Source organism: Eschscholzia californica, unplaced genomic scaffold (genome assembly GCF_041429995.1).
Source record: "Eschscholzia californica isolate CP2 unplaced genomic scaffold, dmEscCali1.0.p SCAF_1, whole genome shotgun sequence".
In the NCBI taxonomy this organism is placed as follows: domain Eukaryota; kingdom Viridiplantae; phylum Streptophyta; class Magnoliopsida; order Ranunculales; family Papaveraceae; genus Eschscholzia; species Eschscholzia californica.
Genome location: NW_028238198.1, coordinates 64,885,234 through 64,946,181, shown reverse-complemented (window position 1 = coordinate 64,946,181; position 60,948 = coordinate 64,885,234). Strand labels below are relative to the sequence as shown.

General features: G+C 35.4%; 3 protein-coding genes and 2 long non-coding RNA genes across 6 annotated transcripts; 4 read left to right on the top strand and 1 right to left on the bottom strand.

Annotated features, from left to right (window-relative positions):
* Positions 1-422: 422 nt before the first annotated feature.
* Positions 423-4,775, top strand: LOC147568268 (uncharacterized). Its single transcript, XR_015231010.1, has 3 exons — positions 423-2,006; positions 2,103-2,292; positions 3,085-4,775. It is a non-coding gene; the product is annotated as an uncharacterized LOC147568268 (long non-coding RNA).
* Positions 4,776-5,550: 775 nt separating this feature from the next.
* LOC147568267 (tetraspanin-3-like) lies at positions 5,551-7,542 on the top strand. Its single transcript, XM_086654721.1, has 2 exons — positions 5,551-6,339; positions 7,052-7,542. The coding sequence occupies exons 1-2, from the start codon at positions 5,827-5,829 to the stop codon at positions 7,394-7,396; spliced, it is 858 nt and encodes a 285-aa protein (XP_086510847.1). The 5' UTR covers positions 5,551-5,826; the 3' UTR covers positions 7,397-7,542.
* Positions 7,543-8,277: 735 nt separating this feature from the next.
* LOC147568266 (uncharacterized) lies at positions 8,278-13,346 on the bottom strand. The gene is made up of 10 exons (XM_086654722.1): positions 13,075-13,346; positions 12,470-12,500; positions 12,232-12,380; positions 11,460-11,551; positions 11,335-11,342; positions 11,111-11,182; positions 10,773-10,940; positions 9,756-9,851; positions 9,057-9,179; positions 8,278-8,568 (listed from the first exon to the last, which is right to left on the bottom strand). Exons 1-10 carry the CDS (start codon positions 13,092-13,094, stop codon positions 8,479-8,481), a joined length of 849 nt encoding a protein of 282 aa, XP_086510848.1. The 5' UTR covers positions 13,095-13,346; the 3' UTR covers positions 8,278-8,478.
* A 1,097-nt stretch (positions 13,347-14,443) lies between these two features.
* On the top strand, positions 14,444-20,997 carry LOC147568265 (uncharacterized). Of its 2 annotated transcripts, XR_015231009.1 has the most exons (5): positions 14,444-14,605; positions 14,688-14,769; positions 18,072-19,648; positions 20,209-20,305; positions 20,683-20,997. It is a non-coding gene; the product is annotated as an uncharacterized LOC147568265 (long non-coding RNA). The 2 variants fall into 2 exon arrangements; XR_015231008.1 differs by having other exon boundaries at positions 18,072-20,305.
* A 9,592-nt stretch (positions 20,998-30,589) lies between these two features.
* On the top strand, positions 30,590-31,536 carry LBD1 (LOB domain-containing protein 1). The gene is made up of 2 exons (XM_086670798.1): positions 30,590-30,893; positions 31,016-31,536. Exons 1-2 carry the CDS (start codon positions 30,666-30,668, stop codon positions 31,391-31,393), a joined length of 606 nt encoding a protein of 201 aa, XP_086526924.1. The 5' UTR covers positions 30,590-30,665; the 3' UTR covers positions 31,394-31,536.
* Positions 31,537-60,948: the final 29,412 nt, after the last annotated feature.

Here is a 60,948-nt window from a genome sequence, read left to right as displayed (position 1 = left end):
TTATCAAAATCCAGATAAAAATGAACGGCGAGCTTTATATCTCACATAATCGACTGAACTGATTTAATAGATAGGATATATAAAATGATGATGTGGGCCAATTGAGATACACCTTGAGTTTTATTTGAGTGTCTCAACATTTATTGTTGCCACATCATATTGAGATTTAAGTTGAGTATTGCATTAGAGAGTGTTTTTTGTTAAAAACTCAAGTAATTTTAGGTGTCAATTGAGTTTTTCAAGTTGAGTATTGCATTAAAGATGCTCTAATATAGCAGTTGGGGCATCCAAAAGAGACCCCAATGACAATATTTGGGGCCGGAACGGGGTTGGAATGCCCAACGGCTAGCATTGGGGTCCCATGATTTGAATTTTAGGAGCCCAGGCCCAACGTTGGGTTTGCTCTGGTAGAGGGAAAGTTTTTTAAAATTGGCGGGAGGGAAAAAGAGTCGATTGGGATTTGAAGGAGATGGGATATGAAACGGTGAAGATGGTTTCTTACTAAGGAGAAAGTTCTCGAGAGTCAAAATTCAGGCATCAAATTGTGTTTTGATCTTCGTTCAATAATCGAGTTGGAATGACAAGAACTGATTGATTGATTAGGGTTTGAACATATTTATCTGATAAGGTCGAAGAAAATTTGAGGAACACATCTTCTGAAAGCAGGTATCTGGACTTCATTTCTCAAAATTTCCCCCTCTCAAGGTTTTATGCTTTCTAAGTTCAACAAAAAAAAAAGGTTTTATGCTTTCTTGATGAATACATTAGCATTCTACCCTTTTATGATCCAATGGTGGAATCAAGAACGACCCTTCAGTTTTCTCATTATATATACATGTATATATTAGCAATGGATTCTTGAGACTTAATTTCTTATTGATTTTGTCCTGAAATTCTGTTAAATTTAGCAGAAGATTACATTTGACCTAACTTGGAAAGATAAGGATAATATTAGAGTTGATAAAAGTGATTTTGTGGCATAATCTTCTCTAGGATGTTGGCCTCATAACAAGTATGAGCATTGTAACCTAAGGTGAAATTGCGTGCATTCACGATGACTGTTTGGGATTTCTTCTCAAATTTCTTGGGGTCTCAATGGATATCTCCCAGGAGTGCGGATCTTCGCATCACTCAATGGAAATGTTTGAAATAGCCTAAAAAAAGGCAAACATTTGTGGTGTCTTATCCGACACCATATTTTTCGGCTATCTGGAAAGACCATAACAAGTCGATTTTTAAGGATGCTGAAGTAGATGTGCATACCACCATTTTGCACTCTCAAGCCAATCTTTATCAGTGGAGCATGCAGATGCAGTTGGCTGGGAGAACCTGACAAACTTTAATTAGATTGATGCATTCTACTGTTTTCTCATTCAACAGGAGTTGCATGTCATACCACTGGAGGGTTTTCTTCTTGCAAACTCTTGGTCTCTTCATAGTTCCATGCCTTTTTGTCCAGTTGCAGAACTTGTAGTTTCCTTTCAGAAGTGTTAAATGGAGAAGGAAACTTACCTGCTTGAACTGATGACCATAGACTGGTGACTTTCGACGCCACCGAGCCTGGTGCTACGTGAAATGAAAGTTACTGGAAGGAACGTTCTGAGTTCTGGAAGTGGGAGATTGACATTTCATAGGTAGCTGGAGAGATGAGTGGCTCTAAAGTTTGAAACTTGTCTATGCTCACTTTCTAAATGATCATCAACTACTTCCTTCTCTCCTACAAGCTCGGCTTCTTGGAATGAAATCGATCCTTGGTCATGTGCTGATGGGTTCCATAACATTTTAGCGGGTCATCAATCTTAGTGCAGATTTATCTTTTCATGGTAGCTGGTGACTGAAGGGTGAACCTAGAGAGAGGGACGTTCAGTGAGGTATCCAATATCTTAACATACGCTCGATGAGTCCCAGGTGTATACAGACTATGAGGGTCTTTTGGAACACCAAAGCATCATAAACTTTACCTCTTCTTAGGGCGATTTTCTCTACTCTTGTAACCCTCAAAGCAGGTAAATTGATGTATTCCCATTTTTTGTCATTATATTTCTTTCTGTTCTCCGTTTTATGATATCTCAAAATTCTTTTGTTGTTGGGTTCATCCACAGGAGCTATGTCCCCGCCACTAGTTCATATGTATGCTTGGAGCTGCAGATTATAAGATGGATATAGAAGTTTCACAATGTTCTTTCTGGTCGTGTTCACTTGGCTACAGTATGTGGCGATCCTCCATATAATTCGGTCTTCTGAGTAAACTGATGAGATATTACTCCATACTGCCGTTTGAGATGCTACTCGGTAACTTCAAATTTATTTTTAAACATGCTATATGTAGATTAAGGCACCAATTTTGGCCTTGTATGTTGTAAGTTTAATGGACTTGCATAATATATCAAGTGCATATAAAATTTTCCATCCAGTTTGCCGAAGGTACTGAACAAATTATGATATTTGACTGGAAGTTCCGCTTGTCGCTAGAGATGTCGAAACTATCCTTTCAAGTGACTGGGTAACTTGCATACTAATTAGTATATGCATCCAATTTTCAGGCATTTAATTCTATATATGTTGTTTTGTTGCCCCAGTATCTATTCAGGAAGTAGCCAATTGTCTACCCATAGCATGGCAGTTTCTCAAGGTCATTGTCAAGTAGTAGAATGAATTCCCACTGTCTGAGGAAAACGTGAATAATAAAAAAAAATTGAGCTTGTAAGGCCCGTTGAAGTCCCCGAATACATCAGCTTTTATTGTCGTTTCGGGCTTCTTTGTAATATTTTGCCTTATCAGAAAAACTCGTCAGAAAACTAGATTTTTCCTTCAGTGGGATCATTACACGAGTGGTGCCCGTCTGGCTCATGAACAAAACCTCTCCCATGTGGGGATCAACCCATTTTGATGAGATCTTACAAGAAGCAGAAGGTGTTAATTTCGTCCTGTGACAATGAGAAGCAGTTAAGGTCTTTAGTATATAGAAAATGACAGTTTTATAGTATGACAGTAAGCTCCGCTATTTGTACTTTAGGGTTTAACTCTCTGATCCACATATACCATAACTTGGCCGCTCAACTGGTTTATTTTCCAAATGTGCAGGTTTTCTATATATGTCTGGACGTCTGGTCATGAGTTATCTGGCAGCTTGATTGGGACCATCTCCACATCGGTTGGAATGTGCAGAGGTAAGTTTTCTTCATGTTATGATTTAGTTCTTCATCAAGCTGCCCTTTCTATGTAAGAAAAATCTGTGGACAGTCTTTATACGCTCCTCTCATATGAGAGGTCTACTTGCAGATCTCTTCTGCTTGAAATGGTTTTATCATGTGACAAGATTGTATCGGCATACTACAAACCCCCCCCCCCGAAATATTCGCCACCAAAAAAGCATATATGCGTAGGCCACTAAAAGCATATACTCCAAGGTCAAGTATAACGATCATAACATGCACCTAACAAAGACAAATGGGGAGTCTGTTCATGTAGGGCGGTGTGAGAAGTGACACCATACAAATATCTAGTCGGTCTATATGTACATTCCAAGGTCTATACATATGCATAGTTAGGTGGCAGAACAAGCACCGTTAGATCAGATTACTCTATAAGATCCAAAGGTTGCAATGATGCCGTGTATGTCGTAAAAACCTCTCGGCATTGCAAATGTGGCAAGAATGTTGGTTAATGACTTATCACTTCATTTAAAGTTTATTCTGAAGTAGATTGAAAGGTATGAAAAGATAAACACATAAAACAAACTAAAAACGAAAAGAATGGAATCGGAGAAAAGGTTAGAATATTGAATCTCAACACTTTTTTACTACTTCAATTCTTTTAACATAAGTTTTCATCTCAAAAAGAAGATCGCAACTTGTTGATTATCTCTTATTTATATTTTACTTCATACGTTCCAAAGTAGGAAAATCTTATCTACTTGAGAGCGGCTTCTCCAATTCGTGATATCTAAATTTCTGAGTGGTTGACTCTAGACTAAAAATTAAGATTTTAGTCTGAAATTATTTGAAATGACTATTGTTGCCCCACCTCAAACACGTTAGTCATAGATGAGTCGGATTAAGACAAAGTGAGAAAAATAAACACCACCTTACTTAATTATGGAAGTCGTATCACGCATTTGATCCTCAATTATTATTGCTTCCTTTGCTTGAAAAAAATATAATTGATCATATAATTAATAATTTAACAGTCACTCTCATAGAGTAGTACCCACAAAAACTTCCAAGTGCATTCATTTTCAAACAAGAAATCATGAATAACTAAAATATCTATCTACCAACCTCTGATAAATACTGATTAGATTATGTACATAAAGAAAGCAGAAGTTTAGTCATCCAGTGTGGAAGAAGGCAGCATCTTCATATTTAATTCTTGTTCTTACCCAAATCAATTCATACATTATGACTAGTTGCTGACTTCATTAATTGCATTAAACTAATATAATTCATGATTTTATTACAATATATACAGATACATATCCCATTAAGAACAATTTTTAGTGCAGGAAAAGATACTGTAATTAGCCAACAACTCTTGGTTGGAGTGGTAAGAAGTTTAATCTTCCACTTTAGAGGTCAAGAGTTTGAGGCACGCTGATCATTCAAAAAAAAACATACTGTAATTTTTTGAAATGTTTTGCTGGAAAAACAAATGTTGTTATTTTGTGTCATATATAGCGAGGTTCATTCTAGTTGCGGATATCGCCTCCTCCTTAATTATCTCCAGACTAGTAGATTTATGAGGCTCTAGGAAAAGGCTTTCCATGTTGTCTAAAGGTCATGACTTGTTAGCTTTTGAATAATTCTTTGAGTTAATTCCTATATTGCCCCCTACTTTGTGACCAGCTTCAAATATGGCCCCCAAAATTCTGTAAATTCAAATATGACCCCCTTTTTTGATGTAATTGTCCTAACTACCCTTCATTTAAATCCTTTTTCAAAATTAAAAATAAAAATAAAATCTTAATTCCACCTCATTTCCCTCTCCACCGGACATCTCTCTCCATGTCAACTCTCTCTTTCTCCACATCACCTTTTTTTCCAACTCACCTCTCTCTCTCTCCAACACACACCTCTCTCTCTCTCCAACTTACCTTCATCTTCTCCGATTGAAGTTGCCGGCCGGAAAATTTCCCGACCGGCGACCTCCCAAATTTTTTTTTTCTCATCTCTCTCTCTCTAAAAATCCGCCGAAGGGTTCCCTTCGGCGGATTTTTAGAGAGAGAGAGATGAGAGAAATTTTTTTTTTTTTGAGGTCGCCGGCCGGAAAATTGGCGACTTCAATCGGAGAAGATGAAGGTGAGTTGGAGAGAGAGAGGGGTGAGTTGGAGAGAGAGAGAGGTGAGTTGGAAAGAGAGGTGATGTGGAGAGAGAGAGTTGACATGGAGAGAGATGTGTGGTGGAGAGGGAAATGAGGTGGAATCAAGATTTTATTTTTAATTTTGAAAAAGGATTTAAAGGAAGGGTAGTTAGGGTATTAACTTAAAAATAGGGGGTCATATTTGAATATACAGAAATTTGGGGGCCATATTTAAAGCTGGTCACAAAATAGGGGGCCATATAGGAATTAACTCTAATTCTTTTGTATACCAAAAAGCCAACAATAATTTGACTAAAGAAAACAACTTTTCTAAAAAAATATCTCATCAGTGTGAAGGTTCAGTATACTCCAAGCCAAAACTGAAACCTCAAAAAAGTATCAATAAAAGATTAAAACAACTTTATTAAATACCCATGTTTTCTTTTACACTAAAATTTCAATATCTTCAAAACCCTTGGTAAAGAACACAGTCCAAGAGAGAAGAGAAAGTGAGTTTTATAGAAGAAGATGAGAGGAAGTAATACTTTGATTGGTGTGATAAACTTTGTGACTTTCTTAATATCAATCCCAATATTAGGAGGTGGGATATGGTTAAGTAGCCAAGCAAATAACACAGATTGTATGAAATTTTTACAGTGGCCATTGATCATAATAGGAGTTTCAATAATGGTGGTATCAATAGCTGGTTTTGCTGGTGCTTGTTACAGAAATACAGCACTATTATGGGTTTATCTTTTTTGTATGTTCATTATTATTGTTGCTCTAATTGGGTTTATTATATTTGCTTTTGCTGTAACTGCTAAAGGTTCAGGTAGAACTGTCATGAATAGAGCTTATCTTGATTATTATCTTTCTGATTATTCTGGTTGGTTAAAAGAAAGAGTTTCTGATGGAAGTTATTGGGGAAAGATTAGTTCTTGTATTAGAGATTCAAAAGTTTGTAACAAAATGGGTAGAAATGTTGGTGGTGTTCCTGAATCTGCTGATATGTTTTACCTCAGACATCTCTCTCCAATTCAGGTAACCCTATCTTTTTCTCCTTCTAAGTTTTTTTAAGATCTGATTAGGTTATTGAGTTTTAAATGATTTTTTTGGGTTTTGTTCTCTCTGTCTCTGGTAGAAAAATGGAGTTTTTCATCAAATCCTGAGTTTTCTTCCTCTCTCTTTTAGGTTAAGTTCACAAATTATGATCTGTAATATGATGAGAAGTTTGAAATTTATTTTGGGTTTTATTTTCTACTTGAAGATCTTGGGTTTTTGTTTCTTCCTGAGGATCTTCAGAGAGAGAGCGTCCAACGAATTCTTAACCGAGTCTCTCTACATCCTGTCCGACCACATACGCCGACCTGAACTCTGCAAGATCTTCGGAGAAAGAAGGCCCAACGTATTCCGGCCTAGGTCTCTCTCTACATCATGCCCGACCACATACGCCGCCCGGAACTCTGCCAGACTAGTGGTCCGGTAGAGTGTCACGATTGTTATTTGACACATTATGATCTTCTGAACCATGCTAACATTTTACATCTTATAAATTGATAAAACTACATCATCTAGCCTGACACGTTTTTCTTGTTTTTTCTACTAATTTGGAGAATGAAAAAATTGTGTCGTTTCAATAAAGAGTACACCAAGGGTACATTTAAATGCTCTATAAGTATAGTTCAGGCATCTACAATTTGTGTCGTTTCAGATACAAAATTGACGAATATTTTATTGATTTATTCTTCTGCAGTCAGGATGTTGCAAACCGCCAACAGAATGTGGCTATGTTTACGGTAACGAAACGTTTTGGACTCGGGGAGGAGGTCTAATGGGTTCTTCAATTGATTGTTCAATATTTAGCGATGATCAAACACAATTATGTTATAACTGTCAATCTTGCAAGGCTGGAGTTTTGGCAACTCTTAAGAAGAACTGGAGGAAGGTTTCAATTATTAATATTGTCGCAGTTATAATCCTAGTTATCGTTTATGTAATCGGTTGTGCCGCTTTTAGGAACAATCGAAGATACGATAACGATGAATCTTTTGGTGAAGCAAGAATGACAAAGTCACAACCAAGTAGGTATCAATTTTAAATACTTAAGTAATGTATTAATCTAAAGCTTATGTCAAGTGATGTTTTCTAATTGGGGTTTTGTGTACAAAAAAATACTTGAGGGTTGTTTCTTATATGGTTGTTGGTTTTGTTGTATTGACTGATTGGTGTGGATTTCCCTTTTAAGTTTCCTCGTATTTTCTTTACTTGTGCGTATCCCTGTCAATAAAACTCAAAGAGGTATCTACTCTAAAAAGAAGAGAGAATTAGGGTGTTTACTTGGTGGGATTAGACATTGAAGTTCAAGAAAACCATTATTAGAGCATAGTGGTCCAAAATGGGCCAGACCAACCATTTGTAGTAGTGGTCCTAGCTTGATTAGGTAAGTTTGTCGTCTGACAAAAATAAAAATCTGAAATGTAATAGTAATGCTATTGAATGATTCCTACAAGACACGGTCTCAGGGCCTCTTAAATGCATCACATATTTAAAGTAAGCAGACAAAACATCGTCATTTTCATATATCAAACATGGATCGTGTGCATACAAATATTTCGATCAAAGCAGGCCAAAAAATGGCTCATCTTCTCTAGCTCATCCTCTTTAGGTATTATCAGTCATGAGGAAACAGAGCAAGTTCAGGATTTTGAACAAGAGGAAGGTGTGAAAAGTGCAGTACAACTAATACCTCAAAATTTTCTCAGATTCTGTAATGCTAGATTTATGTAGCTTGAGTCACAAAATAACGACCACGTCGGGATCTATGATCCGTATCTTAAGCAGTTTATAAGTATCAATAGCATGGGCAATGTGAATATTAGGCATGACAAAAATATCATAGCACGAGGAATAGCACAAGTTGACATGTCCGAGGAACCTTATCCGTCTATACGAAAACAAATGCTACTAACACGAGGAATCTTGAACAGAATAAATTTTTATAAAATAAACAATTGTTCTCTATACAGAATTTTCCTTCTTTTCCATCACATCTGAAGAATAATGGCTACTATAAGTAGCTATTTGTTTCCAAGTAATCGAGAAATAGTAAGAGGTTACCGGGTGTCTAGCCAATCTTCAGGTTTTAATGCAGCAAAATATGAAACCTGTTTTTCAAATGCTCTAGGTTGTGATTAGATGCTTCATAGTTTTTTCACTATCGTTTAAGTCGAGTTCTTCTCCATTAGGCGCTGAATTTACCTTGCTCAGTTTCTGTATTCACAAAGATAGACTTACTTAAGCATCATTTCTACGTTTATCCGGAGATTTTCACAATATTTGCTCTAGTTCTGCACAAGTTTATAAGGTTTCTGCTGATTTTATCATCAATGGGAATATAACAGCTCTTTCTTCGAGCTCGAAAAATCAAACTAGGTTATCAATCAGAATATTTTCCAATTAATAACCTATGTCAACCTCCAAAAAGGTGAAAAATATAATTTCTGACTTATTCAAGAACTCGTATCTAAATTACGGTGACGTTGAAAGTTATTGCCATTAACGTACAAAGAAATGGGCACGAGGTGTATGTTATACAGCATTAAGCATATCATAAAAGGAAAATGATACAGGACCAAGATCTAAAGTAGACGGATAATATAATCGAACTAAAATATAATGAGAAAAGTGATTTAAATCCATTCATGGACTTATATATATATATATTCCGTTTACTTTTTTGAGGTCTAGAAGTTGCTTACCTCGTTCAAGGAAGAATCACTCTGTTTTTCAAGCTCACGAATCTGTTCCATTGTCATCCCGAACCATTCATCTATCCAAGCAAAACAATTCCTGTGACTTTCCAAAAAGAGTGCCCTTTCACCCTGTAAAGATACGTCCACGAAATCAAAATCTTTACTTCTACTCTACACAATAGTTAAAGTTTTGACAACCCATAGAACATTACTTTCATATGAAGCACATAGAACTATAGAAGTTTATCGCAATTGAAAAAACATTTCTTCAAAATATTTCGCGAGTGATTTAAACGAATATGCGGTAGGCACCCCATGATTGACTAAGGCACTCTTGACTTCTTGAGTGCCTTTGACTTTGAAGTACAGGCTCTGTAATTTGTTAAGGGGCCGTGGGCTTCGTGCAGTGAAGTGGGCGGCCAACTCACTTGGGTGCCCAATGGACCCAAGCGAAAGAAGCTCGATGGTGCCCTACGGAACCAAGTCAAAGGCGCTTGGGAGATTTTATAGTCAAACAGGGGATGCCTATAAATTTCAAATCGAGAAATTGCAAAAGTATGTGAGCAAACATTCCGTGAAGTATATATAATTTTGTGGAGTGTATAAAATTGCAAATAATAGCTCCTACAAAGCCTTCAGGATGCTGGGAAAAAATCAGATAGCTAAGATAATATTTACTTAAGAGTATAATTAGTTGAAACATACTGCAAGTAAAGCTTGTTCGATCCGATACCCGAAACCCCAATATGGAGCATCTATAGTGACCAATTTGTACGCTGTCATTACTGGTTCACATGTATCCTGCACATCATAGAAGAAGCTAAGTTTATTAAAGCATAGGCAAACAGGCAGCAGAAATAAAGACACTACAAAGCAAATCCTCAACTAATGGTTCTGCACTCACTATTCGTGTTCACGACTTCACACTGGCAGGCATGATGCATGAAACCATACAAGAAATTTTTTTGTAATTTTATCAATAAAAACTTGCAGGAAATAGCATTGTAGTAATACCCATTCCTCATCTGACCTACGGTTTTCGTGTAAGTCTTTAGGTCAAGATGCAGATTATCCACGCAATTTAGTTTCAAGATGAACATTGCAAACCAAGATTTTGTTTAGTTTGCTTGAGAAGAGAAATATTTACATTGATTTCTACTTTCGCAGTTTTGCATCCCTTGGGAAACAAAGAATTGTGGTTTTCTACCCTACAATTTTTCGATCATTCAGCAATCAGGCTCCATATATCCATGTTTTACTTTTATTATTTTCCTATTTAGTAATTGACATTTTGATAAATAAGTGAAACAACTACGGATAGGATATCTGTTACATGGAACATTACTCAATATGTCGTCCAGATAGGATAGTGGGTTGAACTTCTGCAGGACTAGTTACCAACTCAGACTATGGTTGCTTATTCATCTGAGTGTAAATCTATTGCTTTTATCATATGATAAAACTAGATTAGTTCAAATAAGGGTGTTGCCCGGTATTAACTAATGCAAAGAATGAGTTCACAAACTAATGAATATATATGAGAAAATAAGTTCTCATAAAGTTGAGCATGAATGAAGGTGAATCTTTGGGGTTGCTCATTTAAGCAACACATCCACATGCATCAATGAGAATGATCAGTTTGATGCGGATTAAGGTTCTGAGAGAATCAGCTACTTGAAAAGAAAGTAAAGATGTTAAGGTTCATGCTAAGGAATCTCAAACCTGCCATCCCTCTACAAGCGGACCCCGGTTTGTCCTCAATGATTTGAATTTTGCCAAGTCCTCATGGTTCGTACCAACAACATAACTCCAATAGTCTCTCACAGACGAAGCTATGTCAATAACTTCCACTTCCCTAGTCGCTAGTTGTTCCTTGCTTAAACCATGCACCTAATTTATCAATAATTAATTAAAGTCAGGCGAATAAAGGATCCCCGTTTATGCTAAATATGGATAAAGATATGGATGGAGTGAAGAAAAAGAAAATAAAATTTTTAAATCAAACAATCTAGCAAATCCACTCATCTAGAAAAGACTTCTTTTTTCATCTTGAAACTCACATTTTCAGAGCTTCCATTGTCAGCCTTATGTATAGTTTCAATGGTTAGACTGAACCTTCCAAAGTACGGGCACTGCAAAAAAAAAATTGAGCATATATCAGACGAAATGGTAACAATATGCATACTAACTGGAACCTACACAATAAATTATTTTCTTAAAGATAAACCCGTTAAGTACAACTTCATAGACATTAAAGAGTATCAGAGCATGTCAAAAAGATTACCTTGATCACTGCATAGTATAATCCCAGCGACCAGAAAAGGGCAAAAACAAAAATACTATAATCAGTATAAGGAACCACAGAAAAAATGAACCGAATAAATCTCGGGAGTATATTTTAGGACAGACCTGTTTTGCATCTTGGGTATGCATTCCAAGCCTCTTCTTGCATGAGGAGAGCATCTGTTGGGGCAAAAGTTGTCAGCCAAGCAGGAGCTTTGCTGCAGAGAGTATAGATATAAAAGAGATTATGAACATGGCCAAGGAATAGGAATGACATACGAGGAAGAGCTCATAATTTTAGTGTTTACAGCAACACCCAGCCAATCACCAATCTAGATAATTAAAAGTAAAAGCAACCAAAAGAGCTTTAATACCACTTATGTGGAAAGTTATTGTGCAGCTACATCAGGAGACAAAACCTTCATGTAAGACGAGCTGATACTTAAGAATAAGAATTTGGCCGGGTTTAGGTCAATTTGTGCCTTAAGCTCAAATAAAGCAATCTAAAGTAATAAGCTAATCAAACAATGGATAATTGTCACTAAAGCTCAAATGGATTTTAACTGTTATTCTTTTCCAAATCTGTTTTCAATGTTAACTAGGTAGAATCATCGTTGACTAGATGCCAATGTAGTTCTCAACCGCCATAGAATTCCATCCTTTTTATCCCACTCCAGCAATGTTCTTTTACTCGAATTCAATAAAGTTATTCTCCATTCTTCACATCATCTTAAATATAACCCAAAAACCACAAAGTTACGAGCTAAAAAGTACACTATCTTGTCTTCCTTAATGCACATCCTTGTTTCTAGATACCATTACCAATCCTACTAGAAGTCTACAACTCCCAATGGAAGACCTGAAACTCGAAATCGGAAATAGAGAAATAAGAGGATACCTTTGTAAGTGATAAACTTTAGATGTGTATTGACCCTTCCCAAACACATTGTCTTTAAAAGCCCTATTTTCTAACACCTCCACCCCTTCACTACCCGACGTACTTTGTTGTTGCATCTTCATGACCATGTACATCTGAGCTACCTGATACTGCAAGCGACCATAAATATAGCTCAGTCAATGGATAAATTTCATACTTAGATATCAACTTAATACTCAACTCTGATCATTTTTCTTACCTCATCCAATGACATGGGCATAACAATCCGACTATTCCCATCGAAAAACTAGGTCAAGGAAACCAACCATGAGAAAAATTCTTAGTTCCCCATTTGCACCCACAACCTCATAACTTCAATCCCATATGCAATGAACAAATTTCCAATTTTACAAGTCAGGTTTATCTTTAGAATGACACTACCTAGACGTATTGTTCGAGCAAGGTGCTTTAGAAAAACAAGTAATTAACCCCTAACACTATATAACAAGCTCATAAAGGTTGACGATGGTGGAATTAAATTGAACAAAAAAATTAGTGTTCTAGTATTCTATATCAATGAAATATACCAATTTTTCTATAATAATTCAGATTGAACAAAAAAAAGGTTGATGCTTTTACTCCAGTTCAAGCCCAAATTGAACAAATTTATAATCAAATAATTACATTAAGAAACTTACCCTATATACAGACAGATTCATCTCCAAATATAAACAAATTAAGTAGTTCTTAAAATAGATGAAATAGGAAGTTTAAGTATAAATGGGAAGAACTAATTTAATGAAGAGCAAAAACTGATTTGAACTAGTTCCATAATTAGATTCTAAAAATGAAAGAAAAGGATACAATTCTCTGATTTGAACCATAGTTAAGCAGACAAGTCTGGTTTCAATGAAGAGCAAAAAACTGATTCTTGAGGTCAATATGAGAGAGATAAATTAGATAGATTGTTAACAAGGGTTTATCAGGTTTAGAGAAGAAGAAGAAGAAAGAGGAATCTGGTAATAGAGGCAGAAAGAGAGAGAGATAAGTTTAGAGAGAGAAAATGATGATCAAGAGAGAGATAAGTTTAGAGAGAGAGAAAATGATGAAATAAATGGTGGTAATCACGCACATCCAGCGCAAAATAGCAGTTCTAAAGTCTGACTTCGCTTTACAACGGTCGTGACACGGCAAGAAAGAAAAGTTTGACACTTCCAGCCCCCATTTGAACTACAAGAAGAAAAAAAGGAAATTTTTCTCCCATTTCATTTTAAAGTCCATGTTATTTGACCCGAATTTTAGACCCCACCATAATCGGCCCTATGGTCGGTCTACGTTAGAGGCTTCGAGCTACCCACATAAACCAAGACCAGTCTATGATTGACTCTAAAATTCGAGCCCAAATAACATTTTTTTGTTTTTTTAGCCGTCTCCATCAAGAATCCATCATTGATGGCGTCCACAATTTTAATTAATTTGTTCTCTGAATTAGACTTATTAGTGGATTTGGTATTTGGTTGGGAATTATTGAGTGGTGGGAATCAAATTCAATCATGGTTATCTTTTCCATTTTTTTTAATTACATATCCTTTGTTGGGTTTATATGAGTTGTAGAGGCATGTTGTGTGGCATTTGGTGGAATTCGTTTGGTTTTTTTGTTGAAATGGTAATCGTTTAGTTATTCAAGTTAATTGAATATTACCCACTGATATTTTAAAATCTTTAAACTCCAAAATGATTAATATAAGAGAATTCTTAATCTGAATGTATGAGTTAGACCCAGCCCCGTAGCACCTCTTCGAGCTTTGGGGTAGCCAATTTTGCTTAGTATTTTAGAAATTTGAGAAAGGGTATCGAGCTATTGGGTAAACTTCCCATTACCATATTTAAACCTCTTACAATAATTACAATCTCCTTTTTCTTTCCTATTAAACTTCTTTTTCTCCTTCTTCTTTGTTTGTTCTTCAAAAATGAAGTAGGAAAGAAAGGTTAAGAAACAACGGTTGCTTAAAGTTGACCAAAGTCAAATAAGATGACATAGACCTATCACTAGGCACACAAAAAAAAAGGGCCGCCTAGAGAATTTCCCAAAGTTAAACTGGCCCAACTCATCGCTGGGCCTTTAGGGATCAATCTTGGACCGAACCAAGTATGCATAAATCAAGACCCGAGTTTATTACCCGCACCCGCCTTTCTTAGGGTTTATATAAATAGAAACCCGGGAATTACTAACAATCTTGAATACTCCTCTTTTCCGGATTTCCCCTGAAAGGGCTAAGAAGGATTGAATCAAGAAATGGGGAAACAAGAAGAGAGGATTGATACGCCATGGATTCTTGAAGATCGTTCTCTCATTGTTATTGCTCTTCTAGTCATTGCACACCTCATCGCTGTCGTAATTTCCTAATTCTTTACTTCAATCTTCATCTTTCTTTCTATTTCTGTTTTTTAACTTGATCTATTATTATCTATTTTAGGTTTACTGGATTTACAGGCTAGGTAATGAAAAACAGATTCAACGAAGAAGAAAGACAAACTAGAAACCCTATTTTGCGATAGGTACATTTTTAAGCTGTTTTCATATATTTGCTGAGAGTTCTTGTTTTTCGATTTTAGTACGCCTGTGTAGAAAATAGCATGTTTGGTTTGCGATTCAAAATAATAATAATTTGTATCTGGGGTGAACTTTATACATTGTTATTGAAATTCATCTAGGAATTGATGATGACCAATTTAATCTAGAAATGAATCTTACTGATCACATAAAGTCAGAGTTCCGACTATTATTTCTTACTGTTCTCAAACTCAAAACAGTGATAAACCAAAATCATATACGAACAGAATTAACTTAACAAATGATCAAATTTGATGAAGGACAGACGCGAGTACGTCGCGTCGCTCTTTCCTTAAGACAATAGTCGCACTGTATTTCGAACCAACAGTAATGTGATTTGCGTCCCAAGAAACATCTGACATCTATCTTAGCTTTTTGATTTGGAGGTTCTCTCTGATCGAAAAACGGGCGAATTCTTGTAAGCACTGCGAGTTTATCTTGACTATTCTCTGAATACTTGTTACTTTGATGTCTTTTTCAGTCCGCGTTATAAGTCTTTTATAGACTAAGAACAAATCACCATGGTTGTTGGATCAATTGTCACAATGGCTGTTGAGTCCAACGTGCTTTGGCCAGTCAACGAGACTATTTTGGTCTGTTGGATGGTGATCCGTGTGATCACCACGGGAAAGACCTCTATAAGAAAAGATCTTGTACTTCGGATTGCATCTAATGTACCAAAAAGAAAGGCTCCCACGCTTCTGGCGTGCGTGCGAAGTGCAAAGTGCAAAGTGCAAAGTGCGGGTGCCTCTAATTCGCCATAAACGCCCATTCGCCACGCTCGTATGCGGTTTGCGTGGTGCAAACCTTGCAAAGCACTATAGCAAGTTTTAATACCCAAGTATATATAAGTCTTCATAATTTTTTTTACTACTAGATGTGGGACTAACTTTAACTAGCTCCCCGCTCCATGTTATAACTCAAATTTCGAATGTTAATATCTCATTCATATGAAATCTGGTTTATGCAAATCTTTAGTCGAAATTAAAGGCCTCGACAACATGAACGCAAATGTATATGTTTCAGGCTGTTTCGACAAGTGAATCCCACTCAAATATGCAAAAAACATCTTCAGCCTTTTTGGGTCAGATTCCAACAAGTATGTGTTTCCTGGTCCATTTTACATTGGTGGCCAATACGTGGACAGCCAATTTTCTTATACGGACAACTATTTTATGTGGACAACTATAAAAATTAAATTTTTTATATGGACAACAGCTTTCAAGGGGACAACCCTCTATTATTTTTCACTCTAAGTCCTCCAAAAATTAGAACTTTATTTTAACTTCTCCCTCTGTTTTTCCATAAACCCTGGACTTTAGTCTTCTTCTATTACTTCTTCATCACCAACAAATTTCTAGGGAGAAAAACTTTGGAGTTGCACATTTAACCCAAAATGTAATTAGTTTTTTCCCTTGAAAAAAACTCAACAGAAGATGAGGCGTCCCCACAGCTCCTGGTGGTGGTGGTTTGAGAAGGGAAGGTCACTCACATAAAATACCATTGTGAAATCTACTAATTGAAGTTCTATTAGGGAACCCATTACTCCTCCAACTACTGTTGTTTGTTCTTGATATTGGGTTTTTCCCATTTTAGCAAAATTCCTCTATAAACTTTACCACATCCACCAAACCCAAGTAGATCTTTATCCCTGAAACCCTTTGTTGCCCTTTAATTCATCACATGGGAAACTACGTGGGCCAACTTCGATTTCCCATGATTCCATGGAGGTTTGATGACCAACCTTAGTTTAAAAAGAAACACTTGTTGATGAAATCTAACTACAATTGCTTCACTCTGTTTACAACGAAATTCATAAGATGAGAAACCTTTTGTGCTGTCCAATAGTGTCCTTCCATTGGTGGATGAGCGGCATACTGGTTGCATCTTCTTTGAGAAATACAGTTGGTGAGTCGAAGGTTGATATCAGGATGAAACCCTAACCTATGGCTTAAGTTCGATCTAGAAAGAAAATGGCTATTGTACTAGATTTGAAACAAGGGTTTAAAGAAGAAGACGAACAATTAGGTTTTCTATTTTTAACTATTGTATTTGTTAATGGTCCTCGGATTAAGTAGTGTTAATATTCAAGTCCTTATAGAGTTGTCCCCTTATTAAATCAAAGTCAACTAAGTCAAACATAGTTGACTCGCACCGAGCTTGAAAATAGTTGTCCATATAAGAAAATTGGTTGTCCATGTATTGACCACCTTTACATTCGGTAATTGCCTTTTGCCATTGTTTGCTTTTCCATCTTATTAAGCTATGCAGTACGACTCGGCCGAGTCAGCCGAGTGACTCAGGACTCGGCTCGGACTCGGACATACACCGAGCCGAGTCCTGACTCGGATCTGACTCGGGTCGTTACTAGTATATGCCAGTTTTTTTCCTTTATTTGTCACATATTAATTCTGTTTTTGAAAATATTCTAGAAATACCAAAATTTTGCGCTTCATTCAAAAGATTATTAGTAGTAAGTTGCAATTACAAAGTTTATTAGTAGTAAGTATTTAAACCTTTGGAATAGCAAAAGATTTTCTAGAAATATACCAAAACATAGTTATAGAAAGTTGCAATTTAGTAGTAAGTATTTAAAATCTTTAGAATACCAAAAGATTTTTTAGACATAAAAAGAAAAATTTATTAGTAGTAAGTATTCAAAATATACCAAAGGATTTTCTGAATAAAATATTTAAAATACCAAAACATAGTTTTAGAAAGTTGTAGATTAGTTGTTAATTTTCAGTTTTGAAGTTTGAACATACATTTTGAAGTTTAATCATATTATATGGAGTACATACATTAGTAACTACTTATGGGAAGCAAAGAGATCGACTCTGGCTGACTCGGCCGAGTGACTCGGCTGACTCGCCCCCTGACTCGGACTCGGATCTTGGCCGAGCCGAGTCCGAGTCGTACTGCTTAGTTATTAAGGTCTAATAAACATCATGCTGTTTCGAGCTAATCGAAAAGTAACTTCCATCTTGACAAGGGTTAATGAATCACATCTCTTCATATTTTATTTTTGCATCACCAGAGTCCATTTGCGAATAGTTACTGATCTGGTTATGTTATCTTGAAGTCGATAATAAGGTTCTCAGTTGCTTTGAATTTAATTCGGGATCCAATCAAGTTTTGAAGTTTTTTGTTTTAAAGTATTATTTTTATGCTTGTATGGGATCTGTTTGTGGTGTCTCTTCTTTTTAATTCTTGTTTTGTTTCTAATCTACTTTTTCCATATTTGTAGATTCCGCTGTTTGCTTTTGAAAGTTCCTTCCTTTTCATTGAATAAAGATGATCTAGATGAGTTCAGTTTGCTCACATTGGATTGATTGCACAGCAAATGCTGCTTCCAGAAGTAATTACGTCCTGCAATCAAAGAATTGGACTAGGACCAGTAACACTAGTTTAAGTACATACGCGATTTCTTGGCCCAGATAGCCTTCATGCCTCATGCCATCTTTGCAGCAATGGAGAAGAGGAACGAGGTGGATGAGATTCATGAAACAAGTTATATCAAAAAATGGTTTCTCTAGAAAAGATTGATACATGGTCCTCAAGCAGCTTCTAGCCCACATATGGACCTATGTGCTTAAATGGAGTTCTTGTGGTAAACGGACAAGATCCAACATGTAAACATTGAAGAAGAAAGTCTTTGTGATAAGCAGATGTTTTAGCATTGAAATCATCAAAGAAATAAGCAACATTTAAATGGGGTCTATTGGCGTCTACCTCGGGCTTTTAAGTGGATAACACGCCAGTGCTGAGTTAAAGCGAAGTCTCTCTGCACGTACTCATCATATGATTATGAGAGTGAATCCTACTCACTAAGCGCCAATCTTCAGATGTTAATGCTTAGAGGCCTACACAGAAATTTGTAAATCTATCTAGTTCGCCAACACACAAAAAAGCACCTGTAGGGCCTTTATATTTGTTCCGGTGAAAGCCTAACTGATCTAAACTTCACACTGTCAATAGATTATGGCATGAGTGACTAGCTCTATTTTGAGTAACTGCGGTTATGAATGTGCTAAACAAGTAAACTTAACTGATCTGATGGAATCATCACCCAGTGTGAATGCCATAACGATTGAAGCAAGCTTCTGTTTGCCGGCTATGCGGATTACACTTGTGAGAAACATCTTCTGACTTATTTGATGCAATGAGGACAAACATACGTTCAAATTAAACGCTATCGTAAGAGTCAAGATTATTTATCAAGTTGCACTCTTCATTCCTATGTTCAATGAAAGAGTTTAGAGTTAAGCTTGTGAGGTATCTTAAAATGTAGTTGAATGGAGCAAGGGCTTCTTTCTCCATCAATAAGTTCCTTTAGTGGATGTCGATAAACTAGCTGTCCTAGGAAAGTGGGATTGGGTTATAATCTAACTGTTTAATAATGCAAAACTTCAGACAGACTGGGTTGTTTCTGCTTGTACGTTGCCCAAGAGAACTGCCGCGCCTTCAGGTTGGCACCTTATGGTCATGAACGATTAATTAGTCAAGAGGTTAAATGGTCGTGGGTTAGGAACCATCATTGTGCTATCATGAGCTCTGGAGAAGTTTTCTTGCTAAAAAAATCTCAGTGCATTACTGTATTTGTTTAGAAGGAATTGTAATCCTCAAGCGAAAAGTTATTCGTGACTAATTTCTGGATGATTCACTTGAAGAGCATTTTTTTTTTTCGGAAGAAGGTGATAGTAGATAGTTTGCTTCCAAGCTGTAATATTTGGTTTCGCTAGAAACATGTAGCAGGAGAAGGGATTTGGTAGTATAGCTTGTTTTTGTCGATATCTGGAACAACCCATAAACTTAAACCGGAAGGTATTGATGTAACTTGTGGTCCGGATCCGGATGGGGGTTGACCGACCCGGTCCCACGAGTTAATTTTATATAGAGTACATAGTTTGAAGGGTGACTGATCCCGAGCATATCGTGTTACGGAGTCCGGAATCGTGGGCTAGCCGATCCTGTCAGCAACTGCTTAGACATACACACACACACACACAAAACGCGCACACACACAAACACACACACACACAAACACACACATCTTGTGTTGTTCTGAATGTCTTAATAGTTACTACTCTGTACAGGATTCAAGTTAGTGGCCGATCGTGATCCCATCCATTTTCAGTTATGCACAAAACTGAATTCTTCAGCTGCATATATTTTATATGCACGAACATAGTTTTTGTATCATGTTCGTCATCTTGAGTCCTGACACACATCTGCCGTCAAGTGTCTCAGTAACTATTAACTTTAACAAAGTTTGTAGTTATTTATCTTTTTCTTGACATGATTACACGATAATAAGTATTTCGGTGCATGTACATAGCTCATTTCACGTGCAACTGAGTGACTGACCTACATAACATTATCAGAAAGGTTTTCGCGGCAAAGGATTTGCATATATCATGAAGATGTGAAACCATTCTTTTATGCTTTTGAAAGACCTCTCACAATGTGGACACTGAACAGGTTTGTATATTCACCAAGTTGGTACTCTATATGTCCCTACGCGCTTTACCTTATCGTTTTCGACTTTCGATTAATAATTTTCTTAGATAGTTTCCAATTTTTCAACTCCACTTCCATAATGATTTGATGTCGATGGGTCCCTCACAATTTTTCTTATTGTCATTTCAAGTCTAACTATTTTCAGTAACAGAACCATAACTAATAGGAACTGGTTATGAATGAACCTATGACATGAATGTCTCTCTTTTCGTTTTCGTTTTCAATCTGATTTTTTTGCTGGTTCCAGTAGTCTATCTCTATTTGGTTTTGATTGAGGTGTGGGTTTATCTATAGTAGTGCAAACTCCAAACTCAAACTGGTTTTAACTATTGTTGTAGGAAAAAGGGTAGCCATTAGAAAAGAAGATTTGCAACTTATGATGGATGCAGTGTGAAGTCACATTTCATTTAAAAATTGCTAGGTCATTGGACTTTGACAAGCCCCTATAGGTGTAAAGAGAGAATGTTTAAGTGGTGGGAGACATGACTAAATAGTCATAAAAAATAACGGAGAAAGTCCAAATCCTTTTAGTTTTGTGAGTGGGCAAGTTAGAATTTTGGGTGATACAATTCACACAACTTTGGGATTCAATCTCTCATATTATCCATTTATTATAGAACTTGAACTTGAATCTCTAAGATACTAGTTTTTCACTTTTTTGGTTTTGTGGTGTTAGTTAAAAGCAAGACTCTTTTTTAGAATAAGTTTAAACAAAAAAATAATTGACTAATAAAAGTGTTACAAATCCCTTAAGTGTATTCTCACCAAATGTTTTCTTTAATAATATAATAACTTAATAAGTATGAAATATGAACACTTCTATTATTACAAACTTACACAAAAAGGAAGGAATATATTCTCCAAAGAGGACAAGTCCATGTTTATATATGATTTTACTTAGATATAGAAGATAACGTTGGGTCTTCGAAAGAAGATATTGAATAGTGGTTTTATTTCTTCTGGCATATAGCCGAATGAGTTTTCTTTCCTTAAAAGATGTAATATTTAACACATCTATTAGGTGCAGAACCAGGATTTCAAATGAGCGGACTAACTTAAAGTTAATACAAACAAAATAAACTTCTAACTAAAACTTGCATACTTGCGAATGAGAATTAGCATCATTTTTCGTAAGCATGGTATCATTTTGTATTATAATTCTAATATAAATACTGATTTTCCAATTCAAAACATCAAAAAATATAGTTTTGAAGCATTATTATCTTAAGGATTTTAACTAGCTTGAAGTTCTCAAAAAAACAAAAGAAAAAGCTTGAAGACATTTGTTTTTGTAAATCTATAAACAAATATTACGTATGAACATACCTCAAACTTAATTATTTTTTCTTTTTACTGATAATTTTTTCAATAATCTCATTTGGTACAACAAGCAGACATATAGAGTTCCGAAGTTTCAATTTTGAAGTACATAAATCATAAGACAACAATTTCAATACATTTTTTTAATAAAAATTTGGTCTATTTAGCTACTGTTTTGTTTTCAAGGAGCAAAAGCATTACAGGTTATGTTATGTGGATGTGACTCCAACTAGAATGACCAACACAAAGTATTACCGCTAAACAATCAGACTAGAACAATTTTGATATTTCATTAGTATTTTCGGAGACCAGACAAGTAGCCTAGTCTTGTCTCCAAATAGGTTAGTCCATGTATGTATCTATCAATCTTACATAAAGGCTAAATCGATTTCTATTTTACTATGGGGTCCAACTTACACTTTGTGAAAGAAAGTTAGACAAGACTTACTAGTTATTTCATTTATGAGTAAATGGGTTTAGAAATAAAATTGGTAGGAGAAGTGGGTTCCAACTTTTTGTGGAATTGACAGAAGACCTGAAAAAAGAAGAGAGGATCGAAAGACACTTGGAGTGTGATGTTGTCTAGAATATGTAAATCATAGACCAGATAAAAGGAAGAAGGGAGAGGAAGAAGAAGAAGAACTAGTAATAGCTGTTCTTTCAACAAAAAAAAAAAAACTAGTAATAGCTGTTTGCCGTGTGAGAAAAAAATAAAGAAAGACCAGACAAGAGAACCCGTGTGGACCTTTATCCAACCAATCTAAATTACCCAAATGAGGTCCAGCCGGATGATTCCATCCATGTTTTTTTTTTTTTTTTGTTAAAAGTCATCCATGTTTTTCTTCGAGGTTATGGAAAAGATGCGATTACTAAAAATATCAGTTTTGTAATGTAATTTCTCGAAATCACATTATTTTACCGCTTAAGTTGAATTAATAATTAAAAACGCATAAAGTCCGACAACATCTGTTTTATTTAGTGTATAAATTATATAGGATAAATCTTGATGATAAACTACTTTCACTGAGATTCGATCTCAAAACCTCATATGGCTTAAAAGGGATGTCCTGCCACTACACCAAACAGTGGGAGACAATTATTTAATCAACAATTATAAAGAAAAAAAAGGGTAAGTAATCTCCCATCTTTTTTGGTTTGGGATGCTTTATCTTAGCAATAAATTTATTCCGCTTAAGATATGATTTATGATTCTTTTTCGTACAAAATATTATACTTGAAATGTGATTTCTAGTAATTGTATTTCATTCATACTTAGGATCCATCATAGATGACCCAAGGACTTCCTTAACATTTGATTGTATAATCAATGAGGAGATTTCAACTTTAACCCGCCAAAATCCCCTTTTTACAAATCTCTCATGAGTTTTCCTTTACTTATAAGTAAGCAATGATGGTTTTACTTTCAAGAAATTATTTGTGGAGGACCTGGGTGTCTTTAAGTGAATAGGAGCTTACTTTTTAAAATGTATGATGTTTGATAAGATTAGTGTTTTGTTGCAAGAAATCATAAAATCATAATTTGTCGGGATTATATTCTCTCATATTCATCGTCAAGACAATCCTCAGACAGACATGTTGGCAAAATGAACAAGAAGTCAATCTGAAAAACGGCACCGCACCCTTAGTTCCTTGTGTAGCAGGGATATTTAAGTTTTTTTTTTTTTGATGAAGAGGATATTTAAGTTATGGTGGGTGATTTGGAGAAATACAAAAATTATCCGACTACAAAGTTTTGGGCGGAAATAAATTTTTTTAAAATATTTTGTTTCCTCCAAACACTTAAACCCTCAGGTTGTGTTTGATATCAGGAAAATAATTTAATGGAAATAAAAGAGTTCCATGGAAAGTCTTCCACGGAATTTATTCCATGGAAATAAGAGTTCTTTCGTTTGGTAGTCATTTATTATTCTGCGGAATTACGAACTCTGTTATTTGGTTGACAACTAACTTCTACGAATATAATATTCAATCAAGAATTTTTATTCACTCTTTATGTAGTCAAATGACATTCTTACTTTTATCTTGCCAAAATTACATTTTCATCCTTATGCTGTCGAAATTACACTTTTACCCTTATATTTTCAAAATAACAACGTAAGAATAAAAAAGAGATTTTACTAATATAAAAGGGTAAAATTGTCATTTTAATGTAAAAATGTGGACATGTCATTTTTACAAGATAAAGGTAAGAATGTCATTCAGACACATAAGGTTAAAAATGTCATTTTGATATTATGAAGGGTAAAAATTTCATTTTGGCAACATAAGGGTAAAATGCCAATTTGATATTATAAAAGGGTAAAATGTAATTTTGGCTATATAAAGCCAAAATGTCATTTTGACAACTTTGTAAACATTTCATCTGGTAAGAAGGACAAAAATGTAATTTGCTCAATGTATAAGTACAAGTTTATTTTGCTACATTTTATGAGTAAAAATGTCATTTTGAACGTATATGGAGATAAATATTAGGTTTCAAGTATCCGAATATATTAAAATATTTTTATTTTGATTTTTTACTTTCCATGGAAACTAATTCCAAGGGGGGACAAGGAATTAAAAGTGGACTATTTCATGGAAATAGATTCTCTAGGAAATTATACTTCGTATCAAACGGTGGAAATACCTATTTCTATGGAAATTCTTTTATTTTCATCGAAATAGGAGATGTCAAACACGCCCTTACATTTTCAACTTCTTCCTCTCCCAATTCTACCATGAAAACTGGCGACTTCCACCATAAATTCCGACGACCTCCACAACAAATCCCGATCACATTTTCATCATCTTCGACAACTCTCATCTTCTCTCCCTCGGTTCTCTCTCTCTCTCTCTCTCTCTCTCTTTTTTCTCTCTCTCCCTCTCTATCTTCGGCGAAGGGGAGAAGCCCCTTCGCCGGAACTCTGGTTTCCAGACAAAATCAGATCTGGTTTCGTTTGGAAACCAGACGTCACAAGATCTGGTCTCGTCTGGTTTCAAACCAGACGAGTCTAGTTTGAAATTCACTCCTTCGTCGGAGATAGTGAGAGAAAAGAGAAGAAAGGGAGAGAGAGAGAGAGAGAGAGAGAACGAAGTCGCCGGTCGTTGTCGGCTAACTTCGGCCAGCGAATTACTGCCGACGACTTTAAGGATTTGTTTGGTTTATGTGTTTTGAAATTTCCGTTTTTTCCCTAAATAATTTTCTTATTTTCCCAAATCAGCCGCTTTAAGTTATTCATCTCATTTCTTTGGAATCTAATTTCAGTTCAATGCAATTCTATAACAGAATTTAAAAAATAAATGAGAATTAAAAAGTTACAGAATTCCAACCTCCCATCAAATAGGTTAAAAGAAGCATATCATGTTGTCTTGTTATTGGCGAACTTGTACAAAATGTACATTCCACGTTTTTTTTCTCCTAATATCTTTCCATTAAAAACGCCATCGTACCTAATATGGAGACCATTACTAACTATCATTTTCCCCTACTGGCATTGGCAGACATTGTTGGTTGACAATCAATTTAAATTACTATAAGCATTTTTATATCTCTTATGCTAGTATAATACTTAACATGTAACTCATAATCACTGTATATTGACTTAGATGGATTACAAAATTACTCAAAAATGTATTATGAATGGCCAAAACTCAAAGTTGAAAGACTATGAAACCTCGGACATCTTTTGTGCAAGGGATTTAAAATCATTCCCCTAAATGAAATTCTAAACGATAACGACACATACGTTACATTTTTCAAATTAACATGTACCAGATCAGTCGTTGGTTAGTTTTCTTGAAGTGGGTGTCAATTACGGCAACGAGAGATCATAATTGCATTTGTCAGTCAATCTCATAGTTGTAACTTCATCCTCTATTTCTAGAGGAAATTCAAAGTCTTCTTTCTTGGGGACAAGGAAATTCTAAGATTGTGAATTCAATCACAATTCCAGTTTTTGATGTTTAAGTCTTTTACTTGTGATTTGTTTTGGTTTAGTGTGAAATTGGTTCAAGGAATTACTATTTAGGGTCATTATCATGAGATTAGATAAGTTATTTAATATAAAGTTTAACCTTCTTATTGATTCTTCTAAAAAAGTTCTTTTATTGATTGATTAATAGTGAAGTGAACCACTAATTTGGTATATGGCTAAAAAAAAATAGTATATATTCTTTATCTTTATATTCTTAAAGTCCAATGGGAAGACTCTTTTACTAAATTTAGGTAGAGTGGGAAGAAAAAAATGTTATAACGATAATTCCTCCTAAGAGTAGGTTAGTAGATTAAAATGGTGGCATATATTTTTGAAATATATCTGAGTTAGTTTTACCTTAAATCTTTAAATTTGGTGCGAATGGATAAAGGAAAACAAAAATTAGAATAGGTTCGTCAATGTCAACTTAAATATTTTTTTTGCTTAACTAATTAAAAAAATATGTATTCTTTCACCAAAAGAACATTAGAAAGAACCCATCAACCAATTTCATAGATTACAGTATGGGTCACTCTTAATTGAAATCATTGTTGTCTAATTCAACTACTTCCACCATTTCATGTTAAACGAAATCAAAATTGGGTTGGGTTTTTCAAAGTCAAGGAAATTGTAGACTTATAATAAAATAATTTCCTTACAGAGGTTAAACTCATTTTGAAAATCCCACTACAATACAAAAATGTGGTATTTACTTTTTGACTCCTAATTTATGATCAACTTCTCTTTTAGCCCTATATTTTGTAAATTAAAAAATGATTTGTTTTTCTCAAAACCGTCAGTGAGTTGATTATTTTTCCTCAATTACCCTTCCCATAAGAATTAATTGTTTCTTCTTCTTATTTCTTATTTCTTATTTCTTATTTCTTCCTTCTTTATTTTCTTCTCTCTTATTCCGTGTCCTTTCTCTAAAATTCTTCTTTTCTTTTTCCATATTATTCTTCTTCACTCTAAATTTCTAACTATAACCTCATCAGATATATACAAGAACAACACGAAATGTTTGTCAAAACTAAGTAGAAAAACAACTTCACTGCGCTATCAACGATTAAATCAAATAGCTTCCGACACCAAACCATTTTGCATACCTAGAAACGACAGATGTCTATGCAAAAATATCTCTATCACCATTAAATCAAACACAATTCTCTCATCATCAACAACCCCAAAATTTGCATACATATCAAGTAATGCAGTTTGAAGAATATTGTTTTGGAAAACCCAGATTCGATTATTGAGTATGAGCTTGTTTACATTCTATGATTGTCGGAATTCAAACTCAATCGTTGAGAATGAAAGAGAAGGTGAAACCATTTGGGGAAACACCTTATCTATGCTTTTAGGCGTAAAGAGAAAGATAGATGACTTGAATTGGTGGCGGAGGGCATGAGAACGGATGAGAGATGTCCAAAGGAACTGATTCCCACCGTGGAGAATTTGGTCAAGTGCATTGAGAGCTATTTTAAATTGGGGATGATAATTATATCTTAGAAGATTCATTAGAATTCAACAATTACCCCTACTCATCTCAAAACCCATGTTAAGAAACCCAATTCCACTTCGAATTCCACCAAAAAATCTTCAAATCTAACCAAAATTTCCACGCCCAAGAACAAACCCCAGTTTACAACTACACCAAAAATGTTTTCGGAGAAAAAATCCACTAAGATTAAATCCAAGAACCAAGAAATGAAAACCCAATTTGCAAAAAAAAAAACATAAACCCATAATTTCAGATTGGATGGATTTTAATGATGATTTTGTTTCTGAATTCAGAGATCTATCCATAGCATTTTGTAAAACCCTGTTACCTGATCTAGAAAAAATGTCAATAACATCCAAAGCTTATATCTTTAAAGCAAAGCAAGAAATTACAGAGGGATATTTAAACTATTTGTTGGTAACAAATATGGATCCACAATTGCTTTAATAATTTCTTGTATCTTCGCTCTTATTCCTCTTATTTTAGTCTCTCAAATCTTTTAGAAATTCAAATCTTATTTCTCTGTCCAAAATATTTTGATTTTTATTCAGGTTTTACTTGTCAATTTATTTCTCAATCATCTCAACTTGATTTTCTTGTTTGAAATGTCTGCTTCAGAAATTTTTAAAGAGGGAGTTTAGAGATAGAAATAGAAAGTTAGGAGTTTCCTATCATCTGTTGGTCACAAAAATGAGTTTAATGAAAGAAAAGAAGAAGAATAAATTTAGAGAGTAGAAGAATAAATTTAGAGAGAATAAGAAGAAATAAGCAAAAAAGAAGATGAAATTTAGAGAGAAGAAGAAATAAGGAATAGGAAAAGAAAAAGCAATTAAGTTTTATAGAAAGGGTAATTTAGAAAATAAAATAATCAGTTGTTAGAGTGTAACTGACGATTTTATAAAAAGGGGACTGTTTTTTAATTTAGAAAAACAAGAGTCCAGAAAAGAAGTCGATCACAACTAGGTGACCAAAAAGGAAATAACCCTTAGTATCATTAGAAGTCTGGAGAGAGAAATAAATTTCTCACCTGTGTTTTCTTCCACGTGGTCGAACGAGATGACCGGGGCAGACTCCTCAACTAATTATGGGACCCGCATGGTGACGGGGTACTAGTCTGACTGAAATCAGTATCCTTTGATTGCCACGTCATCAGTTCTCACGATGGTGGTAGGAAGATTGTCCTGTCTCATTGGTGCCAAACATTATTCTTTCTCATTTATTTCTTCTCTTCGGGTTCTAATTCTAATTCAAAGTTCTCTTAATTTAATGAAACTCTTGGTCTTGTATTTAATCCTTTAGGTCATGACTCAATGTTTGGGTCATGAACATAATGTGATTCTTAGACATTCTCATAACGCAGTTTCTGAGAATCAAATTAATGAGTTTGATCAAGAATAGGATTTCGAATCCTGATAGATTCATAACTTGGTGTCTGGTTCACATAGGAATATGAATGTAAAGTTTTGTAAAAGTCATGTTATATCATTTTACTTAAACTACATCAATAAGACGTGAGCTTTGTTATATATTTTAATCAGTAGTATCTACTCAAATTTGTAGATATGAAATAGTAACGCGATACACCAATTTGAGTAGTATTAAAGATTTATTTAAAATAAATAAAGATCTCGGTTATGTTTTTTTTGATATTATGAAATCGATTGGAATGAAAAAAGAACAACAACAAAAAAAAACAGAGAGAGGGAGAGAGATTACGTTCTAGCGAGAGCTGCTATAGTGGTGGCAGTAACTCTAAGTAGTGAGTTTAAATTTTGTTACCAGTAAAAGTAATCAAATAGAATCAGAATCAACTGGAGTAAAAAATATAATGCCGACATAAAAAGAAAATAGTTGCAAAATGACACTGAACGACTATTTAAAGCATATAAACGAGTTACATTTGAATTAAAAGTTAATTATATGAAACATGTTGAATTGACTATTGCACACCTAAGATAAACTCAGTTTATCTACAATTAAGCAACACATAAGCAAGTCAACACGTGCAAGGGCTAATTCAAAGTACCACAATTAAAGGAGATAATAGAATTAGCTTGCGATTTAATCCTATTTAGGTGTGGCTTGAATGTAACACATTTTTTATCTAACATTTATGCAGAGGCGTTTGTATACATTTTTTGGTTGAAACGGAGATGTACGTATATTATCTATCTTGATGTTACAAAGAATTAGAATAATGAAAAATATTTAATATATAACAACTTTTCCAAATTCCTTAGGTCAAGGGTTAGCTCATAACATAGTTTGAAATTTTTAGAAAAGTGATTAGATGTTTTCTTATAATTGGTGTCTTCTTAACTGAAAGGAACTTATGAAATCATTTTTTATAATTATTATTCTAGAGAGATAAAGATAGGTAGTTGAAATGGTGGATGATATCAAAATGAAAAGCAAGTTTTTTTCACTAAGATATTGGCGAATTATTTTCTCGTCCGAAAATTTACAGTACGATTCAGACTCAAAGTATTCAATTTAGACCAAATACGAGCAAACTATTTTGAAATTGAGGATAATGAAATTTGTTAAGACTAGTCTTTCCAAATTTGAGGTAGGGAAGAAACTGAATTGAACTTGAATCAATTTTCTAATTTTTACTTACCTTTTCAACTAACAGAACCGGTTTGCTCTGTTCTAAGTTCACACACTAGAACCCATAAATCCAATAAAATTGGAACCGACCAGTTGAATTGTTAGATTAAGGGTTGTTTGGTAATTGCAAAACTAGTATAAGACTTGTAAATTGTAATCATAATTTTAGAACTTCTCATCTTTGTTTGGAAGGGAAGGCTTTCAACTGAACCCAAACAATTCATAGCATAACTAGCGGACTACATTGACACATACACACATGATTGTAATCTCTAGTACCAAACAAACCTTTTAAATGTGCTTTTGACTTTTTGAACTTATTCTAGAATAGCAAGAAATATCAAATATGGAGTAGGAGTAAAAGGCCATAATTTACCCAAAATGTGATTATCTCAATTGCCTCTCATCGATATTTACGAAAAAAGAATCTCACTTAAGATTTGGCGTGTCATCTTCTCTACATACATATTTTTTTAAAAAATTTTAATTCAAACAATTCTGATACAGATAACCGAAATTTAAACCCCACCCAAACTAAAACAGGTCACAATCAGATGAGATTTAGAGAGAGAATATTCACCAAGAGTGGCAGGTTGTCTCTCTTGAGTGACTGTATCACTCTCTAATATTTACATATAAACTTTTCTTGTCTTTTAGACTGAAGAGAAACAAAAGTTGGGAGAAATGGGAGCCTATGGGCATGTATCTTTTCACTAATTTCTTACATGTACGAATGACGTCATCATCCCATTGAGGACAATTTTGCTTCTTTAATTTGTCTATTTCCTCCTATTGGTAAACTCTCTTTCCCTATTTATATGTCCAACTCCCTACCAAATTGGGAGTAACCCATCTCAAACCCTCTCTCTCTCTCTCTTAACTCTTTTTATTTCCTTGTCTCTCCGACTTCACTAAAATGGGTTCAAGTGACACGACCACCACCACCACCACTACAACCACCTCTTCTCCCGTATCTCCACCACCTACTCCGGTGGTAGTTAGTCCTTGTGCCGCCTGCAAGATTCTCCGGCGAAGGTGCGTAGAAAAATGCGTTTTGGCTCCTTATTTTCCTCCCAATGAACCTCTTAAATTCACAACTGCTCACAGAGTATTTGGCGCCAGCAATATCATCAAAATGCTACAGGTAATTAATTTCTTATTTAATTAAATTACTTAAAATTAACACAATATTATACTAGCATTGAGAAAATTATTTTTTATTTTATTAAATTCCATAATTTTGAAGAAATTAAATTTGTTTTTCAGGAACTACCCGAAGAACAGAGAGCAGATGCAGTAAGTAGTATGGTTTACGAGGCGAATTCACGAATTCGTGACCCGATTTATGGGACAGCAGGAACAATTTGTCAACTTCATAAACAAGTTAATGATCTTCAAGCTCAATTAGCAAAAGCTCAAGCTGAAATAGTTAATATGCAATGCCAACAAGCTAATTTAGTAGCATTAATTTGTATGGAAATGAATCATAATTCTCAACAACTATACCAACCACCACCACCACCACCCATTTCTCCATTATCACCATCGCCGGAGCAACTGCTTGACGGCGGTTTCTTCAACAATGATGGGTTCTTATTTGATGACATTAGTGTTGGTTCAGTTTGGGAACCATTATGGACATGATCAAGTTTAGAAATTAGATTATTAGAGACAAAATTAATTAATAATTGAGATCAAGTCTTTGATTAATTCTCTTAACTCCTACACTAATTGTATACACTTTTCTAGGGGATGGGGGTGATAATGAAGAAAGTTAGTTGGATAAATTATTGAATAATTTCTTACTTTAGTAGGAAATTATTAAGTAAAGGTAGTTAATTGATATATTATTTGTAAGAATAAAAGTCATTTCTTATGAGTCAAAATGAGACCTAAAAGTATTTCAAAAAAGGAAAATTAATCAACTTTAATTAAGTGGATTTTGTGGAATAATTTACTTCATTTTGTTCTTATTTATTAGGCCAATATATTTATTATGAGATATGTGACTCGACGCTAATAAGAATAAAACATGGGTTTTTATTATCAAGGATAATAAAGAATATTTGCTAAACTAGTTAGTATTTGTACAACGTTTTTCTTTTGTAATTTTACGTTCCAAGACGTTTTTATTGCTTATTTTAATAAATTATGGATTCTAAAATAATGTTGAATTTGGTGATCCAATTTTGTGCCACCATTAACCATTGTCAATGTTGATGTTTACTTAAATTGGAGTTTGCTTGTCAAACCATCCCTTGAAATCTTCCTTTTCTTCGCTTCTTTTTGGGGAGAATGACTTTTTTCTTTGTTGAAAGGAGGAGAATGACTTATTAAAAGAATTTTGTTCTCATGTGCTTTGATTTTCATTTTGGATTGAAATCTCATGTGCTTTGATAGTTTTCTCATGATTTTGGATTTTCTCTTGTGCATTAGAAGCCTTTAAACCTTAATAGGTTTTATACTTTTATAGGTTTAATTTCACCACTAGTATATATATCAAAAATATGAACTATTCGAAAAAAAAAAAATTAAATCTGAAAGTGGCTTAGTACTATGTATTATTTATGATAGACCATCAATATTAGCTTCTACACTTTCTTCGTATTCGTTGAATTTTCTCCTTCTCTCAAATAATTTTATTTTGTAACCCATCTACATCAGAGAAAAAAGCGGAGCAAACTAGAAAGAAGAAAACACTCCAAATAAAATAAAAATAATATCGAATTAAGGGGACAGAACAATCCTCGTTGGACAGTGCGAAGATTTAAAATAGCGAACTGGTCACTTATGAAGGACCAAAAAAGATATTAACCATTAAAAAGTCTATCTTAGGAAGAATGTATATCACCTGGTTTGTCAGGTGAGAATGATGGACAAGAAAACAGGAGACATGGGCGTCGGCAGTTAAAAGATGCTTCTGCTTTCTCATTAGTTTGATGGCTCCAAAAGCAAAATTATAGACAACATCTCAAAGGAACATGCCTTTTCCTTTTTCTACTTTCTATAACCAAGAATATTGTCTTATAAACAAAACCCAAATATATTGTGTGCAAGTGTGTTGACTATTTACAATTTCCTCTTTTATTTTGATTAGGGTTTCCATATCTTATTTCATTCACCAAACTCTACTAGCCAAAATAAGACTTTGCATTTTTAAAGGGTTGTTAAAAGACTGTGTTCATATAAAACTAGTTAAGGAAAATGAATTAATAATAACAAACAGAGAGTATTTAATGGTGATATACCAGGAGAACAAAAGTCATTCTATGTTACTTCAAACAATAGTATCTTCATTTGGATTCATTTTAAGTCTGATTTATATAGTCACATAATTAGTTTTAGGTTAGCCATTTAGACAAGTTGACATGAGCCAAAAATCTCATGTGACGTCTTTAAGTCATAATAGTTATCGATATTATCTCCGCTTGTGACACTAAGCCTCAAGGCCAATAGGTACTGGGATTTTTCCTTCACAAAGGCTCTACTTAAGCCAACTTATATAGATGGTTTCGTCGCTTACTAAGTTTGAGTATGCATCTATAGCCAAGTAGTCAGACTCCTGTCACGACCAATGTGAGATTATCACAATTTTCCACCCTCAACAACGAGTAGTCTTGGCCTCTGATATTATTTGAGATGCCCCAAACTTTAGTAGTCAATAATAGATTCCTCCCGTCCGACACCCTAACCCATGTCCAACACGTACGGGATTTTGTTCTATGTGAAGGCTCAACGAGCCCACCCAAAAGTCTTCGTCGATTATTAAACTTGAGCATGCACTTATAGCTCAAACTTCAGAATCTCTTGCGAGCAATGTGAGACTATTACATCTCAAAACAAATACAATCAATTTGAAATACAAATACATATTTTTAAAGTGTTATTGTAATTGTAGGACTACGGGAGTGACACTGCGAGATAAATATATATTATTAAGTAAAGGTGTAAGATTTTAAATATCGGTAGCATTGAACTTATTTGTTGATTTCATAACCCAAATAAGCTTCTAAATGTGATTTTGATCATCTACATTCTACAAATGGAGGTGTAAACCGAAACAAATTTTAAGTAAGAATTCACTGCCAATTACCAGTTTGAATGTACATAAGTGACGAAAATATTGATCTTTTGATAAAGTGAAGGACCGACAAAAAGACATACAAATGTAATCTCATTATTTGACATAATAATGTGAAATATGTCTTATCATTTGGATAAGTTGTTGACTAGGTTGAAGTGGAAAACCCCAAAACAAGTTTATAAATCATAAAACCCTTTCCTACTGTTATTATTTTTGTATGTAAAGATAGTTTTAAAAGGAGATTTAGATTTCTACATGAAATTATTTTTTTATGATTCCCATTAGATTAAATATAACCTTTTTTTTATGTGATTGGTAAGGCTTTTTGGTATTCTTCTAATTTAAAAACTTTCAATTTACTCAATAATGTGATTTTTTCAAAATCTGAAATGACATTTAAAACATAAAGACCCCAAATAGAAAAAAAGAAAAACATGAGAGATGATTAGTAATAAGATATTAAGGTGGGAAAGCCAAAGTTTAGGCCTAAAGTGAGTAGGTTAAAGATGTCTTGTCAATGTCTAAAGTTTTTTTGTTAATGGGAAAGGAGATTATAGGGGTTTGAGGTAGGTCATATTGAAATTTAAGCCCTAATAGCAAATATAACCAACTTCTTCAATATACACAAGTAAATAATTCACTTTTGCATAATTGCATATGTTTGTTTTTGTGTGTTATTTTCTTTCTCATATTAAGGTTTTTTGTATGAGATATCGAGTACATTTGAATACACCAAGTGTTGAATATCCTTTCTCATCTCTTCTGCTTTCTAACTAAACCAACTCTCATCTTTTCTAATATAAAACTATATATATATTCTTTTTAGTTAGTTCATGGCTGATATTTATGGAAAAAGTCAGTGGGCGAATAGTCTAAAATAAAAAATAAATTGGATCTAAGGTCCAAACTTAATATAAAATAGGTAAAAAGTCTATTTTTTCTAATATTTGTTTTTGTTTCGTAAAAATTTACAAATGTATTCCTAATGTGTTGATTGTTTAGTGAATGTGTAGATATGTGTAAGAATAAGTTTTTTTTTTGTACGCGAGTCAAATTGCGTGAAGTATAACATTAAAATGTATAGGGTTATTTACGTTTTGTTTAATACAAGATAACGACGTCATGCAAACATGATTCTTTGGGTGATCTCAAAAGATGGTATATAAGAAAATGATATGTTTGGTACATTTCAAATTTATATGTTTTTGGACTTTTGGCCTATTTTTTGTTAATAATATACTTATTGTGCTATATGCAACTTCGATTTTGCTAAGGACAACTATTAGACAAAAATAACTAAATAAAACTAACAAAAATTGTGTCCTAAATTGCTAACCAACACCAACACCAGAAATCAAGTATAACCGAATCTCTCCTCCATTCTATACACAACTCTAAAAAAATTATTACACAAAATAAGTAAATAGAATTAATTGAATTTTGTCGTAAGTTGCTAAACCCAACACTAAAAGAAAAAAAATCAAATATAATCGAATCGAATTTTTTCTCAAAATTCAAATTTCTATTACCATAATGAATTATTCATAAATAAAATCTATTCGAACATTAAACTAAAAAGTTAACCAAATATTAACAGTAAAATTTATTCGAACATTAAAATAAAAAGTTAACCAAATTTATTCGATTTACCAATTCTTTCTCATTATCTTTCAGTCGACCTGGGTAAGAATGCCCTATCAATGACTCTGGTATCATATGGTTATGATGCCCGCAAATAACCTTTACTACTATGACTTAGTCAAGCTTAGTTTAAACCTCAATAGCATATATTTCATTAAATCAAACCGTGTTCATGGATTAGAATTTTGGTTTATCAAGTCCAACGGGTATTTATAGATTATAATTTTGGTTTATCGTGTCCAACGGATATTGTTCAACAAAAAAAATCCAACGGATATATTTTCAACAAAAAAAATCTCATGGGATATTCATAAAATCATACTACATAAAATCACTATGTATATTTTTAAGCTTAGTTTAAACCTTAATAATGTATATTTCGTAAAATCATACTACATAAAAAAATGTATATTTTTTAAAAACCTATAACACGTTTAAGTATTTTTTTTTTTTTTAAATATTAGATAACACTAATACAACCAATTTTATTTTTGTTTAATAATTTAATAAAAGAAAAAGTTGTTTCTAGTAAATAATTTTGGGAAGTTAAAACATAGTTGTATTTAGCAATCTAAGATTCAAAAAGTTATTTGCTAGATAAAACCAATAAATCGATCTCCGGTGTTGTTTAGCAATTTAATAAAAAATAAATGGTTGTGTCTAGCAAATAGCTTTATGAAGCAATTATGAAGCTTCGTTTAGCATTTCTGATTTGGGGTGAAATTTTTATTGGGAGCTCTTCAATACTAAAAGATGTAATTCATTTTTTATATGTAACATAGTAAAGAAAATTTCACTTCAGATTACGTCTTTAACGACAAAAAATTTAGATTTTTATTATCTAAAAAAGTGAATGAAAACAGTAATTATTAAATTTCAAATTCCGTAATCATTAACATAAAAACATACCAATTAAGTTACTTGCAATTTACTATTTTTTTTTGTTGCAAATGTAATTTACTATTTTTTTTATGAAAGGAAATTGCATTAAACAACAAAATGCATACAAAGTCTCTAGAGTAAAGTGGGAACAAAAGAAGGTACAACATATCAAATTTCTCTCTGCCCATTACGTCTACCCCATTTCGCTAGAGCGTCTGCCTGGACGTTGCATTCCCTTGAAACATAGGTGAAGATAATGCTTGAGAACTTATCTTTAAGAGCTATCGCTTGTTTCAAGATCTTCTTGGATTGCCAACGAAGCCCTTCACTGTTACCGTTGATGAACTGGATCAACGCTTAATTGTCACTCTCTATGTGCACGTGATTGATGCCCAATTGTATTTCCCATAACATACTAGAATGAATTGTCATGCTTTCACATTCTTTCGCGTTCTGGCATCGCACTGAGTCGGCAGCTGCTACGATACAGTCTGCTTCTACATTGTGAATGATGCAACCAATACCTGCTGGTTCGGTAATTGTGGAGAAGGAAGCGTCGACGTTTAACTTTAGCAATGGTGTCGATGGAGGTTTCCATTTTTTTATTCTTTGGTTTTGCCCTGCATTTGTTATTGATAATAGACTCAATTCTGAGTGGAGTGGTAGAGAAATTGTTGATCCGTGAGATCATTTGTATCGGTGTTTGTTTATTGGTTGAAAAGCAATTTCCGCACCTGGCTTTCCAAATAAACCATAGTATTTTAGCATATAAATTGTTAGTCTCTTCATCTAGGCTTTTCCATTGTTTTATCCATTGATTTACCATAGTTAATTGATCCGTTCTGACCTGAAAATGAAACCAAATCCATTGTTTTATCCATTGATTTACCAGAGTTAATTGATCCGTTCTGACCTGAAAATGAAACCAAATTGCTTTCGCAAGAGAACAATGTAACATCACATGGCCTAAAGTTTTATCTTTTACTGGTAGACTGTTCATACAAACCTTCCGATTTTGTCTTTTACTGGTAGACTGTTCGTACAAACCTTCCGATGTTACATTGTTTTATCCATTGATTTACCAGAGTTAATTGATCCGTTCTGAACTGAAAATGAAACCAAATTGCTTTCGAAAGAGAACAATGTAACATCACATGGTCTAAAGTTTCGTATTCATTACAGTTAATACAAGAGTAAGAGTTGCCAATAAACCTTCCGATTTTGTCTTTTACTGGTAGACTGTTCGTACAACACTTCCATAAAAATAATTTTACGCGCGGGATCGTATTCATATTCCAAATAAAGAACCAATCATTTTTATCGTGCATTAGTTCTGTACTCCGTGACCTAAGAAAATTATACATGGATTTAATCGAGAAGTTACCTGATTTAGTCAACGTCAATGTTGGTCTGTCTGCAAGTTTATGCTCGCCATTGAGCTGCAAATATCACTATTAAAATAATTATTTATGACACTCATATTCCAGTGATTATTAGTTATGAGTTGCGCCACCCTTCGAGCCGCTCTAATTAAGGAGAGGGGGAGGGTGATTGGGAATCCATAGTCATGCCAGACATTGATGTGATTACCTTTGTTAATATCCCAGAATACCAGACTCTCCACCTGATTGAACTGTTTGCTAATAGATTTCCAAGGCCAGGAGTGATTAGCTTTGGGATGAGAATAAGCCTGTCAATGGATATCCGAATATTCGACATCCGATCCGCATTCGTATTCGAATTTAAAAAAATATCCGAAATTTCGGATTCGGATTCGGATATTCCTTATCGGATATCTGCTTATCGGATATCGGACACGGATACACTCATATTCGATCCGATAAATATCCGTATCCGATAAGATATATAAAAAATTAATAAAAATTTAAATTTATTCGTAATAATATATAAAATGTATTGCTGACATTTATTATTTAGATCTAATGGTTAAAAATTTAAAAAAAAAAATTGAAATTTTGTTAAAGTTTCGGATATCGTATGTTATCCGATATCCGTTAATATTATCAGATTCGGATATTGATTTCTAATATCCGTCGGATAATTATCGGAATCGGATATTCGGATAGCTTATCGGATTCGGATACGGATATGCCTATATCCGATCCGATAAGCTACCGTTTACAGGCCTAGATGGGAAGGTTTTTTAGATTTTGGTAAGTATTTCCCTTTAAGCACTTGAACCCATATAGCTTGAGGGTTATTCAGAAGGCGCCAATTAATCTTGTTGAGAAAGGCTTGATTATCAAGAAGGGGAAGGCTAAAGCCCAATCGGCCAAGTTTGCGAGGCTTGCAAATGGCTGACCAGTTCAGAGTGTGGAAGGTTTTGGATTTTCCCCACCTAAAAGTCCTTTGAAGGGACTCGATGCTGGTGCAAATGCCTTAAGGGATGGCAAAGCACTGCATTTGGTATCGGGAACGGCCGCTGCGATCGTTGAAATAACTACCGAGCGACCAGCTTGGGAAAGAAGATTAGTTTGCCACTTGGCGAGTTTGTTTTTTATCTGGGTAAGAAGAGGCTGGAAGGCTTGCTTTTTATTCATATCAATGAAAAGATTGGTACCAAGGTACTTATCCTCGGAGGATTGGTGGACCTTGAGTTCGAATGATCATCCGTTTGAATTTAGATGCGAGTTCTTGGAGAAGAAAATGTTGGATTTAGAGTAATTTATCACCTGCCCGGACGCCTCACTGAATTCCTTCAGGGTTTGCCCATTTTTGGAATGATGTCGATGGAGGTATCCATTTTTGATTCTTTGGTTTTGCCCTGCATTTGTTATTGAAATAGACTCAATTCTGAGTGGAGTGGTAGAGAAATTGTTGATCCGTGAGATCATTTGTATTGGTGTTTGTTTATTGGTTGAAAAGTAGTTTTCGCACCTGACTTTCCAAATAAACCATAATATTTTAGCATATAAATTGTTAGTCTCTTCATCTAGGCTTTTCCATTGTTTTATCCATTGATTTACCAGAGTTAATTGATCCGTTCTGACCTGAAAATGAAACCAAATTGCTTTTGCAAGAGAACAATGTACATCACATGGTCTAAAGTTTTGTATTCATTACAGTTAATACAAGAGTAAGAGTTGCCAATAAACCTTCCGATTTTGTCTTTTACTGGTAGACTGTTCGTACAACACTTCCATAAAAATAATTTTATGCGCGGGATCGTATTCATATTCCAAATAAAGAACCAATCATTTTTATCGTGCATTAGTTCTGCACTCCCTAACCTAAGAAAATTATACATGGATTTAATCGAGAAGTTACCTGATTTAGTCAACGCCCATGTTGGTCTGTCTTCTTGGTCTGCCTGCAAGTTTACTCTCGCTATTGAGCTGTAAATATCACTATTAAAATAATTATTTATGACACTCATATTCCAGTTATTTTTAGTTATGAGTTGCGCCACCCTTCGAGCCGCTCTGATTAATGAGAGGGGGAGGGTGATTGGGAATCCATAGTCATGCCAGATATGGATGTGATTACCTTTGTTAATATCCCAGAATACCAGACTCTCCACCTGATTGAACTGTTTGCTAATAGATTTCCAAGGCCAGGAGTGATTAGCTTTGGGATGAGAATAAGCCTGTCAATGGATATCCGAATATTCGACATCCGATCCGCATTCGTATTCCAATTTTTAAAAAATATCCGAAATTTCGGATTCGGATATGAATTCGGATATTCCTTATCGGATATCTGCTTATCGGATATCGGACACAGATACACTCATATTCGATCCGACAAGATATATAAAAAATTAATAAAAATTTAAATTTATTCATAATAACATATAAAATGTATGGTTGACATTTATTATGTGGATCTAATGGTTAAAAATTTAAAGAAAAAAATTTGAAATTTTGTTAAAGTTTCGGATATCGTATATTATCCGATATCCGTTAATATTATCGGATTCAGATATTGATTTTTAATATCCGTCGGATAATTATCGGATTCGGATATTCGGATAGCTTATCGGATTCGGATACGGATATGCCTATATCCGATCCGATAAGCTACCGTTTACAGGCCTAGATGGGAAGGTTTTTTAGATTTAGGTAAGTATTTCCCTTTAAGCACTTGAACCCAAATAGCTTGAGGGTTATTCAGAAGGCGCCAATTAATCTTGTTGAGAAAGGCTTGATTATCAAGCGGGGGAGGCTAAAGCCCAATCCGCCAAGTTTGCGAGGCTTGCAAATGGCTGACCAGTTCAGAGTGTGGAAGGTTTTGGATTTTCCTCACCTGAAAGTCCTTTGAAGGGACTCGATGCTGGTGCAAATGCCTTTAGGGATGGCAAAACACTGCATTTGGTATCGGGAACGGCCGCTGCGATCGTTGAAATAACTACCGAGCGACCAGCTTAGGAAAGAAGATTAGTTTGTGATGAGACATGAAAATGACCCATCCGAATCTCTTAATTTGGACCAGTTAGTCTAATTCGAGCAGTTACTCTGATAAATTGTGTGTTTCTTTTGTCCAGGTGTCTTTTACAGAGTTCAACGCGAAGTACAGATAAAATCGGGAGAAAGACATGCTAGGGGCGTTATGGTCATTTGCTGGTACTGGAAATCTTAACCAACGTTTGGTGCTCGGATGAGAAGTGGGGTCCATGACAAGTCCGTAGGAGAAAACAGGAGTCAAATCGGAGTCCGTGTGAAGAAACTATGATAGGTCAAAGTGCGAGTCAAAACAAATTGGCCAAAGATCAATATAGATCTCTCATCAACACATGGCAGACGCAGAGCGCGCAACAAATGCACGGCAGCAAGGCAGGTGCGGGCTATTTTTGGGCGAGACGGGTGTGCTTCATGCTTTTCTCTATCACACTAGACAGATCGAACGGTCATATACACGTGGATGCATACGAAGACCGTTACAACCTCCTAAAATATCCCGCGTTCCACCGAATCCTTCTTTAATGAAAACTCTTTCTCCAGCAACGTTGACAACTTGACATTCCTATAATATTGGGTCTTCCCCATTTTAGGTTATTTCAAATAACAAAGAAGGGGGAAGAGAGGCAGAGGAGATTTGGAAGGATGATTTGAAAATATTCACGTGATGGTCACCCACATCACTGGTAAAGTGTTGTCATTCTCTCCTTAATCTTATTCTAGTGAGAGAAGGGAGAGTCCTTTATATAGAAATATAGGGAGCTGAATATTTTTACAGCAAAGAGAAGGAAAAAGATGGAAAGTGGGATTCAATGGTGAACAGAGATAGAAAGAGATAACTGAATATTAGCAAGATTGAGATTCGGCTCTATCATGGGAGATGATTGAAGATGACAGAGAAGATATCTTTTTTTCTCAGAGAGAGAGAGAGACATTTCAGTGAGATATTCTTTATGGACACAGAGATGGCTTAATCAAAGGAGATATCTTATTTACATTTGAGGGAAAGAAAGAGATTTAGAGGGGGTTGTCACTGTTTGCTTCTTCTTATCTATATAAGTATCACAGAGAGCAACCATAGAGATATCTCATCTGGTTTAAAATAGTAGAGAGAGAGATAAATAATCAATTGAAATATATTTATTTCTTCTTTATTTTTGTTTCTCTGGAGTTTTCTTTATTCATAGTTGTATGAGAGAGAGGTATTGGAAGAAGTTTAAAATAGTAGAGAGAGAAAACAGTGAAGAAGACGAGAAAACTGAGTGGAAAAAAATTTTCCCACTGGGAAAATATTTTCGAGAAGATGAGAAAATTAATTTCCCTAAGGGCCTGTTTGTTTCTAAAACAGTAAAAACAGAGGGAAAATATTTTCCTTAGGGGTGCGTTTGGCTGCAACAAGGAAAATCAGCAAAAAAAGTTAAATTCTTTTCCTTTTTTCTCTTATACTTCATATTTATTATTGTTAATCTCTTTAATCATGATTAGCTAAGACTCTCCATCTAGGATTTTATTTAGAGATATATTTTTGATTGATTACTCTTGATTATGCTGCATAGTTTAATTTGTTTTAGTTTGTTAAATATCTTTTCTATTCATTATCTATACTTTTAGGTTTGATACATCATGCTTAGGTTAAATCCTTTAATGGTGTATACTTATCACTTGATAGATAATAGTTTAGAGGTTTGTTTTTCAAAATAAACACAATTACATTGTTATGATTTATCGGTTTTAACGAAAACATCTCCCGGAATTAGGTTAGTTCATTATCCGAAATTCTGAGTTATAGGAAAAGAGAATTAATCATTTTAAGTATTTGTTCCAAAAAGTGATTTTATAGAGTGGATTCTAAAATCCTAGGCTCTCCCCCATTTGAGTTCCTTGTATCATTATTTGTTTTATTATTTTGTTCTTTATTATTTTATCACCAAAACCACAAAACCAATTTTCAAACAAAACTGTATGATGTCTAAGTTTTAGAATAGGTTTGACTAGTCTCGGCGGATCGACCCCGGTCTTACCGGGATTTTATTGCTTGACCACCGTGCACTTGCGGTGTAGACCTATTTAAGGAAACTTTTTAGGCCCATCAGTTTGCCACTTGGCGAGTTTGTTTTTTATCTGGGTAAGAAGAGGCTGGAAGGCTTGCTTTTTATTCCGATCAATGAAAAGATTGGTACCAAGGTACTTATCTCCCGCGGAGGATTGGTGGACCTTGAGTTCACGAATGATCATCCGTTTGAATATAGGTGCGAGTTCTTGGAGAAGAAAATGTTGGATTTAGAGTAATTTATCATATGCCCGGACGCATCACTGAATTCCTTCAGGGTTTGCTTGTGCTGGTAGATATTCTCGAGAGAGTTTTGCGCGAAGATGATACAATCGTCTGCGAATAGAAGATGTTTGATAGTGAGTTTCGAGTTGGGGATGGGAAAACCTATAAAGGGAGTGTTGTTATTGTTCTTCTCCAATAATCGACTGAGGCCTTCCATGGCAATGGAGAACAAGAAAGGAGAGAGCGGGTCGCCTTGTCTGATCCCTCGACTAACGTCAAAAGTCAAGCCAGTGCGACCATTGATAAGAACCGCCATTGAGCTGGTAGCTAGGCAGATATTAATGACATTAATCCAAGCCGGGGAGAAGCCCATAAGTCTCATGATGTTGTTCAAGTAGCTCCACTCAATGCGATCAAAGGCCTTCGACATGTCTAGCTTAAGACCCAAGTAGCTTTTAGGCCCCTTGATCTTTTTAAAAGAATGAATTAGCTCCTGACTGATAATATTATTATCAATGATTTGCCTACCGGGCACGTAAGCGGTCTAAAAAGGAGAGATAAGATCAGACAAGACAGGCTTGAGTCGGTTCGTCATAATTTTAGTAATGATCTTATAGGTAGTGTTAAGCAGACTGATCGGTCTTTAGTTAGCAGGAGATTAAGGGGTTTAGCTTTAGGGAGGAGACATATATGAGTGTGGTTAGAATGAGCTGGAAGAGAAACATTGCTAAAGAATTTGGAGACCATGAGAATAATGTCTTCATGCACTGTGTCCCAGTTGGCCTGGTAGAAGAAAGGAGGGTAACCATCCGAACCCGGGGCTGCTCCTGGTTTAAGAGAGAAAGTGGCTTTTCGAATTTCCTCCACAGAAGGGATCGCAATCAAAGCCTCATTTTGAGTGTGAGTAAGTTGGGGAGAGAAGCACTCAATAAGGTTAGGGGACATGGTAGAGCCAGCAGTCGAGGAGATATTTAGAAGGTGGTTGGACAAGATGGCTGAGATTTCAACCTCGTCATTGGTCCACGAGTTATCATCCTTTTTAATAGAATGAATTCGATTCTTGCGATTTCTAGTGGTAGCTTTAGCATGAAAATATTGGGTGTTTCTGTCTCCAAGATTGATATTCGCAATACGCGATTTTTCTTTCCACAAGCTTTCCTGTTGAAGCAACAGAGTTTCGATCTGAGTGAAAGTCTCCTTAAAAGCTTCCAGATCTTTTATAGATTAGATCTTTTTGGTGAGAAGTTTGATGTTAGGCCGCTGTTTTGGGGAAAGCATTAAAGTTTCCGGGGAAGACGGTGGAAAACAAAAAAAAGTTAAACCAAACACCCCTTTAAAGTCGCCGGAAAAAAGTCGCCGGCCGGATGTTGCCGGCGACTTCATCATCTTCTCTTTCTTCTCTTTCTCTTTCTTCTCTCTCTTCTCCCTCTCTTTCTTCTCAATGTCTCCGGCGAAGGAGAGGAGCCCCTTCGCCAGAGCTCGTCTGGTTGAAGAACAAACCAGACGAGATTTGGTTTGTTCTTCAAACCAGACTTCCGACGAAGGGGCTCCTCCCCTTCGCCGGAGATGGAGAAAAAAAAAAAAAAGTTCGCCGGAAATGGTGTAGTCGTCGGAGATGGTGGAGTCGCCGGAGAAAGGAAGAAGAAGCTGAAAAGGATTTGGTTGTTTGGGGGAAATAAAAAAATCTAATTTTTTTTTTTGGTTCCACGCAAAACTTCACACCCTGAAACTATTTAGCTTTCCCCAAAGCGCTGGCCTTGATGTTATTATCCAGATGACCGAAAACTTCTTTGTTCCATTTCGAAAGCTTGATGGCTAAGGAGTTGAGTTTTGCTTGAATGGGATTGGAAAGAGTGAGCCAGTTAGTTTCGATGAATTGAGCACACTTGGGATGGGACATTCAGGTGTGTATGAACTTGAAAGGTTTTCGACCAAGGGAAGAGTTAACTTTAGTGGTAAGAAGGATAGGGTTATGGTCCGAGCCCAGAGTAGGAAGATGAGTGAGACTGAGGATAAATGGTAATCCACTTATAATTGACCAGAGCGCGGTCGAGACTCTCCTGTATGAGGTTGCCTTTAAATTGTTTGTTAGACCAAGTATAAGGATAACCAGAGAAGCCAATGTCATGTAATCCCAGATCGTTTATTGCTTGCTTGCAATGGAGCACATATGGATTGTGGGCGTCTTTACCACCCATCTTTTCAGAAGGGTCCAGAATGCAATTGAGGTCTCCAATGACAAGCCACAGGTGCTGGTTAGGAGGGATGTGTCTGACCAGATTCTCCCACGGTTTCATCTTGTTATTGTCGTAAGGGCATCTATAAAAGCCCGTGAGATAGAAAAGACTACTATTATCCACCTGGGTGCCCTTAACATGAATCATGTTGTGGTCAACATAAAGAATCTCTATATTGTACTATTTAGAAAAGAAAAATATAAAGAAAATGTAGTATTGGACTCAGGACCTCGAGTTTGGAAATCCAAGAAAATTCACTGAGCATTTTTTATTCCTAAGTAACATGATTTCATTAACAAGTTGGAGCATTGCTACATGAAGAAATTAAGTGGAGATGGTGATTCCATTCTCGACTTTACCCAGAGATTGTCTAGTAGTTTTGGCCATATCTTCAACTCTGAGATTGGCCTCTCTATTTACATGGTTATACACTTATACTTAAAAAAAGACTTAATTTTCAAACATTATACCAAAACTGATTAATTGAGATAGTATTGGATTCTTCTTAGGGGGTGTACACGAGCCGAGCTCTTAACGAGCTGCTCGAGCTCGGCTCGACTATTGCTCGTGCTCGACTCGAATATTAACGAGCACGAGCTTAACACGAGCCCAAAATCATGCTCGTTTATGTAAACGAGCCGAGCTTGATCATTCTTTAGTGTATCATGAGCTACTCGTGAACAACTCGTTTAACACACTCTTATAATATTGTAGTACATAATTACGTATTAGTATTGAAACTTGTACATGAAATATCAACCATTAAAAAATTATCGGAATATGAATCATTAATCATTATGTGACAAATGATCATTGAAGTATTTTGATAATTTAGAAAGTTTTCATTTGAAGTATTTTTGATAAACGAGCTTAAAAGAATGCGAGCTCGAGCTCTTTCAAACTTATACGAACCGAACTTGAACAAGTAGATAATTACTCGAACGAACTCGAGCTCGACAGTCAAATACACGAACCGAGCTTGAACATCTTACTACTCGGCTCGGCTGGACTCGAGTACACCCCTTATTCTTCTGCTACTTGGTATTGCTTGACGGGGTCAGTACCATCGCACTTTACCTATCTCCCACGTCGTTTGAGCAAGTACTAAGGAGAGTGATAGTGATGTTCCCTTTCCGTCCCACATAAACATTCAGTCAAGATAGAATTAGTTAGTGTGGCCAACGGTGCTCTTGCTTTAAATGTTTATACTCCACCATGTATTCGAGTAAGCCAGTGGCTTGACCACATGTGTCTTTTTGGTCAAAATTGGGTCAAATAAAATTAGGCTGATGGAATGTAACATTGACCGACCATGGGAGTGCGCATTTATAAACATATTTAAGACAACTTTTAAGATCATTGCATTTATTGTTTTCTTTAGCTCCATCCAATATATTAATGATCTTTCATATAATTAGCTTATTAATAAGACGTTTCATCTGTAATACAAACACCTATACAGATTGAACTACAATGCACTGATAGATCAATACATTTATAGAGTAATACTACAATAACTTGAGGTTTTAGGTATTCTTTTTTCTACTTTGAACCACATCTGATCTATCTCGAAGTTTAAACTAATCCGAATTAAATTTCTGATTGTTCTTTTTAATCTTACTTTTGATGACTGACTTATTTGAATGACCAATTTTAGTTGATTCTACGTGCATTAATTGATTTAGAGGGTGTTTGATTTTTTAGCACTTACAAGTGCTACCACTTACTAAGTGATAATCACTTATTAAGTGATATCAAATGTAAGTGCTATGGCGTTTGTTTTTCATCGGTTCTAAGTGCTTGATTATAATTTTTATATTAAATCTAAATGTTATAAAAATGAAAAATTGTCTGTTTTAACCTTAGTGTATTTACACATTAGCATTTCATACTAATTCGTAATAAGTTCGTTAGTTTAGGTAAAAGAGAATTGCGGTTTACGAATGCTATGTCAAAAATATTAATCGTAAATAATTAAGAATTATGAAGGTGAAATAACTTAGTTGTATCATGGAGTTTGGGTGTTCCATGATTAGTGAAGGAAGAGATGTTAGAAAAATGTAGGAGGAAAACTTAGGTGAAGGATGAGTGAAGATAGAGAAGAGTCATAGCGGAAGTCATAAAAAGATTTTGTATTAATCAATTGTTTAAGATTTCCTTCATAGTTAAAATTATATTGGTAATTACAATATTAAGAGAAGGATAGAAATGTCCTTTTTAGCACTTACAAAGTAAGTGCAGAAAAATAAGCTCCAATTTGGAGCTTACTATTTTGCACTTACTTTGCCACCACTTAGAAGTGATTTTCACTTATTAAGTGAAAAAACAAACGACCTAAAATTGCCGACCCGCACTTAATAAGTGAAAATCACTTAATAAGTGCAAAAATCAAACACCCTCTTAGTCCAGTGAGAGGAGTTAGATTCAGACAATAAAATCTTACAAGCTGTTGGAATTTTCGGACAAATAACTAATAAAATAATTGTGTTATAAAATTGAAACTTATTTGCCAATATTTGAATTTGAACTTTTTATATCTAATAGTTATGTCTTCTAATAAAGGGAAATTTGACCAAAATTCTATAAAAATTTGGACTTTGGTTAAAAAGAATCAGTCAATTTTTTCTAGTCTTCAGTTTTCTTAGTACCTTTTAAATTTGCAGCACCTTGCGACAGCTTTGCATTGCTTTGCGACAACTTTAGAACGTCTTGCAACAGTTTTGGAGCGCCTTGCAACAATTTTGCAACCGCTTTACAACAGGCTTTGCAACACCTTACAACAGCTTTGTAACGCATTCCAACACTTTACAATAGTTTTGAAACACCTTGCAACACTTTTACAAAAAGTATTGGATTTTTAACCAAGCAAACTACAAATATTTGAGTTGTTAACAAAAAAAATATAACTTGTCTTTTTAACTAAAAAAAAATTATATTTGGGTCTTCGGTCCAATTTCCTGTTTTATAAAAATATGTATATATCTTTTTGTGAAAAGATTTTACTTGAAATGTGTTTTTGTTTTCCATGCAGAAACTATGTCGGAATATCCTTTCTCATCTTCAATGAGTTCTAGTAGTGATCCTTAAGTATTCCACAAATTACTTGGTGTAATTTCACAAAGACTTGTCATGTATTGGGAAACAATTTACTATATAACCTTCAAATAATCTCGACCGAAGAGGCAAATAATGTTCGAAAGACAGTGTACCTCATACACGTTTCAAGTCTCCAATCTCTGTCCCACTTTATTTGTTTTCAAAGACAATATTTTTAACACAAAACACCACCTTGGAGATAAATCTTAGACATTATTTCTTGGTAAGTCACGTTTGCAAAGAGATTAAACTCACTAAACTATAACTACAAGGTTGGCTTATTGTACTAAGAAAGATATGCCTAAGGAGCATTATGAATAATTGTACTACCTTATCCAAATAGAAAAGGTATCACTAGTATAGTAGTTTGATGTAACTAGATTATGATTTTGACAACCTCATTTATCACATGAGAGGTTTGACTATATTTTCTTAATCAAAGAGAGATTTGATGAGTCTTTTATTGAGCAAATTGATTCTTTAAAACTGTTTTAATCCTTTAGATCATGCCCTATAGTGGCCAAACAAGATTTTCAATGCAAACACGATATTTCTACTATCTTTTCGGGTTTTTTTCCATTTTGTTAGGCAGAAAGACTTGGAAATTTGGATAACCTCCGAGTCACACTCAAAAATGTACTAGTAGTGGCCATGTGAGAGGTTTCAAGCTTCAAACCAAAGTCCAAAGATATGATTATTCTTCCTCTCTAGCTAAGCTATTACTAAGAGAGAGAAATCCTACTAGTTATTACTGTTGTTCTTCTGGTATTATGAAAAACCAAGAATCTGATCTTCCTGTCTTTTTTCAGTATTAAAACAGGGATACACTTTAGAGTGTTTTTCTGAAATAGATTCAAAGATAATTTTATTTCTAAAAAAAAAATAATATTGTATCTTAAACAGATTAAAAGGAAAACAATATTTTTTTAAAAACAAGGATTAAATAAAAGATTAGAGAGAGAAAGCCGAGTCGAGTTGTCTCTTTCCTTAAGACAGTTAACACCCTGGTATTAGTACTAAAACCAGTAGGATGTTTGTCTCCCAGGATACAACGGCTGTACCTTTCAGTATGACGACGAGAGTACTTCGTTTCTCTGAAAGCGTGCGAACTTAGAACAAGCAGTAAGAACGACAGATGAATTGACTTCTTAAACTCTAAATGCTCTTAACTTTGAATGCTAAAAATTTTCGTATTTTGTTTGCTGGATTCTGTTTGGTATTTATAGAAGTATTGGTGACACTTCAGACATGTGCCTATAGACGAATGGATGCTTCTCAACAGTCATATTTGTCTGTTGGTTTTCGGGTGCCATGTTGACCGTCAGATCTTAACGGATCTATTAAGATCTCGCGCATTGAACACCCACCGTTAGATCATCAATGGATCTATCTTAAGAGCGCCAAATATCCTGACCGTCAGATCATATCTATGATCGTAAAATCCAAGGCTCCAATCGCTCCTCGCGACGATGCGTAAGTGCAAAGTGCAAAGTGCGTGCGGGCGCCTCAAAAGCGCCCTAAACGCCCACGCCGCGCGTGCGCGTGCGTGGTTTGCGTGGTGCAAACCACGTGAGTCACCTTTCTATTCTAAAGAACATACCATAAATATATGGAAGGTTCTATAAAAGGAAATAAACCATTTCCTCTTTCATAAATGTGATACTAACTCAAAATTCCGCTTTTGAGTTAATGGTACCCATACCAAACGAATTTTGTAATAACTCACTCATACGGAGTCGGATTTGGACAAGATTTGAGTCTAAATTCAAGAGCTCGACGAGACGGATCCAACGAGATGTCTTGCTCGAGATTCTAACGAATATAGGTACATCAAATTAACTAAAAACCGGTCCAGCTACTTTTGAGCTAGGTACCGATTCCAACAATTACAAACAATGCTTAGAAATGCAGTCACCATAGCTACTTTGATTCTATGTCTTGTACTAAATAAATGGTTATACTGTCCTCTCAATGTAATTCCCTTATCATCTAAATGAACTTAGTAGTAGTATCCCTTCCTAATGCGAATTTTCTTTAATATTTCGTAAAGTAATTAACTTATAGTTAGGCTTTCACTAGAGTGTGATAAACTAAGCGGTTATCTTATTCTATGGCTGCTTGGATTACTTCGCATCCTCCCTTCTTGAAGGGAAGTGCCGCACTATTTTTAGCCATTCGGGGATTAAAAAAAATTATCAAGTTTAGCTAGGAACTACTATTTTACAATGTTAAACTGCTGTGTTTGTAGAAGATAAATTGATGGAATAACATACACTTTATAAATGCACGTTTGTTACTGTCATCATCATTACTGTTATCATTATTATTATTTCCCATAAGCATAATTTTCTTTATTTTTAAGTACTCAAATTTTAAAGTATGTATAGTTATAAATAACAACTTTTTCCTTGATAACAATAATAGTGATGGATTATAGGTGCCTCCTTTCTACAAGCACCGCCACAAAGTTGGGCTCTATAGGTCCGGCCGCCCGTGGGTGCCTATAGAATTTTTGATGAGGTCAATTCCACCCTTCAGACCAAGTTCAGTCAGGTTGTCTGACTCGTCCTCTCTCCCTTTTAAATGGATGATGGATCTAGGGTTTTCTGTTAGATCATTACTAATGGATCCTCTTGATATTTTAGGATTCTGATTTTTATTGATTCTACATACACAAACTATTGTTTTATTTGAAATATTGGATTCTTGATTTGACGGAGGAAACTGATCTTAATTACGAGATTAATACATCTGGAAGTAATTAAAATGTTTATTTAAAGGTTACCTAATTGTCTTAGGATTTGAATAGATTAAAATGGTTCAAAATATTTTAGGTTTTCAGCTGGTGGTCGTTTTTTTTTTGATGAAATTGGATTCTGTAGTTTGAATTGGATTCTGGTGGTCGTTAGAATTGGATTCTGTAGTTTGGGATGTTTAATTTAATACAACTTAAGTATTGTGTGATAGGTGCTGAAATATTGTTGCTTAATTCAATTGGTAATTTATTTTTTGAAGGATTCATTCTATTGGTACATCTATTATGTTGATTACTTCATGAAAGACATATTAGGTTGGTAACAACCTATATTGTATACCTATTGACTACATGAGATTATTTAATAATTAATCGGGTAAACCACAACAGGAAATTGGGCCGGAGGCCCAATTTCTTGTATTTTTTTGTTAAAAAGACAACCTATCTTTTTAACTAGCTAGGCCCCAAGTAAGTTATAAAAATAGGCTTGAAGGACATTTTTAAAGGCACCAACTTTTTAAGAGTCAAAAATACCCTTCATTCAATTAGAAATACCTAGTAATAATCTAACTAATAAATCAGGAACTTGAGTTTTTCTCATGAACGAACCAAGTTGGATTGTCGACGCCGATTAAAATTTCTAGGGTTTGAATCGATTTTGGCTATAAGATAGGTTGATGTTTTTAGGTTTTGGTGATTTAATCTATTTGCTTGTTGTTTGAAGAGGCTTTTAAGGGGTTTGATTTAGTTTTTGGTTCTAAATTTTAGAGAGAAAAAGTTTTATATACTTTCAATGAAAGGAGAATTTGATAGTGTTTCAAGGTATAATCCAACTTCTTCATTGCTTTATTTTCATTGAGTTACGAATGATGGATGACAATTAGTTAGTTTTGATGTTTATGTTCAAACTTATTTGTTGGATTTATATGGAAGTTGTGAAAGTATAGTTGATGCAAGCAATGTGTTTGATAAAATGCTTGAAAGAGATGTTGTTGCTTGGAATGCAACGTTAGTTGGTTATACAAGACGTAGGTTGGTTGAAATAGCTATAAAGTTGTTAGATGAAATGCCTGTGAGAAATATTTTTTTCTTGGACAATCATGATTGGTATTTATGTTCAAATTGAGAATTTCATGAAAGCTTTGGAAGTTTTTCGAAGAAAAGTTAAATGATGGTGCTAGAGCTTATAAAATGACTATTATGAATTTGTACGGGTTTTAGCTAGTTTTTCGATACAACATTATACTAGACAAAATATAATAATTTGGAACAAATTTCATGTTAAATCAATTCAAAAACTAATTTGGAAACCATTTGCATGGCATTGCAAGGTGTTTGCAAGGTTCTGCAAAGTGTTTGCAAGGCTCTGCAAGGTGTTTGCAAGGCTCTGCAAGGTATTTGCAAAGCTCTGCAAGGCTCTGCAAGGTGTTCGCAAGGTTGTGCAAGGTATTTGCAAAAGTCATGCAAGGTGTTCGCAAGGCTCTGCAAAGTTTTTGCAAGGCTCTGCAAGGTGTTCGCAAGGCTCTGCAATTTGTTTGCAAGGCTATCCAAGGTGTTTGCAAAAACCATGCAAGGTGTTTGCAAGGCTCTGCAAGGTGTTTGCAAGGCTTTGCAAGGCATTGCAAGGTGTTTGCAAGGCAGTGCAAGGTGTTTGCAAGGTATTTTCTTAGACTAAGGTTAAGTTGGTCTTTTTACTGAAATTGAAAATTACATAATTGCCATCAGGGAGGTGAAGCCTAAAAAACTTTGATGAATCCTTTTTAACCAAAATCATAATTTCTTAGGGAGTTTTGGCCAAATTCCCCAAACCACAATAAGCAACAATTGCAGTGACAACTTCATGGGTTGAGATGCACAGCCATTTTGAAATGATAAGCATATCCCAACGAGCTAGCCGTGTTTTCATGATCTATCTATAACTACATTTTGAATTTTTTTTTTTTTGGAAACAGATAACTTCATTAATCAGCCGAAGCTAAAAGAATTACATGATCTGAAGTTACATGAAAGAAATAAAAGCATAACCCTGAAACTCAATTAGATGAGACGCTTTGCATAGTTTGTTGGGCTAGCTCATGGGCTGCCGAATTAGCCTCTCTAGGACAGAATTGGAGCGCCCATAACACGTTCGTTGTTAGCAGCTGCTGGGCCTCTTTTACAATTGGTTCAAACCTCCACGTGTATTGATCACCACCGTACGATATAGCCTCAATCACAATCTTACTATCGCCCTCATATATAACACTTTCCAGCCCTAATTCATTTCCCAATTCCAGCGCCATAAGACACGCTCTTGCCTCTGCTTCTAGAGCCGACAACACCTCCATCTTTTTCGTCCTCTCGTAAATCCTTCTTCCATCTTTGTCTCGAGCTACTACTGCTATGGCGGCCCCTGTTCTTGAGAAAGCTCCATCAAAATTAATCTTTAGAGTGTTGTCAGGAGGTGAAATCCACGAAAGATTGCTTGTGTTGTTTGTTGTAGAGTCTGATCTGTTCAAGAAACCCCTGGATCTGTCGAAAGCAAGCTTGATAATATGGTTAATGTTGAGAGTTTGGTTGGAAAAGCAAACTTTGTTTCTCCCTTTCCAAAAATTCCACAATAAGTATGAACCAAATACCAAATCCCTTTCATTTTTTTGCTTTTGAAGAAGTTTCTTTATGTATAGTGTTGGATCTGATTCATAGTTGATTTGCATGTTGTTGGCTGCTTTGTTCATCATTTCTATAAAACGAGGGCAAGAACCAAACAGATGGCTCACTGTTTCCGGTTGAAGATGACAAAGTGGACAGGAAGTTTCTATATTGCTGTTTCCTCTTCTTATACTATTCAAGACAGGTAACCCATTCATTACAATCTTCCATAAAAATAGACTCACCTTAGGTTCTATGCATTTGTTATTCCATAGTTTGGTCCATGGAAAGTCTGAGGCTGAGGTGTTTTGGATTTGGTTTGTGATTTGTTTGTAGTATGATTTGGTGGAGAATGTCCCTTTAGGATGCGGAATCCAAACCCATCTGTCCTCTGTCCAATTTTGTGAATGGCTGATTCTTCTTCAAACATGGTATTGACTCTTTCTTTATTCCACCTGTGGTTTGTTATCAAATCTGAGACCATTAAACAGTATTCATGTCATCTTTGCTTGAGTGTTGGTTTGAAACCTTCTAATGTAGGCACCCATGGTTCTTTGTAGATGTTTATGCTGGTACCATCTCCAACTTGGCGGCAAGTGTTTGCTCGAAGGGTATCTCGAACCTCTAGCAGTGACGCCCAGATTGGCGAGCAATTTAATTTCTTGTTTTCATTCCAACAATCACCTGTAATTGTGTATTTGGCTTTCAATAACCTCACCCAGATTGCTTGCGGATTGTTGATGAATCTCCAGGCCAGTTTGGCCACTAGAGATTCATTAATTTTGGCCAAAGACCTGACCCCCAAACCTCCCAATTCCTTAGGTTTTTGGATAGCTTCCCATGGCAGAAAATGCATCCTCCTTTGATTTTCATCATGGTCCCACCAGAAGCTACGTTCTATCCTCTCCAATTGGTTTAAGGTCCCTTGAGGAATAATGGAGAGGCCTAGAAAGTAGATGCTGATGGGGCTAAGAGCTGCTTTTATAAGAGTAGTTCGACCTGCTTGGGAAATCAATTTTTTCTTCCACCCCGCTAAAGTAGATTTGAATTTTGGGATAAGAAAATCGTGAGAGTGGATCCTGTTTCTTGGCTTGAGTATCAACATACCAAGATATTTTTCAGAATCTGTCATAAGAGGGGAATTTAGGCGTACCTGGTAGCCGTTCTTAATCTGAGTTGCCACTCTAGCATTGAAAAAAAAGGATGATTTGTTAAAATTAACAGCTTGCCCGGAAAAAGAGCAATAGGAGTCCATAATTTGTAGTACCGACTCTAGATTCTGATTTGTTGCCTCTTCGAAAATAAGTAAATCGTCTGCGAATAATAAATGAGATACTATGGGGGCAAAGCGATTTACTTTAAATCCTGTGAAGAGAGAATTTCGTTCATAACTGTCTATCAATAGTGATAAGGCTTGAGACGTGAGAATAAATAAGTACGGGGACAAGGGGCATCCCTGTCGTAGCCCTCTTGACGACTTAAAATTGCCATATTGTTTTCCATTCACTATGATGCTAAAGACGGGTGTAGTAACACAGAACATGATGAGAGACAGAAGTTTTTCCGGAATACCAAACTTTTGCAATATAGATCGTAAGAAGTCCCAATCTACTCTGTCGTAGGCTTTGGCCATATCCATCTTTAAGGCAAATCCACCTGTCTTTGATTTTGACTGATTCATCGAATGAAGGCATTCCTGAGCTATCACAATATTGTCGATTATCTGTCGTTCGGGTACAAAAGCGTTTTGATTCCAACTAATGGACCCCTCCAGGAATGGTCTTAGCTTATTCGCGATCAACTTTGTGATGAATTTGTAAATGGTATTACACAAAGCAATTGGTCTGAAATCAGTTACCGTTGATGGGTGCTCGGTTTTAGGGATTAAAACGAGGTTGGTTTGATTGATGCTTGGATCAAAATTTCCCTGTTGAAAAACGTCCCTAATAAAACTGATAAGATCAGACTTAATGGTTTCCCATCCATTTTTAAAAAACGAGACAGGGAATCCATCCGGTCCAGGGCTTTTCATCTGTCCCATTTTGAAAATCACCTCCTTGATCTCTTCTTCTGTTGGTATCATTGACAGGTCATGCTGGTCTTCAACCGAAAGTTGCTGATAGCTAGTTAATACCTCGGCCGGAACTTGAGTAACCTGGCCGGCCTTTAAATAATTCTGAAAGTGGTTAACTATCTTTTCAGCAATCTGTTTTTCATCTGTAATTGTTTCCCCATTTTCAGTAGTGAGAATTTGGATCTGATTCTTTTTACGACGAACTGCTATAGATGTATGAAACGCCTTAGTATTCTGATCCCCATTTAAAGCCTACTGTTGCCTTGTTCGTTGTTCTAGCTTTGTTCTATGTGAATCCTCCAAAAATATGATTTCTTCTTGTAATGTGGCTTCTCTTAGTAGCATTGTCGTTGAGGGAAGTAACTGTTGGGTTTGCAATAATTGTGATCTCAATACTTTCAATCTTCTCTCCAGATTACCAAAAGCATGTTTGCTCCAATTAGATAAATCTGCCTTAGTTTGCATAAGTTTAGACCCGATATCTTGGTTATGGGAGTTCCATGAATCAGATAAGACTGAGTTATAGTTGTTGTGTTTCATCCAAAAAGATTCGAATTTATCTGATTTAGGTCCTGCCGTAGTCTGAACTTCCGATTTCAAGAGGATCGGACAATGGTCACTATTATATCTCGGTAAATGAAAAACCCCAGCATGTTGGTAGTGATCTAACCAATCTGAATTTGCTAGGACCCTGTCCAGTCTTTCTTTTATCAGGTTTCCCAGATTTCTGTTGTTGCTCCACGTATATGCTGGGCCATTAAATCCCAGGTCAATCAGTCCTATTTCTTCAATGAAATTCGAAAAAGAAGAGGTAAAAGAAGGCACAGTTGAACCCCCCCCATTTTTCATTTTGAGACTCTATTGCATTCATATCACCTATACAAATTATAGGTGTGGACATTGATAATAACATCTCTTTCATAGATTGCCAGAACACCAACCTGTCGCTTGTCCGTGGCGGACCATATAAACAAACTAATTCCCAAATAAAGTTTTGATCACTTACCTGTGCATGAATATGATTGGAGTTTGAGGACTGAATTTGGATTGAGACAGAAGAGGTACTAAATAATGCAAGTCCTCCACTCCTTCCGACGGCCGAGACTACTGTTTTGTTAAAGAGACCAAATCTTTCTAAATTAAGTGACAAAGATGTAGCAACAAGTCTTGTTTTAGACAGAAAAAGTACATCAGGTTTTACTGCCCGGAGGAATTGATGTAGAGTATGGACTGTCGCAGGATTCCCCAAACCTCGACAGTTCCACGAGAGTACTAACATTTTCCTTGCGGCTCTTTGGGAGCAGCCGCCACGACCCTAGTAAGCTCATCTTGTGAATCGCCTTTAGCGATTTTGGCTCCTGTTTGAACCGGTTGTAACTCAGCTAGCCTCTTTAGTTTATTTCCAGCCACATCATCACTGGGGCCCTCCATTTCTACGTCTGTTGCCTCCAGTTCTTTAGGGGATAAACTCATATTTTCCTTTGACCGTTCAACATCGCCCACTTTCTGATAGGTTATGATATTCTTCTGTATGTGGGCCCTTGACAAAGTCAGCTCTCCACTAGATGATGGTGCCTGAGAAACCGCATGCACCAAATTAGTAAAAGAAGTGGGTAAGACACGTCCTATTGTTGCCATAACCGTTTTATCAACGTGTTCAGAAACGGTTGGGAATTGAGTTGCTCCGGTGGGTGTCCCCCTCCCCTCCGATTGATCTTCTTCTTCAATCACCAATTCCTTCTGTTTGGATTGCATTCTGGACCTGTTTTCCGTTTCCCAGAACGGAAGAACTTTGAATTCTAGTGGATATTTAGGAGTAAGCTTTGTCATCACAGTCTCCCTCTGAATATCTGTGAGATTTTGTTCAAGAAGTTCCATTAGTTTCAGCCTAGCAGGACAGAAATCTAATGAATGACCAAGGTAACCACAGTAATGACAGAATCGGCCAATTTTCTCAAATCTAAGAGAAACTCGATGAGTATTTCCTCCAATAATCTGTAGAAAGACCTCTTTTGGTAATGGCGTAGTTAAATTTACTTTCACCTTTACTCTACCATAAACAGACCATTTCATAGCTTCCTCAGGGGTTGCCGGTTCAATGTCTCCCATTTTTTGAGCCAATGCGTGCACCGTATTTGCATTAAGTAATGACACCGGGAGCCCATGAAATTGTACGTGGAACCAAGCATAATTGAAATCATGTTCAATTGGTGCTTTATTTGGCTCACATCTTTCCACCAAGATGATATCATCCTTAATAATCCAAGGAGATCTCCTTGTTACCAACTCTACTTCTCCGGAAATCTCCATCTTTGCCATGAATTGGTTATAGCAAACCTCTGTAAAAGTATAGGGATGTGGAAGATTCCGTACCCCTCTCAATTTTCTGTTAAGGAAATCAGACTTGAATTGTTTGTAGCTTATGATTTTGACCACACAGCAATGTCTGTGATTAACCGAAGACACATCTTGTTGACTACTTTGTGCTATAATTGCTTCTGGTTCCTCTGTAGTTAGGGTTGCGAGTTGTTTAAGAAACTCAAGTTCATCATTCATGGTTACCCAACACAAGATAATCTCCTTACTTCAAGAAAATCAAATATCTTCAAATAAAAACGATCCTATAGACCAACGAAAAAGGCCCTAAAGACCAACGCTAAAGAAATCAAAAACCAGTTCCCAACTACATTTTGAAATTGACCTAGGAAACCGAATCCTCAAATTATGATTATCAAGTAGTCATCATCGAATATCTCATCAAGAAAAAGAAAAGTAGTCGTCATCGTTAGATATAATGTATAGCCTTCTGCATCATGGACGCACTTCAAAAGGCAAAATTGTCGTCAGGGCCGACCCTGGGCCTAGGCGACCCAAGCGGTCGCCTAGGTCCCCAAATTTAAAGGGCCCCCAATTCATAAAACATTATATGTATAAATAATATTGTTATATGTATTAGTATATGCGCATATATATCAAGTTTATTAGAGTAGTAGAGTTGTTAGACTAATGAACCTAAGGTCAAGTGTTCAACTCCTGCATCTAACATTATTTTTTAGATTATTTTTTCTCTTCCATCTTATTTCCCTAATAGCCCCCAACTTTATGATCGGTTTCCTGCCTAGCCCCCTACTTTATCAAAAATACCCAGATGGCCCCCTTTTTTAGATTCCGTTATAACACCGTTACCTAGTCATCATTTCTCTCTCTTCCATCTCATTACCTCTCTCTGTCACCTCACCTTATCGCCACCTCATCATCTTCACCGGCGAAGGTTGCCCGCCGGCCAATTTTCCGGCTGGCAACCTTCATTAATTTTTTTTCTTTTCTCCTCTCTCTCTCTCTAAAAAAAAATACTTTTTTTGTTTCTCTCTCTAGATCTGGTTCATATGAACCAGATCTAGAGAGACCTTGAAGGTCTGTTGCAGACCTTCAAGAAGGTCCGAACAGACCTGCTTGAAGGTCATTTGCAGACCTTCAAGCAGGTACAAACAGACCTTCAAGAAGGTCTCTTTAGATCTGGTTCATATGAACCAGATCTAGAGAGAGGAAAAAAAAATTTATAGAGAGAGAGAGGAGAGAAGAAAAAAAAAATTTAATGAAGGTCGCCGGCCGGCGACCTTCGCCAATGAAGATGATGAGGTGGCGATAAGGTGAGGTGGCAGAGAGAGCTAATGAGATGGAAGAGAGAGAAATGATGACTAGGTAACGGAGTTATAACGGAATCTAAAAAAGGGGGTCATCTGGGTATTTTTGATAAAGTAGGGGGCTAGGCAGGAAACCGGTCACAAAGTTGGGGGCTATTAGGGAAATAACCCTTTAAAAAATAGGCACTAAAAGTAAAAATTTAGATACCAAATAACAAAGTTTACCCAAATCTACTAAAACTAATTAAAGTTAGAGTGTTTTTTTTTTTTTTGGGGAAGTCGACTACGATCAACGTTAGTCGTTATATTTTAGCATTGATACATCAAAGATCTAATAAGCTTAATAACTGCCCACTCAAAGTGAAACAAGACCGAGCCTATAACCCAACAAGACAATGGCCTAAAGCCCAACTACATTGTTTATACCCTACCCAAATCAAATAACCAAAGATTCCACCTTCTCTAGGATTTGAAACTGAGACCTCCAGGGCTTTCTGGAGTTTATGTCAACACTTTGGAGCCACTTGGGCTACCAACTGTTGACAAGTTAGAGTGTTAATAACAACCTAAGAGCATCTCTAATGCAATACTCCACAGAAACTCTAAAAATCCTAGTTGTGAAGTGTTAAAATTGAATCTCTAAAAGATTTCTTTCCTATTTGGCCATTTAGAGTACTCTATTAGAAAACCTTCTCGCAACACTTAAGAGAAACTCTAACCTTAAATTTTAACCATAAAATTAATCGATTTACTTATGTGGCACTTGGAGAAACCCAAGAGGACACTCTAAATTTAGAGTTTCCTCTTAAGGATCTCTATTATAAATTTTGACACGTCATTTTAGAGATTCATATTGAGTTTTGCATTTGAGATGATTTTTTAAGAGAAACTCTATAAAATCCTATGTGGCACTCTAAGTTTTAGAGTTTGAGTGTTGCAATTGAGATGCTCCAATTAATATGAAATTTAATAAAAGACAACTTAATAAAAGAATTTCTTTTCTAATTTCTCTTCGATCTTACATTTCTATTTTCTATTTCAATCTCTAGAATCTTTACAAGGATTTATCACACATTTACACCTGAAGCATCATTTCGAGTCAATTACTTTTTACATATTGTTGATCAAGCTATTTCATCTATTTAAATTAGGTTTGAACATTTTCAAGTATATGCAAACATTTTTCGGGTTCCATTTGATTTAAAGAAGTTAGACAATGAGAGTTTAAAAATCTGTTACACCAATTTAGAAAGCTTTCTTAAGGATGAACAACAAGCCGACATTGATGGAGATGATTTGTATTATGAACAAAAAGTTTTAAAGAGGGTTCTGACATAGAATGCTAAAAGACCAATTGAAGTATTAGAGTATATGAAATTGATGGAAGGGTGTCTGAATGCATGGATCGCTTATAGAATTCATTTGACCATTCCGGTTACTGTGGCTTCTGTGGAGAGAAAGT

Coding starts and splice junctions, on each gene's coding strand:
- LOC147568266 (XM_086654722.1), bottom strand. CDS start 13,094: ATGGTTCAAATCAGAGAATT. Junction 11,552..12,231: donor AAAGTTTATCACTTACAAAG/GTATCCTCTTAT, acceptor TACTCTCTGCAG/CAAAGCTCCTGCTTGGCTGA. Junction 10,941..11,110: donor ACAATGGAAGCTCTGAAAAT/GTGAGTTTCAAG, acceptor TTGATAAATTAG/GTGCATGGTTTAAGCAAGGA.
- LOC147568267 (XM_086654721.1), top strand. CDS start 5,827: ATGAGAGGAAGTAATACTTTGATTGGTGTGATAAACTTTGTGACTTTC. Junction 6,340..7,051: donor GACATCTCTCTCCAATTCAG/GTAACCCTATCT, acceptor ATTCTTCTGCAG/TCAGGATGTTGCAAACCGCC.
- LBD1 (XM_086670798.1), top strand. CDS start 30,666: ATGGGTTCAAGTGACACGACCACCACCACCACCACTACAACCACCTCT. Junction 30,894..31,015: donor ATATCATCAAAATGCTACAG/GTAATTAATTTC, acceptor TTTGTTTTTCAG/GAACTACCCGAAGAACAGAG.